General features: G+C 46.5%; 1 protein-coding gene across 3 annotated transcripts; it reads left to right on the plus strand.

The window, feature by feature from the left end:
• Positions 1 to 24,336: 24,336 nt before the first annotated feature.
• On the plus strand, positions 24,337 to 60,069 carry CA5B (carbonic anhydrase 5B). Of its 3 annotated transcripts, none has more exons than XM_075539065.1 (9): positions 24,372 to 24,472; positions 27,073 to 27,132; positions 31,593 to 31,787; positions 43,708 to 43,905; positions 50,735 to 50,853; positions 53,021 to 53,116; positions 55,385 to 55,447; positions 56,676 to 56,831; positions 57,975 to 60,069. In XM_075539065.1, the coding sequence occupies exons 3-9, from the start codon at positions 31,646 to 31,648 to the stop codon at positions 58,152 to 58,154; spliced, it is 954 nt and encodes a 317-aa protein (XP_075395180.1). In that variant the 5' UTR covers positions 24,372 to 24,472; positions 27,073 to 27,132; positions 31,593 to 31,645; the 3' UTR covers positions 58,155 to 60,069. The 3 variants fall into 3 exon arrangements, with proteins under 3 accessions (XP_075395179.1, XP_075395180.1, XP_075395181.1); XM_075539066.1 differs by having other exon boundaries at positions 31,685 to 31,787; XM_075539064.1 differs by lacking the exon at positions 27,073 to 27,132 and having other exon boundaries at positions 24,337 to 24,472.
• The last annotated feature ends 879 nt before the right edge of the window (positions 60,070 to 60,948 follow it).

The raw sequence follows: 60,948 nt of genomic DNA on the forward strand, positions 1-60,948 counted from the left end.
TTTATATATTTAGAAACCTGAATGGCCAAAAAATATAATAAAATATTGCAGATCGTTAGCCATCCAGGAAATGAAAATAAAAACAACTATGAGATACCACCTAATAAGGATAGCCCAATTAAAAAAAAAACCAGAAAACAACAAGTGTTGGAGGGAGTGTGGTGAGATAGGAATTTTCATTCACTGCTGGTGGCGGTGTAGATACATTCAGTCACTGTGGAAATTGATTTAGCAATGCCTAAGACAGATGGAAACTGAGTTACCTTATGACCCAGCAATTCCACCACTGGGCATATACCCAGAAGAATTAAGAAACAGATCACGAAGAGACATCTGGGTTCCAATGTTCATCGCTATGCAGTTCACAGTAGCAAGGAATTGGAAACAGCCTAAATTTTCATCAATGAATGAATGGATTTAAAAACTGATGCATATACACACAATGGATTACTACACATCCTGAAAAAATAGTGATGAGCAGATGAAGCACCTCATCTTGTGGAAAGAGTTGGAGGAGATTATGCTGAGTGAAGTGAGCCAAGTACAAAAGGACTGTAACTCTTTATGGGAGTGGAAAGCCCCATCTTTCTCCCTTGGAGCAGGCTTGCTGGTGATTTGAAACTGCTGACCTTGCAGCTAGCAGCCCAACATGTAATCAGACAGGGCCAAATCTTTCCAGGGGTGCCAAGAATCTTGTTTCTGGAAATCAATGAGAGAGGGGCTGCTGTTTGACAAGCACAAGAGCATCGCTAATCCCCTTACCATGGAGACAATGGCATGCTGTTCCTCTGTGGATCACAAGATTTACCCTGGAAAAGTGAGGCTGGGCAAGGAATCCAGTACATGCCCCGTACCGGGTAATTCAGAGAGGCCTCAATGCGTTTAACTCTTTGGCTCAATCTACAGAGATAGAACCTCCTCCCTGGGGAATGGGCAACCAAAAAATGGGTGAAGGGAGACGTAGGACAGTGTAAGACATGACAAAACAATAATTATTATTAAGGGTTCAGGAAGAAGGGAGTGGGGAAATGAGAAGCTGATACCAAGGCCTCAAGTAGGAAGCAAAATGCTTTGAAAATGATAATGGCAACAAATGTGCAAATGTGCTTGACACAATAGATGGATGGATTGATTGTGATAAGAGTTGTATGAGCTCCCAATAAAATGATTTTAAAAAATAAAGAAAAATGGTCAATTCTCTTCAAAGACCAAATATTTGAGCAAACTAAGCTGATCCACTGGAAAATAGGCTAAGCTTTAAACTTACCATGTATACTCAAGTATAAGCCATCCCGAATATCAGCCAAGGCACCTGATTTTACCACAAAAACTGCATTTAAAAATGTGCTGAAAAACTTGGCTTATACACGAGTGTATATGATAGGTTACAGTTACTTAAAAACTACTCAGTGTTTTTTTAAAGCCTGTTAATTTGATTTTGTCTCACTGACCTAGATCTTCACGTGCACATCTAGTGAACAACACTTGGTTGCTACAGTTGACTCAAGTCACAAGGAGACCTCAAATAGCATGAAGTTATGAAACCAGAGCTTTCTTTTTTTTTTTTTGTTGGGGATTGTTTTATTTTGTTTGTTCCTGACTACCCTTCCTCCATCCAGAGACTACTTTAAGGGAAAAAGAAATTGCATTTCCATTTAGGTTTAGAGAAGTTTTATGTGTATAACAACATAGTTGCTGTATTTCATGTTCTGTTTTTAAAAAATAAAAAATAACCAAATAATTCTGAACTTCCAAAACATATTTAATACATATAAAAATTTCAGGGTAAGAATATATATATAATATTGTATCAATTATATTATAATTTTATATTATATATTCAAATCAAATAAAACATCTATCTTTCAGACTTATAAGGCTATAATTCTCTAGTAAATGTGATACATGCATTTTAAAATAAGTTTCACAGGTCTGAGTTTGGATGAATTGTTTAATACACTACATATAATTACTGCATTTGCCTTATTTTATGTCCATGACACTTCATGTGATTACCAAAGACAGCACACTACATTGTCTTTTCTTTTTTTTTTTTTCTTTTTTTTCTCTTTTCTTCTTTTACATTTTATTAGGGACTCATATAACTCTTACCACAATCCATACATATACATACATCAATTGTATAAAGCACATCCATACATTCCCTGCCCCAATCATTCTCAAGGCATTTGCTCTCCACTTAAGCCCCTTGCATCAGGTCCTCTTTTTTTTCCCCTCCTCCCTCCCCTGAAACCAGAGCTTTCAATGAAGGCTTCCCTCCCCCTTCCAGTTTGCTCTTCTGAAAAGCCAGGTGCTGTTGTTGTTGTTGTTGTTGTTGTTGTTGTTAGGTGCCATTCAGTGGGTTCCAACCCATAAAGACTCTGCACAGCAAAACCAAGCACCGCCCGTGCCACCCTCACAATTGTTCTTATGCTAGAGCCCATTGTCATAGCCATTGTGTACCTTCATCTCACTGTGGGCCTTCCAACGGTCCGCTGCCTCTTGACTGTACCAAGCATGATGTCTGTTAGTCTGGGTACTTAAGAGAAACAAATCCACAGAAACTCATGTATAAGAGAAACTTTTATATAAAGCGTAAGTGCACATCAAGGAAACATCCCAACTCAGTGCTGCCCAAGCCCACAAGTCCAACATTAACCCATATGTCCAACACTGATCCAAAAAGTCCTCCTCCATCTTACAAAACAGACACAATGATGCCGGCTGCAGGAGGAAAGCTGAGTAAGTGAATATGTAATCATCTCAGCACTGTTAGGGGTCTCCACACAGCTGCTCCAGTACCCAGGGCTGAATCGGGGTAGGTCCATGTGGCTTCTCCTCGGGCATGTCTTGCAGGAAGTGAGCCTTGCCAGCTGAAGCAGGGAACTGGCTAAGGCAGCTGTACCCTGGTCCGACCATCACAAAGCAAGAGACCCGGGAACTAGAAAGGCAAGGCTCGCTGAGCCATTTATCTCTCCACCCTTTGATTAGCCCCACATGTGTTTATTGGCCAGGTTGGCACAATAAACTAACCACCTCAAGGTCCTTCTCCAGAGACTGGTCTGTCCTAACAATATGCTCAAAGGATATCAGAAGACACCTTGCCAGCCTTGCCTCTAAGGAGCACTCTGTCCATACTTCTTCCAAGACTGATGTGTTCGCCCTCTCAGCAGTCTGTGGTACTTTCAAAACACAGTAGATAACAAGAAAGCCACTTGATCTCAAGATTAGTACATAAGGTTTCCAAAGGAGTTGTCATAATTCAGTCACAGTTAGTCCATCTTTCTCTAATTTGTATCAGAGTCAGTTGCTTGGGCTCCACAATTAAGGCGATCCTGTCAGAAACTCACAGGGGCAGCTTGTTCCTGTGCGATAGGGTCTCTCTGAGTCAGAGGTGACTCGGAGGCAATGAGAGACCCTTGGTTTAATTCACTGCCATCGCTGCCTTGAAAGGGTCAACATTTTTAAACATCATGTTGAACATTTACATCAGGCCCTGCAGATGATGTTAGCTCCTTCTCCTAAGCTGTCCTCTCTCACCCCACATCACAGAAGCCCTTCGACCTTGAGATGTCTCCCGCCAAGAGGCAGGCACCAGCTTCTATCCCGCTGTGCGCTCAGAAGCCAGAGCACCATCGTCTTCTCGAGAACTCCAGAGGCTTCAGAGGCTGTGGTTGCAATTTGAGATTTTTAAAAACGAAACAAATACCCCTTGCCATTGAGGCCATTCCAACTTGTCGTGGCCCTGGAGAACTGCCCATCAGGCTTCCGGGCTGTGAAGCACATTGCCACGTCGTTCTCCTGTGAATCAGCTGGCTGTTTAACCACAGCACCACCAGGGCTCCGAAATTCGAGATACTCCTGAGAGTGACTGCAAGCTGGGAAGCACCCAACCAGGAAAGATATGTCAGTCTTAGGAACAACTCTATGAGCAGTTCTCTTGACAGCTCTATGAGTTGAGAGTGGGAGGGAAAGAACAGGAGTGTATAAACATAGTCCAGAACCGACCCCTACCAGATCAGAATGCACCCAGTTGTCAGCACACAACTGGCTGTACTGATGGGTTTGCGTTGGGAGCCATGTGGATCCCTCTCCACCCCCGGTCCTTTCAGCAGGCCACGTTTTGCCCTGGGCCTCTTCAGTGAGCCATTTGCCTACCTAGGGTGCAGGAGCTGGGCCATATGAGCTCTCCAGCCAGCTCAGTGTGGGTACAACCCTGGTCTATCCTTAGAGCTCCATCCTGAGTCAGGGATCACTTCCAATAATCCCTAAAGTTGACCCTAAAAGGCCATAGTCAAGGCTTGCATATGAGGAAAAAAGGATATTGAGCTTTCTCTTTTTCATGGTAAAATCTTATTGTGTTCTTCAAGGCAGGGTTGAAAAAGAAATGGGTGAAGTTGAAGAAGTGATTAAAGGATTGGCAGATGCCAGCAGGGAGCTGCTAAGTCATAGGTTTCCAGAGGCACCCTCAGGCTATATGGAATTCTATATCATTGGAGGCGATCAAGTTCAATAGAAGAGAGACTACAGTAGTACTGGGTAACAGATGGCGCTAAAGTTAAACTCGTTCCTATTGAAGAAATGACTTGAATCATTCAGGTAATCTGTGTTTATTATTTGTGCATCTCAAGGTCTTCCAAGTGTGTGAAAGATTCATAGGTAAGCAATGAGAAAGAATCAATAAGTAAATAACCTGCTGTCCAAGATCTAGACCCTGCAGCCATTCTGGAAAGGAACATTTGCCCAAGCTAAAAAATTCACTCTGCTTCCCATGGGCACCAAAAGACCTGGCAAGGCTGATTTCCAAGTTACCATTTGCCAAGCTTCTAGTGTCTTCCTACTCAACACACTTGGGGGCTGGGGTGCTGTCCCTCTGCAAAGTGATTGTCATCCCAGTCTTGTATTCTGCTGCCCCTTCTGCACGGTGACGCCTGTGTGTCTAAGAATGTAATTTCTTTCTGGCAGTGCCTGTCAACTAGCCCAGCAGTTGGGCGGTCTCTAAACAAGGTTTGCTTCACTGCATGGCCCTCAGCACTCTCTCACTGGCAGCATACTTGCTGGGTCTCAGATTGCTGGCAGCAAGACCAGCCCATCCCTCTATCCGGGCATCCTGCCCAGAACCTCTTCCTCTTGCCTGGAATGTTCTTCCTTTGCAGGATCCTGCAAATGAAAGACCATCTCTGATTACTCAACTTAAAGACGACCCCCACCACATGCCACTATCTCATGACTGAGGCTGTTGATTCCTTTCTGTTATAATCCTTACATATTTACCACCACCCTTCTCTCTACTGCTCTACGAGGTTCTTACGTACACTCAGCTTGTTAAACTTGAGTTTGGTTCAGTGGCCCTCCATGGAGAGCAAGTACAAAGAGATAGCTCCTCAACAAAACAACGAGTCATTACATTTCTCCAGGTAAGAAGGTGCCTGGCTGCTCCTTTTCCTCATCTCTTCACACGTTTACAATATCCTCATGTAACTGCTTACGACTTCTTCCACTTCACCCTTTTGTCTCTCTGCCCCTCCTTAAATAAGGCAACACTGTGATTTTGCCATCAAAAAGAGAAAACACAAACTCTTTTTTTTAATCCCCCCACACACGTGTCGAGGATGGCATTAGAATATCATCTTTAGGTACTTCTGGAAATGCTCCTGCCTTCTTTTCAGGGGAACTCCTCATTTCCTATTATCCGGTACATACTTTAAAATAATTGCCAAATTCGGAGAGTAACTGTTTGGTTTTTAATAATGCCTTCCCCTTACCGCCTGTCAAAATTAATTTTACTCAGCAAAAATAAAAGCCGCTATAGGCCAACTGGAACCACTCGACCGAGGGAGACCAAACCATGAGAAAAGAAACACCTGGTTGAAAAGAGCACATGGACCCCCATCAGCCTGCCAGCCCCCTGGGGACCTGGGGTGGCGTGCTTGGGGCTCATGGGCACCAGACACCCACAAGCTGGGGCAGACGGGAAACTGAAGACGCCAGACAGCTCTCTCCTCTGAGCAGGCAGTGCATTCGGCTGTCCGAGCTTGGGGTGGGTTTCACCTGTCCTGTCATGGCTTCCTCTTGGAGCCTAGAGCAGGTGCTGGCCAGTGGTTTTCCCTCGGAGTCAAGTTTGGGTCACAGAGCAAAGCCCCATGCCATTTTACATTGGTGAAAGCATGTTGTCACTCTATCAGAACCTGCTCCTCCTGGGTGAGTGTTAAAGGGTTGAAAAGCTTGTACAGTGGAGCTAACCTATTTCCATTGGGGCACTCCACACTTTCCAGAAACAAGTTTCATGAGTAAGCGAGCGCTTATAGTGAGAAAATGGAGCACCAAAAGAGAGGATAAGCAGAGGTACTAAAGTTACAAAAATCACAAGCTTGGCAGTTGGTGGGAAAAGATGGAAACAGTCAAAAACTCCGATGATAAAGGAACAAATTCAGAAACATTCAAACCATGGCTGAGGATGCATCCAGAATAAACAACGAGGACACTCCGTTACACGCCATAAGACATGGACAAGACCCGACAACCTTGTGCTTAGCATGTGAATCAAACTTCTAAATATTTCATGACAACACTATTCTAAAGACAAAGGACCCACCTCCAGGATACGATCGCTGAAGACAAATGGGTGCATAAGTAAATGTGGTGAAGAAAGCTGGTGGTGCCCAACTATCAAAAGATACAGTGTCTGGGGTCTTAAAGGTTTGAAGGTAAACAAGCAGCCATCTAGCTCAGAAGCAACAAAGCCCACATGGAAGAAGCACACCAGCCTGTGTGAGCACAAGGTGTCGAAGGGATCAGGTATCAGGCAGCAAAAGACTAAAAAATCATATCATTGTGAATGAGGGGGAGTGCGGAGTGGGGACCCAAAGCCCATCTGTAGACAACTGGACCCTTACAGAAGGGTCTCGGGGAGGAGACGAGCCAGTCAGGGTGCAGTGTAGCAACGATGAAACATACAACTCTCCTCTAGTTCCTAAATGCTTCCCCCCTCCCCGCCCCACTGCCATGATCCCAATTCTACCTTACAAATCCGGCTAGACCAGGGGATGTACACTAGTACATCCCTGGAAACACAGGGACCCCAGGACAAATGGTTCCTTCAGGACCAGTGGTGAGAGTGGCAATACCAGGAGTGTTGAGGGAAGGTGGGATGGAAAGCGGGAACCGATTAGAAGGATGTACACATAACCTCATCCTTGGGGGGTGGACAACAGAAAGGGGGTGAAGGGAGACATCGGACAGTGTAAGATATGAGAAAATAATAATAATTTATAAATTATCAAGGGTTCATGAGGGAAGGGGAGTGGGGAGGGAGGGAGAAAATGAGGAGCTGATATCAAGGGCTCAAGTGGAAAGCAAATGTTTTGAGAACGATGATGACAAGTGTATAAATGTGCTTGACACAATGGATGGATGAATGGATGCATTGTGATAAGAGTTGTAGGAGCCCCAAATAAAATTATTTTCTTAATTTAAAAATAGAGTAAGTAAAAAAACAGAAAGAAAGGAAGAAAGAAAAGGAAAAGGAAAGTGGTTTTCACACCCAAGGAGGAGACTTGGAAGGTGAGGAGGAAGCCAAGGGCAGAGGCAGGAGCAGGGAGATGGGAGGGAAGGAGAGTGGGAGGGGACAAAAGAATCACTTTTAAGGGGGGTGGGGGTAATAGGATACTACTGCTGATTTGACTTGAGCTGGGCTGAATGAAGCTAAAAAGAGGGAGAGAGGGCTCCAGCCTTACAAACCCTCCAGATTCCTGAGCTCTCCGATCAAAACATTGGGCTGAGTGGTGATAAAAGGAGGAAAAGTCCAGTTGAAGTGGACTTGGACTATTCTTCCCTGACATACAAGTTTATTTCAAACAGAGTTTTAAAAGGCACAGTGGAGGCAACTGACCTCCTTTAACTTCCTGCAGGGGGAAGGAGAAGCAAGAGCATCAGCCCCGAGATGGTTTCTGTTACTTGAAGGTTAGATCTACCTTCAAACTTTTCCACTCTTCAAACTTTTCCCCAACCTTTTCTCTCTCAGGGCACTTTTGACATCTCTGCCAAGTTCAAGAATTCCTTGCAATGGCCGCACAGAATGCACAGCCATGATGTACAACTATGGAGTTTATTGGGAAAGTAATATGTTAGAATTCAGGATCAGACATGACTCAGTATACAGTTCTTCAATCAGGCTCACCTCATCGCAGCGATGCCCACTCCAGCCTCTGTCCTGCCAGGGTAAGTGTTAGAAAGCTTTTTAGTCCATTCATGCCTAGAGCAGTGGTTCTCGACCTTCCAAATGCCACGACCCTTTCATACAGTTCCTCATGTGGTGCTGACCCCCATCCATAAAAGCATTTTAGTTGCTACTTCATTACTGTCATTTTACTATTTTGATGAATCGGGTGACCCCCGTGAAAGGGTCGTTCAATCCTCTAAGGGGTCGTGACCCACAGGTTGAGAGCCACTGGCCTAGAGGCTATCCATTCAGCCAGCACGACTCCTGACTGAAGGTACTCTGTGGGCCAGGAAGCCCACCATGCCATCTCCTGCCATTTCCTGGTTCTGCTGTCTCTGCTGCTGTCATTTTCCTGCCATAGCTTCGTTGTGTCTGGTATTACGACTCTCTCGCATAGTCTTCTCAGTCCATGAAGTTCGCAGCGCAGAGATCCTGGGTCTAATAGAGGCATTCCACTCGTGAATCTTTATGCTGTGGAAATTGGCTCTCTTTTAATCCTTGTGGGATAATAAAACTGACCTATGCTCTCATTGGAGTTTCCGACACTGTAGATGCAGGGTTTCACCTGCATATTATATTGTGTGCATTTACATTATATGCAAGCTTGTCGATACCTTTGGCAGGCCATAAGCACCTCATGTGTGTAGTTCCCACCCCTAGCCACTTGAGAGGAGTTATAAAGACGATTTAGTTATCACCACCACTACCACTACTATCGAGTCAAAATTCTAAGTCATAGCCACCCTGCAGGCAGAGCAGAACTGTTCCATAGGATTTCCAAGACTAAACCTTTACAGGAGCAAACAGCTCCATTTTTCTCCCCCAGAGAAGCTGGTGAGTTAGACCCACCAACCTTGTAACTAGTAACCCAATAATGCACCATTAGGAGTCCTTAAGACCATCCTGAGGGACCATCAGAAATAACTCACCTCACTGCCAAAGTATATATGCTCTATAGCCCAACAAATCCACTTCTGGCTAGAGCTCTCAGAACATACGGAAAATGCATGTACAAGGATGTTCATAGCCGCTGCCGAAAATACATTTACTTAATATATAATAGATGGCCAATCGGTGTGTGCAGTTGAATCGAGCCTACTTTTGTAACCTCCCTGTGACTTCAGAGAATAACTGGTACAAAGGAGTAGTATCATTTATTCATTGAGTCGGACTTTCAAGCATATATCATAGATTCCCAAACTTATTTGGCCTACCACCATTTTTCTGGGGGGAAAAATTATTCAGCGAACCCCTGAAAATGAAAACCTTTTGCACTAGAGCCCCCAATCCAGGATCAGGTGTAGGTATCTGCCTTTGCAGCCCCCTGGAGTCATTCTGGCTCTGCCCCCCCACCCCGGGGATGGTGTCGCCCCCTTTGGGGAACACGGCTGTAAAGGAAATACATTCAGCAAAACTGTTATAATAACAATTTTCCTTTTCATCTATTTTTGCTTTAATAAAATGCCACGTTGTGTGGTCTTTAGGAAGAATTCCTTCAAGTTGGATGTAATTATTCAGAAGGGCCTGTTATTAGAGGAAACATCATGGTATTAGAAGATTGTGTCTCTATTTTCTCCTACGGCTCTCCACTTACTGCTTTATCCTTATCTCCCAAAGCCAACCTGATACCAATTCTCAGTTGAGCTCCATTTTCCGCATTTGCCAGGAGGAACAAAGAAAGAAAGGAGCAGTAGATAATGACAAAATCTGCCAAAATGGAGCCCTGTCAGTCCAAATATTTGATGCAACTGGATTGAGCAGAACACAGAACTAAAATGAAACTGCCCCAAAGAGTTCCCAATTCTACTTCAATCATCTTAGATGGTTTCCTGTTTGTCTTTCATACCTTATAAGACAGCAGGCTCAACGTTCAAGCCTCAACATGTCTGCAGACTTAGGGAAATAGAGAGCTCTTTAAGATAAAGTTTTGCCAATCAGACCAGAGCAAACTGCTTGTCCATTCTGACGTTTCCAAAAGCAAAGTACTTAGGATATAGCAAGCATCGTGGTGGCCAGGAAAAAGAAAGACCACAGCTTAAGAATGAAAAAAGCAAAGAGAAGATGGGGGTAGGTGGGAAGATGGGGAGGTGGGTGGGGGACCCACCCTCCCCTTGGCGCTCTCCTGGCCTTTCTGTGCGGGATTAGAATATCAGAGAAGCAAGCCAACCACCCCCTAGGAGGTTTAATGATTAACCCCCATCCTTTGAGTTAATGCTTTCACCAAAGCAGCCCCTCTCCTGTCAGTTATTTACAAGACCGCTGTTTGGCCATCCGGTCAGTCCTCTCCTTGCCAAAGCCTCCCTCCGGAGAGGAAGGCTTCCTCTGCGAGACTGCACGTGGGAGTCGCCCCTGCCCCTCCTGGTCTTGTCTGGGTCCCTGCCCGGTGGACGGCAGCCAGTCCTCTCGGGAGCTTGTCTTGGAGGTGAACTGACGGCTGTTCAGGCCTGAAAGATTTGCTCCACGGACAGGCTATGGCAATGTGCAAGGCCAGCAGCGCTCCTTTCTGCCTCTGGGGAACAAAGGGCGCCCTTCCAAGCGTGGCCCCACCTGACTCTCGCCTCTGCAGGTGAACACCCCAGGACGGTGTCCCCCTTCACAGGGCACTGTTGGCTCTGTTCAGCTCCAGGGGATGAAAGCGCAGTTCGTGGGACATCCCACCGGGAATGGCAGGCCCACGATTGCAGCCACTAGACCTGAGAGGTCACTGACTATCTGAAGAGATGCTGGTGCTGAGAATGTGAGTTTTTAAGGGAATTCATTAAAGTAGTCACATTAGCTAGTGGCTACCTTGCTCGGTGCAGCTATTGAATTTAGTTATTAAGAACCACCTATTATGGAAGACTCTCAATGAGATGGATTGACATGGCAGCAGCAACAATGGGCTCAAACATAACACTTGTGGGGCTGGCACCGGAAGGGGCAGTGTTTCCTTCTGTTGTGCAGAAGGTCGCTATGAAGCCGGATCAACGCAACGGCGCCCTCAGACACTGCTGATGGAGCTCTAAAACCGGAGAACCATGGTGGACATGACATGACACTTCCTCCAAGAATGAGAATAGAAATACCACATCAGCCAGAATCCTTCTCATTGCTGTCTACCCTAAAAAAATGAAGAGCAAAACACGAGCAGATATATGCACACCCATGTTTATTGCTGCCCTGTTCACAATAGCAAGAACGTGGAAACCATCCAGATCCCTGTAGGTGGAGTAATGGATAAATAAGCTTTGGTGCACACCCACTTATCGCTGAGTATGGAATGGTTAGGAATTATGTCCACTAGACACTCTGAGGTATGGGTAGGAGCTGTCGATGGCGCCACAGCCTAATGACTCCTCCCTGGTGTCCCATGCCATTCTTTTGCAAGAGACTGAGCAGAGTCAAATCCTCCTTGGGCTTTCGTCTTCTGCCACGACTGGAACTTGCTTCTTGCTCCTCAGTCTTCTACTGTGGCGCCTGCTGATCCCAGGAGCCATCCGCGGATGACTGGCAATAGATTCATTAAGCCAGCTTCGGACCTCTGCACCCACCAGTCTGCCCCTGATGCTTTTCCTTCAGCATCCTGTTTCTGGTTCATCAGTTTCTCGAGTCAGAAGAAGCCTGACTTGAAGCAGATGGGACGTACTTATTTCTCCAACAGCATGAGCCATTTCTTGATGGAAATCTGCTTCTCTGGGGCTCACAGACAAACATCAGTGGCTTTGCTTCTTGAGAGAAGCCAAGCGAACACGGAAGACTACGCATCGCTAAACAGGAATGATGAAACTGTCAAACATCATCATCATGGATTGAGCTGGAAGACACCATGCTGAGCGATGTTAATCCTATAAAGACAAATGTGATATGATGCGTGGGTTATAAAAGACAAAAGTTTGTAAAAGGATGGTCACATCAAAAGAACCAAATTTCATAATTTCAGGGGTAAGGATGGAGCAGGGAGGGAAAAGTGGGGTGGTGGAAGCAATTTTTAAAACAATAATTACTCTATTAAACAAATAACCTGAAAATGTAGACAACTGGAGCTGAAGGACAGTTCGAAGGCTAAAATAGCCATCATTATGAGAGGAAAAACACAACAAAATAAAACCAAGTTGCATCATAGGATTGGAACAAATACAATGAAAGTGTTTCAAGGCCGTACATGGAAACAGTCTCAAGATACAAATCGTGGGCTTTCAAGGTACCATCTGACTGTGAGATTACCAGTTCGAACCTACCAGCACTTGGTGGGAGAAAGAGAAGGCTGTCTGTGTGAGAAAAGATGGACAACCTTGGAAATCCAAAAGGAGAGCTCCCTTCTGTCCTCTGGAATAATTATGAGTTGGAATCAATTTGATGGCGGTGGGTTGGACTCTCATATATATTTTTAATGTGATCCTTCATAGCATAAATGCAAATGAAATTGATAAGACGAAGTAATATGGAATGCGTTGCCGAAGGGATCAGTTATCAGGCATCAAAGAACAAACAAATCATATCATTATGTGCTCACCTTCCTGATACTATCACTGACGACAAATGTGTGCATAAGCAAAAGTGGTGAAGAAAGCTGATGGTGCCCAGCTATCAAAAGATAGAGTGTCTGGGGGTCTTAAAGTCTTGAAAGTAAACAAGCGGCCATCTGGCTCAGAAGCAACAAAGCCACATGGAAGAAGCACACCAGCCTATGTGATCATGAGGTGTCAAAAGGATCAGGTATCAGGCATCAAAGAACAAAATATCATATCATTGTGAATGAGGGGGAGTCCAGATTGGGGACCCAAGATCCATCTGTAGGCAACTGGACATCATCCCTTTACAGAAAGGTCTCAGGGAGGAGATGAGCCAGTCAGGGTGCAGTGTAGCAACAATGAAACATAAAACTTTCCTCTAATTCCTAAATGCTTCCTCCCCCCTCCCCACAAATATCATGATCCCAATTCTACCTTACAAATCTGGCTAGACCAGAGGATGTGCACTGGTACAGATAGGAACTGGAAACACAGGGAATCCAGGATGAATGATCCCTTCAGGACCAGTGCTGACAGTGTGATACTGGGAGGGTGGAGGGAGGGTGGGGTGGAAAGGAGAAACCGATTATAAGGATCTACATATAACCTCCTCCCTGTGGGGTGGACAACAGAAAAGTGGGTGAAGGGAGACGTCTGAAAGTGTAAGATATGACAAAATAATAATAATTTGTAAATTATCAAGGGTACATAAGGGGGGAGTGGGGAGGGAGAGGAAAGATGAGAGGCAGAATGATGATGGCAGCATATGTACAAATGTGCGTGACACAATGGATGTATGTATGGATTGTGATAGGACTTGTATGAGCCCCAATAAAATGATTAGAAAAAACCCCAACAACTTCGTACACTGGTTTTGGAAAGATGAAGAGGTAACAAAATTAGTTTACTCTCAAAATTATCATCAGGTTTACAACACAAAAATGCTAAACGATTTTGCCTCATGTCCACATAGTCACGTGTTTGATGTTTTAGCTCGGTGGTTCTCGATCAGGGGTGATTCTGTCCCCCAGAAGCCATCTCTGGGGATTTTTTTCTGACTACTATAATGCCTGAGGTGGGGGCGAGCAGTGCTACTGCCTTCTGGTAAATAGAGGCCAGGGATGCAGCTCAATTTCCTATGATGCCCAAGACACCTCTCGCCACAGACAATGTGCAGGCCCGAGATAGTGCTAAGGTGGAGAATCCCAGATTTAACCTTAACCTTCTGGGGCCACTTTAATTGTGCAGGGCTTTGGGGTGACAGACTTTATAATCTGTCCTCATTTTCCAATATTAGCAACAGAGCCCAGGACCTAGTTTATTGGAGACAATATTTGGTACTGATAGCTTTGTATATGGTAAGCCCTTATTTTTATTGTTCATATGTATAAATAAACAAGTCATATGTCAGATTCCAAGAGCCCTCGGGACATAACAGCTAGGTGTTTGACTGCTAACCAAATGGTCAGTGCTTTGAGCCCGCCACCTGCCCTTTCAGAGAAATGACCTGGTGAGCTAAGACTCTCATAAAGATTTTCAGCCTAGCAAACCCAGGGGGCTGTTTTTCTGGGTCACACTGGGGTGGAATTGACTGAACACACACTATGGCGTGTTCTGAGGAAAACCTCACAGATGTGAGCTGGTTCTGAATTTGTTTAGGAACCAGATTCAATCTTGCCTGCTATGTAGATGCTTATTGGTAGGCCCTGGGTGATACAAATGTGGTTAAGTGCTTGGGCAACTCCCTGAAAGACTGGCGGTTAAAACCCATCGCGAGGCCCCTTGTCAAATAGTCTGGGTGTTGTACTTCTGAAAAATCAGCCATTGAAAATCCTACGGAGCAGTTTTTATTGTTAGATGCCTTCGCGTCCGTGTCAACCCACAGAGATCCTCTGCACAACAGAATAAAACACTGCCCAGCCCTGTGCCATCCTCACAATTGTTCCTATGCCAGAGCCCATTGTTGCAACCACAGTGTCAATCCATCTCGTTGAGGGCCTTCCTCTCTTTCACGGCCCCTCCACTTTACCAAGCATGATGCCCCTTCCCAGGGAGTCCCTCCTGACAACATGTCCAGTGTAGGAGGGATCAAGTCTCCCTATCCTTACCTCTAAGGAGCGCTGTGGCTGTACCTCTTCCAAGACAGATTTTTTTGTCCCTTTAGCAGTCCATGTGTTAGTCTGGGTTAACTAGAGAAATAAATCCAGAGACACTCATATATTTATAAGAAAGAGTTTTATATCAAAGAGTCATCGCATATTAAGAAAACTTCACAGCTCAGTCCAGATCAAGTCCTTACGTTTGACATTTGCCCAGATGTCCCATACCAGTTCATAAATTTCCCTTCAGACCCACATAGTACATGCAATGATGAATAAAGGAGGATCACAAGCTGATGGGTGAAAAGTCTTGTGAATCCAATGGTGGTAGAAGCATCACAGTGTTGGTGTGAGTCTCCAGGTAGAGAGTGTGGCTCCTTAATGTGGCTTGTCAACAGGAGGGTGAAATCAGAGAGAAAGAGAGAGAGAGAGCTCTTCTGATGGCAGAATCAAAGAGGGAAAGTTCCCAGAATCCTCAAGAGAATGGCATGCCTACAAGGGGGCATCATTAGCCTTTGACCTGATTAATAGACAAGACTCTATCCCTAGACCTACTTATCAAGTGGACATGAAATTATGTATTTACCACACCACGGTATATGGGGTCTCTGTTAGAATTGACTTGATGGCAATTTGGTTTGCTTTGGGGTTAGAAAGGTGTTGACTTAGAGGAATACACTAGTTAACTTAAATAGTTATCAGTTTGGACACCTCTTCCCATAGTAATTTGTCGTATTTTGTTCACATTCTCACATGCCCCTTCAACCCACAAGTTTCATTTGCATACTTCCTGGAGGGAAGTGTATTTGGTTCAGTTTCACATTTCATTTCACAATTCTGCAGTGCAGGGAATTGCGTACTAGGGCCCATGGTCTTCGTTACTCCTGCTAAATGACCTCATGGGCCTCTGCCAAGGCAATTCTTTAGCCCACCAAGGCAATTGGTTAGCTTGCTAATAAGGTACAGAAGGCACATGACACCCTTGTTGGTATGGTACCACACAAAGAGGTGTTTGGAACCCTAATGAGGGGATTGGTCATCTTGTTTTCCCAAAGGTAGAAAGGGGGGCCACACTACCAAAAAGAAGATCTGGGGGTCGAGAATGCTCTTTGGACCAAAAACCCTGCATGGGAAACTTCTGAGATCCAGGAGAGAGAGAGAGAGAGAGACAAAGGGAGGGAGAGATAGAGAACCAGAGACAAGAGACAGCACATAGGCAAGAGATAGCAAGAAGCAATAGCAGAGAAATAGTGGCAGTAGAATCAAGAGACTGGAGGGAGACAGTCCTGTCGGCTTCCTCACTTACAGAGCATGAGAGTTGAGCATCTTCAGACAGGAGGCTTGTTGGCCAACTAGGATGCCTCTGGGCACTTGCTAGAGCTAGAATTATCAATCCCCCAAGCCTGAGCTGAGCACCTTCTTGTTGAAGCTTGGTGGTCTAGGCACTTATCTGAGTGGCTAAAAGACCTCTGTAACACTTGCCCAAGCAGGGCAGTGGCCAGGCTGAGGGGCTGAGGACTAGAGATTGACCGCCTATGGGCAGGGCTGAGAAGCAGCTGATCAAAGAACTGCATGCTGAACCTGAATTGTGACTAGTTACTTCTCTAAGAAAACAACCCACAACTGTATATCTGGTCTGTGAGCTCTGGGGCCTATTGTAATGAATTCTTGAACCCCACAAAAAAGTACAGAGGGCTGTGGGAGGCACAGGTGGTAACAGAATAGGTGAAAAGTTTAGAGAAAGGAGGTGTGTCTGAACTCCACCTGAGTAGGAATCAGCCTTGGGTAGATAATGATGGTAATTCTCTCTTCCTTTCACGAAGTTAGAGGAGGTCACATCCTCTGCCACACCATTGTGACCTCCATGAATATCTGACTGTTGAATGAAACAATGGAATGATTTGAATAGGGTATTGCGGTCCAAGGCTATTGGGGCTTGAAGTACCTAGAGATGCACTAACGTTTCTTTATTATTACAACCCAGATAAAAGCAATTTCTAGGACCAGTGATAAACAAATACCATTTCCTATGGGACCATTATTTGTCTCCCTAGATACCTGGTGACTCTGCGTAAGATGAGAAAATCTTATCTGATTAGGATATTCAAGAGGTACATCAAATGTTGTAGGTTAATTAGCAGTCATTCAATTATGAACTTTGACTACTTTTTCACAGGTTAGCTTTTTATTTTTACTTCAGGGACAGTTAATCATTGCTTCTTGGAAATAAAAATTAACTCAGGCCAACTAAGTGAGTGTAATTTTACCAGCATTATACGGTTGGGAGGTGTCAAGAAGTTTGTGGGAAAATGGCCTTAAAAAATCATGGAGTTTTTCCCATGAACGTTTTGAAGACCCATTGCATTTCCAAAGGTGGGGGATACATATGTCAAGTTCTGTTTTTTTTATCATTTTATTGTGGGCTCATACAACTCATCACAATCCATACATACATCAATTGTGTAAAGCACATTTGTATATTCATTGCTCTCATTGTTCTCAAAACATTTGCTCTCCACCAAAGCCCCTGGCATCAGCTCCTCATTTTTACCCCTCCCTCCCTGCTCCTCCCTCCCTCATGACCCTTGATAATCTATAAATTATTATTTTGTCTTATCTTGCCCTATCCGATGTCGCCCTTCACCAACTTTGCTGTTGTCTGTCCCCCAGGGAGGAGGTCACATATAGATCCTTGTAATCAGTTCCACCTTTCCAAACCACCCTTCCTCCACCCTTCCAGTATCGCCACTCACACCACTGGTCCTGAAGGGACCATCTGATATGGCAAGATCTTAAACAGAATGCACATGTGTCTGGCTCTGTGTCTCATTCTGTGCATAATGACCAATCTATGATAACGAGTCCCCAACAGTCAAGGTAAGGCTGTGCTGACATTTCTTCCTGGATGTTGACTTGTTGCTTGGGTGACATGTTGAGAGTTTTCTCATCCTTGTAGCAAATATTTTTTTCAAGGCTAAGATTATGGCAACCATGCTCTACAGAGTAAGAGTAGGATTTTCAGTCCTGACAGGAGATCACCCTGAAGTAGCTAGTCTTACTTGTGGAAACCTCCTTTGGAAATCACTATAGAAAAGCAGAGGGGCTATTGATCCATGTACCTTTTTGATTAGATGCTCGCTATTTCAGAACACAACCCTAAGACACCCTAATTAACATACAAAACAAATATAGGATTAAACAGTATGTCAGAATTTCTACACTTAGGTCTTGGCCAGCAATGATGCCCTCGAGCTCTCAACTGTGTGAAATTAATTAAATGCCTTGTGATGAGAAATCCTGTTTTAGAGGACTGCCCCCCAAACCCGAGTGCTAGACTTCTCTTCCTACAAATCAAAGATGTCATATAGATCATTAGCAACCCATGCAGACACTGTTAATCAATCACAGAACCTTTCCCTTCTGATCCTGGATTCAGTCATAAAACTTCTCAAGCACAGCTATTCAGACAATCCCTTATAAATGGCTCAAAGGTGATGCAAATTGAAATCTACTTGCCATCCAGGGTAACAATGATCTCAATAGGGCCCTCAATTAAACCAGACCAGGAAGGCTTGTATACTTGGTTGAACATGAATGTTTTCATGGTTCATAGAATTGATTGAATGTATTGTGCTTTCAACAACTGTTTACATGGAGGACATCAGTGTGTAATTCCTTATGCCACGCAGCTCACCGCATCATCTCTATAAAGAATCGAGACTAAAACTCAACAAAAATCTCTACTTCTCCTACACAAAGAAATGAGCAAAGCCCTGGATGATTTTTAGCTTGTGGACACTAGATGGTCTTAAAATATATGTGATTTCTTTCTTCTGCCCCATCTCCTTTAACCAGGCACACTCCCGCTGTGCACAGAAGGAAAAAGGTCAGAATCCATGAATGCATATTCTTCAGAGTGAATCTTCTTGACTGCATATTCTCTTTCCTGGTTCCGACTTATTCTTTTATGCAGTCGTTGATTTTGGTAAGCCTGCCTGAAATCATTAGCATAAGAAGGTGAGTTTTGACTAACGGCACAAAAAGGAATGCAAGACCTTGTAAAGCTGTGTTTGTTCCCCTATCTATAAGATCGGCTAAGAAATGACTGCCTGCCACTGGAAACAGTTTATATAAATGAAGCGGGATTCTCAAGGTCAGGGTGAGCTTGATAAAAGTGTGCTGTTGAAATGGTTCTTTTTTTTCTGTTTCTTTTTGTACTACATGCTGAATGTTCTCATTGTCTACAAGGCAGAAATGGTAAAAAGGGTGGGAAAGAAAGGGAGCGGAAGTAATAGGTGATTCTCAAAAGTTTTATTGCTGAATTGTACATAGCAAATCTTACTCCTAAGGAATGGAAAATTGTAGCTGTCCACGTGCATGGAAAGGGCGTGCGTTCAATGAATTATTGTGAATGTATTGCACTGAGTACTCTAAAAATAGGCTCCTATGTTTGGTGCCCCAACATATTCTGCTAGTTGGATCAAGGAGACCCACACTTAACAAGTTCCTTTCTTTTTTTTTTTTTTAAAGATTTTATTAGGGGCTCATACAATTCTTATCACAATCCATACATATACATACATCAATTGTATAAAACACATCTGTACATTCTTTGCCCTAATCATTTTTTTAAAATCTTTTTATTGGGGCTCATAAGGCTCTTATCACAATCTGTACATACATCAATTGAGCAAATCACCCTTATACATTCGTTGCACTCGTCACTCTCATAATTCACCTTCCACTTGGGTTCCTGGAATCAGCTCGGTTTCCCTTTTTTCCCCCCATCCCCCTCCCTCTCCGATCCCACCCTGGTCCCTTGATAGTTTATAAATAATCATTATATCTTATCTTACACTCCCCGGCGTCTCCCCTCACCCGCCTCCCCCCTGCCAATCTCCCAGAGAGGAGGTTACACATAGATCTCCGAGATCGGTTCTCCCTTTGAACAAGTTCCTTTCCACCTACTAACTCCTTCCCACACCTCTGCAACGCTCAGCATTTGCCATCCCATCCAAACCCATCAGGGCGGCTGCAACTGTAAGCTCCTTGGGGCTGGTCTTACAGGTCTCTGACCCAAAGCCTGACGTCAAGATGAGGTGACCGAAGGAGTGTGGTAGGGGCTAAAAGTGAGTATCCCACCACCCAGGAGTCTCTGAATTAGGGACATCTGACCAGGGAAGAAGGCTGTTTAGAGCCACTTCACTTTCTTCCTGGTGCCCAGAAATGTGAGCGGAGGGAGGAGAGAAAGGAGAGTCACAGAGCATTGTCCAAGTGGACTTGTCCTCAGTCCCTGGGCAGGAATGAATGGGGCCATGGGAGCAGACAGCACTAAGGAGGGGGCTGCTCACCCTGTGGGACGGGGGTCAGCTGAGCACTGCAGGTCGTCAGCTGAAGGGCTGGCAGGGACATGGTGTCACCGTTCTGGTTCATTGTTGCTAGGTGCCATCACAGCAATTTCAACTCATGTGACATAGTAGAACTGTCCCCATGGAGTCTTCGAAGGGGGCAGACCACCAAGTCTTCCTTCCGCAGGGCCACTGGATGTATTTGAACTGCCAGCCCATCTGGTAGCCCCTTGCTACCAGAAAAGTGCCTGCTGGGAACACAGCCCCACCGATTGTGTTTTGTCGTTCTCCTGCTGAGTCAGTGTTTGGAGTTGGGAGAAACTCAAATAAAACCAATTTTTCAGATGAGATGATGAGCCCAACAGACTTATTCTACCCTTTGACTGTCTACTATTATAATGAGAATTGTTGAGCTGAGGCGACTGCCTAGAAACTCTGCAAGACTGCCGTTTTTATAAATCAGTCTAGATAGGTTGTTGCAAGCAGCCACTCTTCCATCCGACACCTGTAACAGACATTGCCAATAATTACAGAACATTTTACTCGTGAACCTGGACACAGCCACAAAATTTCGGATGCTAAGCATACAGGGAAATACTGCAAATGGCTCGGAGTTGACATGGGAGTTGAAACCTACTTGCCATCCTGGGAAAGATAATTTACACGCCAGTGTGATGGAAGCCAGCTCATTGAGAGCCTGTGGACTCAGCTGAAGAGAAAGTTTTGTTATTTCCCTGGATTGTTTTTATTGCCTTGTGGTTTCTGAACATTCAACTGTTTACCCTGAAACTCCTGAGGCAAATCTTCCCACTTAACTCCTAACAGTATCTTTATGAGGAACCTAAAACACAAACTAAACCAAACTGATTGTTTGTTATGTTATGAACACCTGGAAGCGATAAAAATCTGTGTGTTCTTTTCTATGGTGGTTCAGTAGCTTGGAGTGAAATCTCTGGAGAGTCTTTAATAAGTGGGCAGGAGCCAATCAATGGCTGCAATATTTTCCTCTGTTACATCATCCTCTCCCTTGTTCCCTCAAGGATTTCTTTTATTCAATATTGGCTATATGAGGGGAGCTACTAGGATTCCTGTTCATGTATGTTGTGGTTATTGGCGCCATCGAGTCAGTTCTGACTCATAGCGACCCCTCTGGACAACAGACGAAATACTGCCTGTTCCTGTGCCATCCTCATTACTGTTATGTTGGAAGCCATTGGTGCCTCCATCACTTTTAGTGTCTTCCTCGGTTGGAACCCACCAATGGCTCTGTGGAAAAAAAAGTTGAGGCTGTCTACTCCTTTGAAAATTTAAAGTCTCAGAAACTCAAAGGGGCAGTTCTACTCTATCCTAGAGGGGTCGCTATGAGTGGGAATCAACTCAATGTTGGTGAGTTGGGTTTTTTGTTTCTCTACTTACCCAAACATGATGTCCATCCAAATATAGCCTGTCCAACGTAGGGGAGGTGAAGTCTCTCCATCCTCACTTCGAAGGAGCATTCTGGCTGTACTCTGGCAAATCAGAACATTTAGTTCATACACGCACAGGTTCATTCTAAATACAATGTGCTTAAACGTGCCTGTATAATAACTCCAGTGGCTGCTGAAAATTCTCTAGGTAACCTATTTGTCTAAGTCCCTTTAGGGTGCTTTAAAAAAGTCCAGTTAACACAGTGGCTTCTGAGGGGACTACCGGGTCAGTCAAATTCAAGGCATAGAGGTCAGCTCAGAAGATTATAACTGTTCTTTTGGGGACTGTCAATCTGGGTAGATTTTCTAGAAGGACACGGGACAATCACGGGGGCTTACTTGGAAGATGTTTTAAGAAAATGGAAAACTATATTGGTGAGGGAAAATAGGTCAAGACAGCTGCACTGAGGTGTGCCACCCGCACCCCACCCCCCAATCCTGACAATGTATTGGACAGGGTTCTCTAGAGAGACAAACCAGATTGCTAGTAATTATATATAAATATATTTATAAAGATAGATATATAATTCAAGAAATAAACCGTTAAATAATATACAGATAGATAATACAATAAATTAACAGTTAAATTATAAAGCAGTGAGACACTAGCAGTCCTTCAAGTTTTGAGAGCTGCCAGGTGCCAGTCCCCTTCTGTAGAGAGATCTGGGCTATATATACCCAGGCAGCAAACAGCAAGGCAGGTCCCCAACTGTCATCAACTGTCAGTCCCCACCTCCAGAGATGAACATTCCAATCGTGAGGGCTTAAAGGGACCTCAACTTACAGCGACACAGTCCACAGGCTACTTAGAGAATAGCAAGGGTTGTCGTACGAGGATTCCATTGGGCAACTTTATGCCATCTACCCTACAGCAACCCTGCTCTTGCTCCTTCAGACAGCTTTCTGTCTGCCAAACACAAAGAGTACAGAAAAGAAACACGATTTGAGGCCCTCGTGCATGCCCAAACCTGGCATCAATTGGCAAGTACATCCCCTTTGGGGAAGGGTTGGAGAGATGGAAACACAGTCTTCAGAAGTGTATAGACCTAGATGGAAGATATATCAAGAAACAGCATCTACACATTTTGCTACTTCCATTTAATAAAGGTCTCTATGACTTTATAGCAATGCTTTCTAAACTGCCTCAAAAATATTGGTGGAAGAGGGTGGAGGGAGCTAACTGCGCACAAAGCAATTGCTACAGCCTGTCTTTGGTCCCACTTCTGTGCGCTCATTTTTTTCCAGCCAAGAAATGACTGACAGTTGAAACATTGTACAAAGGAGCCAGGGTTCTCATTGTCACGATGAGCGTAATCAAAGTGTACTGTTGAAAACTCGTCTTCTCTCTCTGTCCCTTCTAGCTCAACATTCTCAATACTCCCACTGTCTTCAAACCCGAAATGGAATGCAGGGTGGGAAGCAAGGCAAGGGTATGAGCCTAAAGTCTTTATCTCTGGTACATGAAGAACTCTACGTAACAAATCTTACTTCTATCTCTCTCTGCAAAACAATGGGTTCTAACAGAACAGTGATAGTGAGGCTGGCATAGGACGGGGCTGTTTCCACAGGGTCACTTGGAGTCAGAAGGAGCCCTAGTGGCACGTGCTGCAAGCAGCTGGCTTCTTAGCTAGTGGTTAGTGGTTGGAACCTACTGTTCAGGAGGAAAGAGATGTGGTAGTCCAGCTACCTGCAGGAGTTCTACTGGGTCCTAGAAGGTCACTATGGGTTGGAATTGACTTGATGGCAATGTGTACAAAGGTGAAAGGTTCCACCTTCAAGTTACCCCAAACACCCCCACTCCACTGCCATGGAGTCAATTCCAACTGCCATGATCCCGTTCCACTGCTATAAAATAGATCACGACTCAGAATGACCCTACAGGAAAGAGTACAGCTGCCTCTTTGGGTTTCTCAGACCGCTAACTCTCTGAAAGCAGAAAGCCTCCTCTGTCTCTTGCAGGGAGGCTAGTGACTTGGAACTGCTGACCTTGTGGTTAGCAGCCCAGCACATCAACCACTAGCAAGTCTCCATAGTTACCCTATTGTTGTTGTTAGGTGCCATGCAGTTGGTTCTGACTCATAGTGACTCTATGCACAAGAGAACGAAACACTGCCCGATTCTGCGCCATCCCCACAATTGTTCCTATAGGGCAAGGTAAACCGTTGTAGAAGCAGACTGCTTGCTAACAGCATTCTTCTTCAGAGTGGCTAATGGATTCGAACCGCTAACCTTTTGGTTAGCAGCTGAGCACTTTAGCTCCCTCCTATACCACCCGGAGTCAGTGGATGAGGAGTACTAGGTTAGTCAGCTCACGAAAGAGGGTTTGAAGCTGGGCGAAACAAGAAGATAGTGCATTTTACTGGAGGATCTTAGACGCACAGCCTCCTTGACCTCATCAATGCTGCCAGCGCACAGCTACTGGAGCCAGGGGGTTTCTCAGAAAACTCTGGGACCAGGTTTCCAGGGCAGGGAGCACCGGGGGCGTGGCTCGGAGGGAGGGGGTGGGCTCCAGAGGAGCGTGGGGGTGTGATCACGACCGGGCTGGGGCGTGTCTATGATAAGATACGGGGCGGGTCTGAGCATGAGGGGTGGGGCTAGAGCAGAGGAAGGTGGCCGGCCAGGGTGTTGCCTGGAGACGAAGGCGGTGCGTGGTGGCGCAAGGGGCGTGGCCTAGTCAGATGGAGGAGCACCAGCGGAGGGTGGGTGGTGACCCGAGACTGAGGAGAGCCGCGGGCCCGAAGGGCGTGGCTAGTCTCGAGGAGGCGTGGCCTTGGTGGCCCAAAGTGCTGTGAGCGCAGACCGTGGCTGGGAGTGAGCTACCAAGTTGGATTTTTGGAGAAACGCGCAGGTAAGGACACGCGACAAAGTAAAGCGTGGACTGCTAGGGGGTGAGGCAACTCGAGGAGGGGCGGGAACCCCCCCCCCCCGCCTGTCTGCCCCGCCTCGCCGGGCCCCGGAACTGGGACAGCTGTTGGTCCCCAAGGATGCCCGGTGGTCCTTGCGGCGCGTCCTGGAGCACTTGGAGCCTCCGTTGCCCCGCATCTCAGCTGTCTTTCTCTACTGTGGGGTCGCCAGACGGCTACACGTCCTCCCCACCCACCACCCACCCCCGGGTGTGGGGCTTGGCACTCGCTAGAGAACTGTAGCTGGGAGCAAAGAGGTGGGGCCGTTGCCAGCAGCTTCAATTGAAGTAACTGGAGAGTTCAGATCTGAGGTTGTCCTTCCAGCAGCCAGGGCCACTAGCGGGGTAAAGCGAGGCTATACTGCTGAGGGGCCCTCTGCCAAGGACTCTGCCAGGGCCTGTGGACCGAGCTCCAATGCCCCTGGGCTGGGGGATCAGCATCAGCGCTGTGGCATCACTAAGAGCCTTCTCCATTTTTTTCCTTTTTGCTCTCAAAGTCTGCTCAATGCAAACATTGCTGGGCTGTCACACTTTCTGGCATTCACTGGCGAGATGCCACTACCCTGAGGCTAGTAGCAGGCAGGATATTAATCTCATGGCCATGCCCCCCATGTGATTTTGCTGGGAAAGTCCAAGAAACGCAGGGAGCTAGCAGAGATGTGCACACCTTCCTGAGATGGGACTGGGTGCTCTCTCAGCCACTTAACACCAGCATTGTCTTCGGCTTCCCTGATAACTTCGTGTCTCTTCTCTACTAGTTGAAAGTTGTCCTGGACCTCAGCACACTTATTTTCTTGGGGGTCATGGTTTCTTATTCTCAAAACTCACGCCTATGAAGTCCATTCTGAATCATAGTGACCCTATAGGGCAAGGTAGAACTGCCCTTGTGGGTTTTCCAGACTGTAACTCTTTAGGGGAACAGAAAGCCCCCTCTTTCTCCCAAGGAGTGACTGGTCGTTTCGAACATGCAAACCTTGTATTTAGCAGCCTACCTTGTAACCTCTCCACCGCCAGGGGTATATGGTCAACTAATTGCCCTAATAAGTGTTCTACCTCCTAGTTCCTTGCCTAGTGCTGGGGCTCTTGAAAGCTTGCAAGTGGCCATCCAAGGACAACCATGGGTCTATCTTTAGAGTAAGCAAGGAACAGGAGGAGGACAAGGAGTCCTGGTGGGATAGTGGTTAGGGGTTGGACTGCTAACCACAAGGTCCTCAGTTCACACCCACCAGCTGCTCTTCAGGAGGAAAACTTGTTTTTCTATACCCAGTGAAGTGTTACAGTCTTGGAAACCCACAGGGACAGTTCATTATGTTCCACAGAGTCACTATGAGTCAGAATTGACTTGATGGCAGTGAGTTTGGTTTGGAGCTCTAGAAAAATGCTGCTCAGAGGAGGGAAATGCAGAGCAATTTTTCATTTTTCTCAGACTCTAGACTTAGTGAAGCCAGGAGGGTGGAGGAACCCTTGAAAGTATTGCCCTGAGATCATCTGTAAACCTGCAACCTAAATTATCCCGTGACTTCATGTTAATACCAAACAATAGTTGAACTTGACCAGTAGTAAAGGTCTGCCTGGAGCATTGTGCTCTTTTAACATGAAGTCAGGGATCAAAGTGGCAGCAGCAACTAGACAGATGGGAACCCGGGAGACAGTGCATTTATATCTGTAGGGGAGGAAAGAAGTAAGGGGAGAATGGTCGCACCACTCGAAGAACGTCATCAGTGTCACCAAGTGGTCCATGTAGATGTGGAACTGGTGTATGTTAAGCAGAGGATATTCTCAACAAAATGTGGGTTGGGGGCGGGGGGAATGCTAAAAGATGGCGAAGACTGCTCAGGTTTCTCTTGAGAGGGAGCAAGGGAAATGACCCCAGCCCTTGCCCCAAGCCAGCACCGGTCCCACCCTGTGCGGAGAGCCAAAGTGCTTCTCGCCATCCACCCACCTGCATTCCCTCCCTCCCACCTGCTCTCAAGTGTTAGAAATGAAGAAACCTATCCACTTTCTAGGGCTTTCCTCCTTTCCTGGGTTTGTATTACAGTTAGTGGCTGGGCTGGATTTCACTGGAAGGCCCAAAGCACCCCTGACCGTGCTCAGTGCCTGGGCACATCTGCCCTGTTCTCCCAGGTGGGACGCAACAAAGGGTATGTAAATTGAAAGGGATTGTGTGTTGCCAACTGGGCTGCTAACCACGAAGTCAGCAGTTCAAACTCACCACCCGCTCCGCCGGTGGGAGATGAGGCTTTCTGATCCCAGAAAGAGTTACAGTCTTGGAAACCCACAGGGGCAGTTCTACCCCATCCTTTAGGGTTCTTTGGGCCTGAATGACTCAATGGCAGTGAGTGGGTGTGGGTGGTAGCCGTGATGGAAACCTGGTGAGAAGAGGGAGCTGTACCTCCTGGCTGTGTCCATCCAGGGGCGCTCAGTGGAAGTGCACAGAACCCTATTAGTCATGGATCAGGATCCTCTGGCAGCCCTAGACTGGACTCACTGGGGCTGAGGGAAGGTGCGCTTTCTTAGGGCAACTTAACCTCTACTTGGAATTTTAGGGAATTGCGAATCCGGCTTCCTTTCAACATCAGGAGGTGAGGAAACAAAGAGGCAATCTGGTAAGCACCATGGAGGTGTCTATCCATGCGATTGTAACCTTTACTCACATTAGTGGTGTCATGGTTGTTGTCTGTATTGCATAAGTGTAAACGGCTTAATCTGGCAGAGTTCAAATGACTGGGATTTAAAGACACAGGAGGGCTGATTCTTTCCAGGCTTTCAGATGCTTCTCCATGTGTCGCACATTCCCAAGTTTGAAAAGCAGCCCATAAGGACCATATTGGAAAACCCAAGGACACAAGGCACCTATGGTCAGTGTTCGTCAAGAGTCCATCTCAGAAACTCTGCTCACCTGTGGCCCATCCATCCCTTGCTCCCACCGTGACGGACAGACGTAATTACGAAGTGATTGTCCAGTTTGTCACTATGTTCAGTGCCCGGATTAAATGCTGCCTGTGGGCTTCTGAGCTTCCTGGTTTGATAAAAGACATCAAGAATTGGGGTAGGCTGTCCTCAGGGGCATGGAAGCTCTGTCCTGGGATCCCTCCCAGACCATTTTTGTCATGATGCTTATAGCATGTCCCGTGACTCCTGGAAGGTGTTGCTGCCAACTGTTGAACCGGAAGGATTAAAGCCAGCTAGCGGGGCAGCTCCTGCTATTGAAACCAACATCTCAGAAGTGAGCGAGTCCAGGGAGGACCTCTCTGGCTTAGGGCTGGCATCCCAAACAGACACAAAGGAACGCTGAGTTGGTAGCCAGTGGGCCAAGATTTAGGGAACCCAAAGGGACTCTACAGCCCGAATCGCAGGTCCTGAAGGGCCGGAGGGAAACCATGTATTTGCAGCTAGCCTGCCCCAAGCGAGATTGCTGGGTGGACCCCAACTCACAGCTGGCATCTGGTCTCTGGGGCAGTCTGAAGGATGGTGTCTTTTTGACGGTGTCTTTTAACTCGGCTGATCAGACCCAGCTCAGGTTGGCTAGGGCCAGAGAAGATGGCCTGACCAGCTGATGTCAGACCTGAACAGAGAAATGAAAAAGCAGGGGTTTGATTCATGTTGAATATAAATTCTTCAGTCTTCCCAGCCGGGTTGCAAGCAATAAAGGGGGCCTTTTCCCATTTGTTAAAAAGGAGCCCTGGTGGTGTAGTGGTTATGCATTGAGCTGTTAACTGCAAGGTCAGCAGTTCAAAACCCCCATGGGACAAAGACAGAGCTTTCCACTCCCCTAATGAGTTACGGTCGCAGAAACTCACAAGGGCAGTTCTATCCTGTCCTATAAGGTCACTATGAGTTGGCATTGACTCGATGGCAGGGAGTGATAAAATCATTGAGTCAGAATGAATTCAATGACAGTGGCCTTTCGTGTGGGTCTTGGGGTTGTTTATCGACTAACTCCGACCTCAGTTGTTCTTCTCTTGGGCCTTGACCCCTTGTTCCCGGTCCCCATGTCTTTACCATTGTCCTTTCACTTGGCTCCCCTGCCCCCCAGGTGAAATTGTCTCTCTCATGGCCTTCATGCCACCCTTCCTGAAGCGCATCTAGGTACATCCAGGCTTGATTCAGAAGTACATGTGCAAATGGTTTCACCAGGTGGATTGCACGCTGTGGGAGCTAGGCGACAGAATGTCCTTGGCCTCTTTCCACCTAGCTTAGGGCTTTACCCTAGGTAAGTGCTGGATACCTCGCTCTCTGCCTCGCCTCAGGCCTGGAAGTCAGGGAGAGGAAGGGCAGAATGAAGGTGAGAAGTACCGTCACAGGGAATCTTGTTTAGTTGAAGTCACTTGATGATGCTGGCTTCAAACGAAAAAGTAAAAAAAACCCAAAAAGTAAGGGACTTCCAGGACAGAGCGGAGTTGGTGAGCGGCTCACGGGGCTGGGAAGGGAGTCACTGCTTCCTGGACAGTGAGTTTCTGGGATGGGGTATGAAAAACATGGAAAAAGACAGAAGCATGAAGGTTAGATGACTTGATTGTAATTACTGGATGGACTGGTCAAACCATGGAAATGTTTGGTTAGACACATTTTAGCACAAATCCCAAACAACGCCCATTTTAAATAAGTAAAAAATGCCTGTTCAATGACGACAAAATAAAGACATTTGAAAAATGGGAGGGGAGGTGGAGACATTTGCAAAAACTGCTTCCTATGGCCCTAGCTTTTGCATTTAACCCCAAGCTCAGGCAGGTTGTGATCGGAAGCCATCATCCTCTCCTCTCCTCTAGGATGTGAATGAGGCTGGATGCGAGATAATGGCAATGATATGAATGAGGCCAGATGCAACCTGCAAGGTTGGATTATATCTTGAGTAGATCTCTTTTGAGATATGAGAGTCAACAAGTGAGCAGAGATGGGGCGGGCAGGGGTAGGGGCGCTCACTTGCAGCCAGTAAGAACTGGCAACAGAGTATTCCCTTTGGATTCAGGGTCCCTTTACGGAGACCATCCTAGACCCAGAGGAAGATTGGTGACAACAAAGAGAGAGATCTCCAAGGAACAGTTAGCCTGTAGATGTTAAACAGAGACAAGGATTCCCTGCCATCCACCCCCACCTCTCTCAGCCAACAGCAAGAAAAAGCTCTCCCCTAGGTCCTGTGCCTTAAATTCTGGCTCCTCTCCTCCCTAGCGGTGAAAGAATAGATTTGTTTGTTAAAGCGCCCACTTAAAGTATCTTGGGCGTAGCAGCTCCGGAGAGTTGAGACAGTGATTTTAACATTGCCGTGTCAATTCAAACATCTTCTGGGGATGCAGATATGCCTTAGGTGGTCCTGCTCAAAAGACCACAGGTAGGCAGTTGATGAAAGGGGTAGGGAACCCCAAGATTCTGCCAGGCCACTTGATGCCTGCGTTGGAGCTCGCCTACTGTGCCTCGTCTCCTAGCACTTGGCCAGGCTGTCAGCTTGTTGAGAGGCTGGTTCCAGACCATTTTTGTTGAGAGGCAGTTGGTGGCCTTTTGAGAGACTGTTAATGGCTTGTTGGTAGACAGTTGGTGAGCAATACCTTGAAGAGTGGTAACTGAACTGACTATCTGCTTCTGCCCCCATAGTACACACCCTTGTTAGGTTTGATTGCCTCCCTGCTGGGAGTCCAGCTTCTGTCCCTCTAGTTTTGACTTGGGGACTCCAGAGCAGCAGCACAGGGGAGAGGGGCCAGCGCCCAGCACCTACCCAGTAGGAGATACCTGAGAGGGAGTGGGGAGCAGGGTGCCAGCCTCCTAGTACATTCCACAGAAATGTGCCTTCTAGCATTTGGCACCTTTCACTCAGCCTCAGGATGTTGGGAGGCTCATCCACATCGTATCAGGTATCGACACCCCATTCCTTGCTATGGGCTCTCATGTTGGCATCACAGCGCCTAACACAGTGGTTGGGACAACGTAGACCACAGCTACTCCGGTCACCTTCCCAGTGGGTAGGGCTAGCCAGGCCCAAGAGAATGGAGACTGGCCCCGGGTGGACGAAGAACACCTACACCATCCCTGAGCCAAGAGCTTTGGGACATCCTTGTGGCTGGTGAGAGGAGGGAGTGGGACAAGGACCGGGAGCTTGGCAGGGCTGGGTCACAGGGTGAGTCAAATGGTCCTGAATTCATGCCTGCAGCTGTTGACTCAAACTATGGCCCCCACCCGTTGCCTGGATTCATTCCAAGCTGCCCAGCTAAGCTTTCTGATATCTAGAGTTGCAGTGATGTGTAATCAAGAAAAAGGGAATTCCATTGGCTTGTGTGTTTGTTGAAATGGTACAGGCTCAGGAGTTTGCAGGGGTGGGGGTGGGGGATGTATGGCGCTGTGTTGGAGAAGGGGTGATGGGGCAGCGGTAGCCTAGTTGACAGGACAGTGGGGTCAGAACACAGCTGAGGATTCTGGGAAGTGTGACAGGTGTGGGAAGTGCCAGGCTCTGAGCATGTGCACAGCGTGTACTCAGTTTGAATTGACCTGGTAGAGTCAGTCAGGATTACCTTCTCTACTTCCGCGGGCTACAGAACCTCAAAACTGGCCAGGAGTCACGAACTATAAGGGAGCTCAGATTCCGCCTCGCCCCTGACTGTTTGGGCAGGATTTTTTTTTGTTTGCTTACTGTAATCTCGAAGCAGGTCAATTGTTTTTCCTCAGTCTGCTTGGAGGGAGCTTAAGCTTCGGCTTCTTCCTACTACCCAGACAATTCAGTGGAATTTCCAGACGTCCATTTAAACACTCACACACAAACACACTGAAACTGGCCTCAAAACAGTCTCTTTATTCTTGCACGTAAAGAGGTTTTGCTCTGGTCCTCTAATATTTGCCAGCCCTGAGGGAGAGACGAAAAGCATGACTCAATCGGTCTGGGCACTGCCCTCCTCCGAAGTGACCAGTGAGTTTGAGGAGCAAAACTGGATAATCCATTAACTTCCTCTGGGCCCCCCCTCCCGCCCGCCTTCAGGGTGTGTTCTAGAAGCCTGAATGTGGTCGTCCTACTTAGAGGTGGCCACGTGATCTTTAGTCTCACTTGCTTCCAGCTTTTCCCTCTCTGTCCTTCTGCCACCAGGGTGTTAGGTTCTTACAAGTTCTTTGGAAAGTGATCAAGCGTGCCAGCTAAAGATGGCGGTGACAAATGGCCTGCGGCTCCTCTGTCAACAGTTACCACACACCCTGAGGTGGAGAAGGCTCCAGATGTTCAGGCCCTGGCCTAGGCGGCCCTGCAGTCTCTACACTTGCACATACAGAACCCGGAACCGAACCCGTGAGTACCTCGCCTCCTCCTGAAGATTTTTAAGGAAGATGACATGTGTGGGCGGGGCTGGTGGGGAGGCTGTCATGTGCGTGGCTATAGCGCCCATGGACTGTGTCATCAGCCAGGCGGTGCTCTATTCATCTCCCAGTGTTGAGAAGGTTCTTTTTCTTGACCAACTTGCAAATGTTAAGATACTATCCTGCAGAAACAGAACAAGGGAGACATCCCACCCCTACCCCGATTTCCTGTGTTTCTGAGCCTGTCCTTCATTGCATCTAAGAGGCAGGACTTTTCATTTGACTAAGGTTGAAGTTTTCACTGCAAACGCAAGCTTCCGGATATGACCCAATCTTTTTGCCCGCCGTCCCTCATCGGGGCTGGGTGGGGGCACTTTTCCATGACCTAGAGAGATTGGCATTAGGACCGGATCATTCTTTTCGAGAAGCCTGACCTGTGCACTGCCTGTGCACTGTATCCTGGCCTCTCTCCACTAGCTGCCAGCCATATCTCCAGAAGTTGCCTGATTAGCTTCAGGGTGCAAAGGAACAGCAGCTCTGGTTAAGAACCCCTGAGGTGTTGGGGGTGGGAGAGAGCAGGTGGGCTAGTGGAGTTGCGAGCTTGATGAAATGGCTCCGAAGAACTTTAAAGGAGGCAGTTTTCACATTTCCCCCTATTCCCCCTCCCACATAGGGTTCAAATGGCAGCTGGTTTCCAGAGCAAGTTTTCTCACCCCTCTCGATCCTGTAAGCAAAGGAGCTTTGGAGTTCATTCGTATTACCAATGTGGCTAGCTCTGAGGGCTTGTGACTGCTCTGTAAATAGCTTTTTATTCTAGGTTCCTTTTCTTTTCCTCCAACATCAACTGTGTCCACAGAAACATCGACTGGCTCAGGTCACAACAAGCCTCTGGTTCCTGGGTGTGGCTTCCCAGTGGCAGGCCCCCATCCTAACCCTTTCCGCCAACGGCAGCTGCTGGCAAGATGTGGTTTAAAGTGAAACGGGGAAAAACTTAGTCATAGTTATCTACATACTAAAATCGTGTGTGAATGTGTTTTCACAGAAAGTTAAAAGTTAATGATCACCCCCACCACACCGAGGCAACACACTAAGGGTGTGCAACAGAACAGCAAAGGGAACAGAGCAAGGAAGTCCCGAGGGAGTACCAAAAATAGACGTTGGGGCCAGGGCGTGGCACCCCATTAGACTCAATCAGAAAATACTCCAAAAATCAACAAACAAACCTTGAACTATTCATAGGCCTTTCTTTGTGTTGTTGTTGGTTGGTTTTCTTTTGTGGCTTTGTATTGCTCTGTCTTCTTTTGTGCATATTATCATCTCTGCAGGTCTATCTAGATTAGATAGGCTGGATGAACAATCTGGAGGAGAAAACAACAGGACCGATGATTCTGGGGGGACATGGAAGGGGGGAGGTAGGGAAAGGAAGTGGTACTAACAAACCCAGGGACAAGGGAACAACAAGTCATCCAAAATCAGTGGAGAGGAGGGTGTAAGAGCCCTGGTAGGGCTTGATCAAGGGCAATGTAACTGAGAGGAATTACTGAAACCCAAAAGAAGGCTGAGCATGATAGTGGGACAAGAGGAAAGTCAAAGGAAATACAGGAAAGGACTAGGAGGCAAAGGGCATTTATAAAGGTCTAAATGTAGGCATGCACATATGTAATTATATTTATATAGGATGATGGGGAAATTTATCTATGTGCACATATTTGTAAGTTTAGTATTAAGGTAGCAGAAGGACATTGGGCCTCCACTCAAGTACTTACCCAATGCATTACAACACTTTGTTCTATTAAACTGGCATTCCATGATGTTCACCTTCCTGACTTGATCACTGAAGACAAATGGGTGCATACGCAAATGTGGTGAAGAAAGCTGATGGTAACCGGCTATCAAAATATAGCATCTGAAGTCTGAAAGGCTTGATGGTAAACAAGCGGCCATCTAGTTCTGAAGCAACAAAGCCCACACGGAAGAAGCAAACCAGCCTATGTGATCACGAGGTGTCGACGGGATCAGGTAGCAGGCAGCAAAGAACAAAAAATCCTATCATTGTGAATGAGGGTGAGTGCAATTTGGAGATCCAAAGCCAATCTGTAGGCAACTGGACATCCCCTTACAGAAGGGTCTCGGGGAGGAGACGAGCCAGTCAGGGTGCAGGGTAGCAACGATGAAACATACAACTTTCCTCCAGTTCTTTAATGCTTCTTCTCGCCCCCCACCACTATCATGACCCTAATTCTACCTTACAAATTTGGCTAGACCAGAGGATGTACATTGGTACAGATAGGAACTGGAAACACAGGGAATCCAGGACAGATGAACCCTTCAGGACTAGTGGTGAGAGAGGCAATGCCAGGAGGGTGGAGAGAAGATGGGTAGAAAAGGGGAATCGATTAGAAGGATCTACATAGAACTCCCTGCCTGGGGAACAGACAACAGAAAAGTGGGTGAAGGGAGACGTCCGACAGTGTAAGACATGACAAAATAATAATAATTTATAAATTATCAAGGGTTCATGAGGGAGGAAGGCATGGAGGGAGGGGCAAAGGAGGAGCTGATATCAAGGGCTCAAGTGGAAAGCAAATGTTTTGAGAATGATGAGGGCAATAGATATATAAATGTGCTTGACACAATGGGTGTGTGTGTGGATTGTGATTAGAGTTGTATGAGCCCCCAATAAAATGATTTGAAGAAAAAAAGTTAAACATCATAATCCAAGATGCTACTGTCTTTAGAATCCTTGGTTCCTTTTTGACCAAAAAAAACCCAAAACATAGCAGGTTGGGGATGCAGGCACTTCACATGATTAATTGGTCATGTCCCACGGAAAGTTCTTGTTTTGTAAGACATTGGAAATATAGCAGGTGGCAGTCATTGTAGAAATTTGCTTTGGACCTATGCACTGAACCCATCTGTTGTTCGCCAGGAGAATAGTCTAGTCTTTATCCCTGTGGGTCACTCATCATATCCTGAGCAGGCCCCTCACCTGTTCAGTAAGAGAGACTGAGTTGCGTTTGGAAGCTCACCATCCCCGAGAGAAGATCCGATGTGCACAAGTTGTGACAGTTCCTCCCGAGGGTGCTGAGGGTTAGAAGAGGCAGCGTGGCTCTGCGTTGGCAGCTACTTCCAGTAATCTGATGGTTACCATAGCATCAGAAGCACCTTCCTCATCACCATAGCTTTGGGGTCAGCCTCGGATTAGCCAGGTGACTCTTTCTCAGAAGCTCAAGAGTAAGGGATGTTGTGTGCTGCTGCCCCTCCCCACCTCCCTCCCCAAGTGATCACTAGCTGTCAACTCAAAATGACTATTTGTTTTCATCGTAAATTAGGTAATTCCATTGACACCCTAACTTCGGGGCTTTGAAATAGAATCAAGAGTAAAAGCCTGCAGCTGTTGGCCAAGAGAGCTGAGAAAATTTCTTTCATTCAGTGAAATTTCATCTGGTGAAATTTAACTTAATTATCATCAAATCAAATTTAGGCATGCGATTGTAGAGCAGAGGAAAATTCATTTAATTGTGTTAATTCTTCCATTAATGAGATATACAGACTCCTGTTGTCTAGAATGGAAGGGACACAGGCTTGTTACGTTCCCAATGATTCATCCTCTCCCTGAGCACCCTACTTTTTGAAAGAGACAGTTCTTTTTCAGGGTAACATGGTCTAGAGGGACACTGTGAATTAAAACTGACTTGATAGGATTGCATTTGGGTTTTTTGTTTTTTGGCAATTCAAAGGGAGTGAGACCAGGAGCGCCTGGTACCTCAGTAGAGCAGCTGGTGGCTTTGAACCACCAACGCTGCAGTTCAGCAATACAGCGTTCCTTGTTAGCACAACACAGGGCAGAGGCTACAGAGCAGGGGCTGCACAAGGAGGTTTCCAAATGTTTCTGGGATAATGAAATGAAAGGTAATGCATTTTCCCACATACTTTTGAATGCTCCCACATAGGCAAGCACAGGCAGGCACAGGCAGGCCATGAATTCAAGCCATAGAGGTAATCCTACATCTTCTCAAACCCTAAACCTCCTGCCTGACCCTATAGGGCAAGGTAGAACGGCCCCTGTGAGTTTCCGAGACTGTCCGTAGGAAGCCTTTTCTCCTGAGGAGTAGCTGGTGTGGTTTCAAACTGGCCACCTTGCAGTTAGCAGCCCAGTGCAGAACCACTACTCCACCAGGTGTTCTCCTACACCTTGTAGTTTCCATGTCTTTAGAACTTAAAAAACAAACCAAACTTGAAAAACCAGCAGGTGAACATAACTTTAGTAATGCGGTTGATTTAACGTAATCTGTTAAATCTGTATAGTTCAGGGGGAAAAGATTAAGAGTGAGCTATGTGATCTTCTTAATTATGTAGTTGAGCCTTGGTGGCTTAGTGGTTACGAGTTCGGCTACAAACAACGCCAAGGTCGGCAATTCTAAACCACCAGCTACAGCTTGGGAGAAAGACAAGGCTTTTCTTTTTTTGTTTGTTTGTTTTTGTTTTTTAATCATTTTATTGAAGGCTTATTACAATCCATACATCAATTGTATCAGACATATTTGTACATAGGTTGCCATCATTCTTTTCTAGGCAGTTACTTCCTAATGAGCCCTTGATATCAGCTCCTCTCTCCCTCCGCCCCATATTATCATTGTAAGACAAAAACAAAAAACAAATAAATCATGGTCATTTATCTCCCTGGGGTAAAAAGCTATTATATTGATAACATTATATTTTATCCAATGGCATAGATTTAAGGTATTGTTGATATGAGAAGTTTATGGGAGTGTAGTCCCACTGGGAACTGCAATCCATGAGTTGTTCCTTCTTTTTAAAAAAAAACACATTTTATTAGGGGCTCATACAACGCATATCACAATCCACACATACATCAATTGTGTTAAGCGCATTTGTACATTCATTGCCCTCATCATTCTCAAAACATTTGCTCTCCACTTAAGCCCCCGGCATCAGTTCCTCATTTTTCCCCTCCTTCCCCGCTCGCTCTCTCTCATGAACGCTTGATAATTTATAAATTATTATTTTGTCATATCTTTCCCTGTCCAACGTTTCCCTTCACCCACTTTTCTGTTGTCCATCTTCCAAGGGGGAGGTTATAAGTAGATCCTTGTAATTGGTTCCCCTTTTCAAACCCACCCTCCCTCCACCTTCCCGGTATCGCCACTCATGCCACTGGTCCTGAAGGGATCATCCACCCTGGATTCCCTGTGTTTCCAGTTCCTATCTGTACCAGTGTACATTCTCTTGTCTAGCCAGATTTGTAAGTTAGAATTGGGATCAAGATATGGGGGGTGGGGTGAAAGCATTTAGGAACTAGAGGAAAGTTGTGTGTTTCAGCATTGCTACATTATACCCTGACTGTCTCATGTTCTCCCTGGGACCCTTCTGTAAGGGGATGTCCAATTGCCTATAGATGGACTTTTGGTCTCCACTCCACACTCACCCCCTCATTCACAATGATATGATTTTTTGTTCTGATGATGCCTGATACCTGATCCCTTTGACACCTTGTGATCACATAGGCTGGTGTGCTTCTTCCGTGTGGGCTTTGTTGCTTCTGAACTAGATGGCCGCTTGCTTACCTTCAAGCCTTTAAGACCCCAGATGCTATAGCTTTTGATAGCCGGGCACCATCTGCTTGCTTCGCCACATTTGCTTATGCACACATTTGTCTTTAGTGATTGTGTCAGGGAGGTGAGCACACAATGATATGAGTTTTTGTTCTTTGATGCCTGATAACTGATCCCTTCGGCACCTAGTGATCACACAGGCTGGTGTGCTTCTTTCATGTGGGCTTTGTTGCTTCTGAGCTAGATGGCCGCTTGTTTACCTTCAAGCCTTTATGGCCCCAGATGCTATGTCTTTTGATAGCTGGGCACCATCAGCTTTCTTCAACACATTGCTTATCCACCTGCTTTGTCTTCAGCAATTGTGTCGGGAAGGTGAGCATCCTAGAATGCCAGTTTAATACAACAAAGTATTCTTGCATTGAGAGAATACTTGAATAGAGGCCCAATGTCCATCTGCTACCTTAATACTAAATCTATACATATATGCACATACATCTATTTCCCCATCCTCATATATAGATATATTTGCGTATATACATATCTTTATTTAGACCTCTATAAATGCCCGTTGCCTCCTACCTCTTTCCTGTATTTCCTTTGACTTTCCTCTTGTGCCACTATCATGCACAGTCTTCATTTGGGTTTCAGTAATTCCTCTTGGTTACATTACCCTTGATCATGCCCTACCAGGCCTCCTAAACCCTCCTCACCACTGATTTGAATCACTTGTTTTTCCCTTGTCCCTGGGTTTGTTAACACCACTTCCTCCCCCCTCCCACCTCCCCCTCTCCCATGTCCCCCCGGAACTGTCGTTCCCGTTGTTTTTACCTCCAGATTGTTCATCCAGCCTATCTCATTTAGACAGACCTGCGGAGATAATAATATGAACAAAAACAAGACAGTAAAACCAATCAACAAAACAAAACAACAACAAACCAAAGACAAACACAACAAGAAAGAAAAGCTTGTAGTTCAAGGACTGTTTTTTGGCCTTTAGGAGTGTTTTCCAGTTGAGTCTGTTGGGGCACCAAGTCCTGGCCCCCAAAGTCTATTTTTCGTCTTCCCTGGGGACTTCGTTGCTCTGTTCCCCTTGCTGTTCTATTGCATACCTTTAGTGTTTTGCCTCGGTGTGGTGGGATCAGATCAGGCGGAATTCCCACACTGTGTCTCCAGTGTTGTCCCCCATAGGGATATGGGTCAGTGACGGATGTCCTATCGCATAGTGGGGCCGGCCATGTGGTCTTCTCTGTAGCTTGGATGCTCTGAGCGAGAATATCGTCGTCAAGGCTTGATGGGCCAGGATGTGCTCCAATCTCACTTCCACACCCTTCATTTGCTCCCGTGTGCTTTGATCAGACATATCCTCCTGGAGCTGCAGATTCAGTGCTGTCCTCTCAAATAAATTCTTCTGGGGGGAGGGGCAGGTAAGACAAAGGCTTTTCTACAGCTATAAAGAATTACAGGGGCCCTTCTACCCTGTCCCATAGAGTTACTGTGAGCCGGGACCGATTCCATGGCAGTGAGTGAGAGTGAGAATTGTGTAGTGTGTCACAGAGTCCAGTAGGGAGTTCCCATTTACAGTACATCCCGGTTTGACCTGCTTGCCTGGGGTGGGTGGCTCTGGAGTTGACAGAATGGTTGCTGAGAAATAGATGAAAGGACCCTCAATATGGGGCGGAGGGTGGGGAGTGGCACATCAAGAATGAGGCTGGAGCTGGCCTTGAGCCACTGTAGGCATTTAGAAGCCAGAGAGAACCAAGTTAGCGCCGTCACGTGACCGGGGAAGCGGTTCTGGGTAAGCCTGCCTGCCTTGCTGCCTTGCTGCCTTGCTGGAGAGGCGATCTGCATGCAATGCCATGAGGTCAGAGAGTCTTGGGGTCAGTTAGTTTGTTTGGTTTTCTCTATCAGAAAAGCAAACATTTAGTGCCTCCTTCAGGCCTGTTACCAGTTGCGCCCTGAAGGCCATAGAAAAAGTGCAGGAGCAGTCTGGTCAAGCAAGGGTCCTGTAGAGCATGAAGTGCAGGTGAGGTCAGAGAAAAGGAAGGGTTGAGGTGGGTGCAGCAGACCTTCCCGCCCAGAGATGCGACTTGTTCCGGGACCGGACTTTCAGAAGGGGTGGGAGAAGGGGAAGGGCATTTAGGGGTGAGAGGCACCTGGGTAGAATGAAGAAAGATGAGATTAAGTGAGGGGATGTTCTTTATAGGGGACGTTTGGCACTTGGACACACACACACTCCCTTCCCACCTGACGAGGCTGGAGGAAAAGGAGGACAAACACAAACTAGTCAAAACCTGGGTACAGTTTCCAAATGAGAAAGACAACCAAGCCCTTGGAATCTAAAGTCATTGTTGTTGTTCAGTCAGGGATTAATGACGCCTTCTTGGCGGTGCTGTGACCCCTTCCCTGATATTCCCACCACCAGCACCACCCCCTGGCCATCCAGTTGGCTCTGACCCATGGCACCTTCATTTGTGTCAGACAAGAACTGTCCACAGGGCTCTTATTTCCTTTTTTTGTCTTTGTTAATTGTTTATTCACCAAGAGAAGCCATCCCTTAGCACACACAGGCACATTTCCTGCTTCAGGAACCTAGGTCAGTGGCAGTAATCCTGGCGCTCAGTCCAAAGGCACGTTTTTATCTTCCCAAATCACTCTGGACGCCGCAAGACACCAGTTTCTCTGGGCTCCTCCAGACAATCCCTGTGGAATTGTCACTGCTGTGGAAATCTGCCTATGCCTTCTTTCTGCAGAGAGGGGCAGTGCCCAGGGAGCCTGTGCACCCCCCAGTAGTAGACATTCACATTTGCCTGGCCTGAAGCCTCATACTTCAGCCTTCTCAAACACCAGACAATCACCGTATATACTCGGGTATAAGCCGAGTTTTTCAGCAAAAAAAATGTGCTGAAAAACTGGGGTTTGGCTTATACACGGGTCAGTGGTACCCCAGTGAGGTGTAACATCTCCTGCCCCCCCACAAGGTAACGGGAGATTGCCATTCCTCCGCTGTTCATTCAAAGCCCCGCTGACACTGCAGGGCTTTGAATGTGTGTTTACTCACATCTATCCAATCAGAGCCGTCCTATGACGTGGACGGCTCCAATTCGCTGAAGCACCTGTAGTGATTCACTTACACCGACAGCTGAACTGGTAAGGATGTGTCTGTGGCTGCGCTCCGTCTCTCCCCTCTGGTCTCTGTGTTCATTCACATCCTGCATTTCCCACCCTAGGCTTATACTCGAGTCAATCAGTTTTTCTGGTTTCCCAGGTAACAATTAGGTACCTCGGCTTATACTCGGGTCGGCTTAAATTCGAGTACATACGGTAGGCTGTTCCTCTCTCTCAGCACCAACGTCCTTCCTGATGAATGGGAAAATGAACTGCCCTAAGGTCTGCAATGGCTGATATTTTCCAGAGGCAGACCATCAGGCCTTTCTTCTGCAGTGCCTCTGGGTAGAATTGGCCCTCTAACCTTTCAGTTAGCTAATGCTGAGCATTAACTGTTGGCTAAGCCAAGATTCTCCCCTTCAAATCTGGGTTGATTTAATGGCGATCTTGGTTTAGTTCATGTTTCTCTGCAAGAGAACCCTTAGCGTGCATGCTCTGTTTCCCCAACACTTGATCATTTTCCTGTTTTGAAGGAAAGTCTGAGCAACCTCCAAGAAATCTTGTTGGTCTCTCTTTTGTTCAATCCTGATGCTGTAACAGGTGACACATTGAGCTGCTAACCTCAAGGTCAGCAGTTTGAAGCCACGAGCCTTTCTGAGGGAGAAAGAAGAGGCTTTCTTAAAACAGTGAGTTTGAGTTGATATTGTTGTTGTACTGAAAGAGGAGGTGAGGAGGGGGAAACAAAGTCAGAGTTTATCAAAAGCAAAACAAGCCCTCCTCAACTGGCCTTACCTGGGGGACCGTGGCCAAGGCCACTGGTGTTTCACTGGTCTGTGTTTCAAAGGCTTCTCTCCCCACAAGGAGAAACCCAACTTTGTTGCTTGTTGTACATTTATTTCAACAGTCCCGCTCTGCTCCTGACATTCCCTCCACCCATCCCTGGCCTGGCCTCTTGGAAGTTCAATAACATATTCATTATGCGCTGCTTTCCAACAAGAAAGAAAGAAGGAGGTGATGGCCAGGCCCTCAGAGACTTTGCTTCCTAGTCACATTGGACGCGGAATGTATTGAGTGCATTTTCCATTGCAGGTTTCCGAAACAGCTATTCTTCTGCTTGCTCTCTCACACCTGCATGTGCTCTGGCTCTCTATTAGTTTATTTATGTAATGTATAAATATTAAAAAAGAAAAACATTGAGTTCAGGTCTCCCCACAGATCGACCTGCGTTCTGTGAAGAGATTCTTTGCAGAGTTTTTTGTTCCAGACCAGGGTTGCTTGTCGGGGGCACTGTGGATCTTCTAGACCAGAGAGTTCCTGGTGGTGGGAGCTGCTCTGGGTGTTGGAGTCCCTGGCTTATCGAGCCCACTAGAGGACAGGAGCATTGCCCCCAGTTGTGACAGCTCAAGCTATCTCTAGACATTGCCAGATGTCCTCTGGGAGGTCAGAGTACCTTGAGGTGAAAAAAACAGAGATGCTTCTGGAGAATTCTATACCAATACTCTGGCAACTTTGTCTAAAAAAATTCAAGGCCATTTTTTTCTCCAAAAATTCCAGAGTTGAACTTCCAGCCTTGGGCAAGTACTGAGGAAAGAGGAAGGTCTCCTGTGTAAGAGAGAACCAGAGACAGGTTCACGTTCCTCAGGAAAACACAGTGAGAGCTGGGTTGGCTGGGGGGGCGGGGCAGGGCTGATGGGGTGGCAGTTACATTTTGTCACTATCTCAAATCTTCAGACTCAATGGTGGGTCACAAGGCAGAGGGTCATTGGTCTTGAGTCTACCCAATGATGTGAATTCTACATGACAGAGGCCTGGAAAACTCATGTTTTATAGCCGCAGATTTGGTTCACAATCTAGAAAGATTGTGAGGATGGCGAAAGACAGGGAAGTTTTTGGTTCTGTTGTATCTGGGGCCGCTATGAGTTGGAACTGACTCAATGACGACTAACAACAACATCTAGTCATCATGTACAGGTATGTCAAGCGGTCCATGGCTGCCTTTTTTTAAGGACTTGCCACAGACAAAGAGTAAACTTACTCAGCTGTCTGGTGGGAGCAGTGAGTATGGGGACAGATTTTGTGTGTGTGTGTGTGTGTGTGTGTGTGTGTGTGTGCGCGCGCGCATGCGCGCGCGTTTGCTCTTTAATATGTCATATGGATTGACCTAGAGGCTACCCCAATGGATTCAAACATAACAACAAAGATGAGGAAGATACAGGGCCAGGGGGCATTTCATTGTCTTATCCATAAGTCAGACCTGACTCAATGACACCTAAGAATAAAAAGAATGAGCTACTTGTGTGGCAAGCTGACAACTTGAGAGACACCCTACCAAAAAAAAACCCAAAAAAACCCCCAAACTCAACAACCTCAATTACGACTCATAGTGACCCCATAGGCTAGAGAGAACTGCTCCTTTGGGGTTTCCAAGACTTCAGACTTGTATGGGAATAGATAGACACTTCTTTCTCCAGTGGCGCTGCTGGTGTGTGAACCGCTGACCTTAAGGTTAGCTGTTCAGTGTGTACCCTACTACCCCCCACACCCCTAGGCAACTTAAGGTAGGATCTTAATAAGGTTTATACTCTCCCCCGATTTTCAAATTAGCTGCCTCACCCTCCAAGTTAGCTAACATAAGAAAGGAGCCAAACCTCACACTTAAATGGAATAAGCCTTTTATAGGACGTGAGCTTCATGGCCTGCCATAAGTTAGTTCTATGAGCTCACCAGCAAAAGAAACCCCACCTTGAGCAGTTTGCTCTCCCAAACTTCTTTCCCCTCTTGTTTCATTACTTTGCTGAAAAGAGGTGTCTGTTCTTGAATGGTAAGTCAATTTGTGTTTGCATCTCAAGCAAGTGTTGGGAGTGAGATGGGGCCCAGAGAATTCTCCATAGAGAAAAAGAATTCTTTCAAGACCATCCCATTTCCAGGAGGGGTCTAACCTCTGGGAATTTCTACTATAGTCCCAGGACTGCCTGGCGCTGGATGTAGGGACATCAGTGTGAGCAGCTGAGATGCTTGGCTTTACAAGATGGCAACTTGCTGCCCCGCTGACATTTTAAGTTTCGTTGTTGTTGCTACAACTCTGAGTTAGGCATCGATGGAGCCTGAAGCAATAATTCCCCATGCTGAGGGTGGCTCTGCACCTCGTCCAGTTCTCCCCAAAGTGGGAGTGCTTTGCATGGTAAGTGATGGTGGACAGGCCTGAGCATAACCCCGGCTCCTCTCTCCTAGTGCATCCGCTCTGGGAGAGGGTAGACCTGGTTCCTGGCGGTGACCGTCAGTCACCCATCAACATCCGGTGGAGGGACAGCGTTTATGATCCTGGCCTCAAACCTCTGACCATCTCTTACGATCCATCCACCTGCCTCCACGTCTGGAATAATGGCTACTCCTTCCTGGTGGAATTTGAGGACTCTGCTGACAAATCAGGTGAGAGCCAAAGCTGGGCGTCCAGTGTGGAGTTCAAGACCACAATGGGCCCACTCCCCTCCGTAGTCCTCTTGGCTTGTCTGTTATCTGAGGCATGCCATCAAGTTGACTTGCTTTTTGAATGGATTTTAAAAACTCCCTCCTCGTTCTTAGGCGTGCTTCCTACTACTAGTCGCTAGAGGTCTTATTGGAACCTTTTCATTAATGAAGTATCGAATCATCAATATTATTCATGATTAAGATCAAGAGGGAACGGATCACATGAAATCCATGGTGCCTGGCCCCGAGTCACCCTCCCAGTCCTGATCTGAACAATGAGCCCATTGTTGTGGTCAGTGTGGCTTAACACCCGCATTTCTTATTGGTCAACCAATGGCGGCGTGAGCGGCCTGCAGGGCCAGGAAGTGTGGGTTACACAAGTGACTGCTTTCTCCCGCCATCAGGCCATTTGTTCAGTTCTGGAACTGAGGACATTTCAGAGCACTGGGAACGGGGGTAAAAAGCTTAAACCTGTGGACAAAAAGGTTCTGCGCTTTAGAAACCAGTTAAGATAAGCCACGCAGACAATCCTTTCTAAGCCAGAAAGAACTGTGTAAGAACCTGCCAGAAAAGGAAAATGCTAAATCATCTCCACAAAGCTGCGGGGGCGGGGGTGGGGAGGGTGGGGGTGGTGAAGGGGTGCAGACAGCCCCCTGTCAAAGGCAGATAGCATTTGTGATCCAGAGAAACAGACCGCCCCATGGAGTTCCAGCTTCTTTCTGTGATTCAGGAAAAAGGAAACTCCGGATCTCTTCATTTGGGTCCAGAAAGGACGATCTCTGTTTTTAAAGAAACCAGGTTCAATGGATTTCCAAATTCACGGGTTACCTGGCTTGTGGAATCTTCTTTTTATTTCAACTTCAGCAGCTGTAAAGGAATCTGAGTGACTTTAAAAGATAATGGAAATCCTGGGAGTTTCTTGAAGGCAGAAGATGTGGTGTTTTTACTGAGCGTGATAGTATGACAATAGTCCTCAGAAGTCTGTAATCATCATCATTTGAAATCATGTATCTAAAGTAATGGTGCTCAACCAGGGGCCCATTTGCCAGCCTCCCTTCCCGCCTTACCCACAATAGCTAGAGGGATTATGGGGTGTCACAGCTGGGGCGGGGAGAGAGGGTTGCTCCTGGCATCTAGTGGGTCAAAGTCAGGGATGGGGCTACCCCGCCTACAACACACCCAACCCAAACGCAAACGCACTGGCATCAAGGCAATGCCAATTCCTAGCAACCCTAGAGGACAGAATCGAACTGCCTCTGTGGTTTTCCAAGATGGTAACTCTTGACTGGAGTCTTCTCCCTGAGGGATTCTGAACTGCTAACCTTGCAGTTAGCTGCCCAACACATAACCTGCTAAAACTATCACGGGTTTAACGAAGAGTACTTCTGCCTCACGTGTTGCTAGAACTGAGGTTAAGGAACCCTGATCTAAAAGAAATCTGGTTTCTCTCACGAAGGTGAGGACACAAGTCCAGGAAAGTGAGCGTGAATGAGGGGCAACGTGCGACTTAAAGCACGAATACCTGTGTGTCACTCGTCATTCTCCGAGACCCAGCTCCTCCATGGTGGGTTCCTTGCATTTCCTAGTGATGCGCTGACCCAATTGCAAAAAAAAAAAAAAAAAAAAAAAGGAAAAGGAAAAGAAATGTCTTTCTAGTTTATTTCCTTTCCTCCAACAGACTGTATTTTTCCTCCTATGATTTCCCTAACTAAAAACCATGTGTGCACAGGAAACTAACTGAGGTTAAACACACAGTATGTCTCTGCTGTGAATCAGGTAGTTACCGGTCACTTCTTAAGGCCGGAAGTGTCCTCCCTTCCACTATTTTCCCCTTTGTCCTCCAGAGCATCTTATTAGATTTCTCCAACATTTCGAAAAACCCCGAGCATCGTATTATCAATCTCCGTCTAAGAAGCAACAGGGGGCATAGGAAGGATTGTGAGGCTGGAGCAGGGCTGGCCAGTGCTTCATTCTGCTCTCTGCCGGAATTGACTTGAGGACACCTCACAGCAACAACACGCCATTTATCCGTTCCCTCCAAGCTTCTCTTTTCAGAACTGCAGACAGTGCCCTCCCAACTGACAGCCCAGAATATTCTATTCTCTTTAAGCCCACAGCCATCAAGTCAATTCCAAGAAACAGCGATTCTATAGGACAGAGAAGAAATTCCCCTCTGGGTTTCTGACACTGTAACGCTTTTTTTAATTTTATTTTTTTAATACTGTAGCTCTTTACAGGAGTAGAAAACCTCAACTTTCTCACTTGGAGCAGCTGGTGAGGGAGAAAGATGGGGCTTTCTATTCCCATAAAGAGTTACAGTCTTGGAAACTCACAGGGACAGTTCTACCCGGTACTGTAGGAGCGCTGTGAGTCAGCATCGACTTGAGGGCAGTGCATTTGATTTTTTATAAGAACGCAACCACTGATCCTGCCCAACCTGAACTTGTGGGCTGACCTGCTCCACAGAGCACCAACTCATACCCTCCTCCTGAAGACCTAGGAGGCTTCCTGAGCCTCAACTCCAGCTTGGGTCCCCGGCCACTTCCTCTCCTCCCCCCTGAGGCTCCTAGATGTTGGTCAGCCTTCTAAGGCCCTGAATAATCTAGAGATTCTCATGAGTCTGGCTGGTCATTATCTGTTGCCAACACCTCAGGACGCTATTGAACTTGCAATCTAAAGAAAGTCCTTTAATGGCTTACTTAAACAAGGGCGTTAATTCCAAGATCATTCCAGGCAAAGAGCTATTGGTTTGATTTTTCAGTCACCTCTTAATCTCTTGTACAATAGATCCCAGAATTCTTATTTTTCAATCACCTCTTATTCTCTTGTACAATAGATCCCAGAATTCTTATCCCGCCCCGCCCCCCGCCCACGTGCCTTGCCACTTTCCCATGGAAAACAAATAACCAGCATTTTGCTCCTACTAGGTTTTTAGATACCTGCAAAGCCTCTGACTGTAGCATGATTTTACACAATATGCCAAAAAAGTTGTAGAGCGGTAATTGCTAATTTTCCACTCATTTGGTTGGGCAAGATCAAGGCCAATAGCTTCCCTTTCATTGTGCTTTGTTGCTTACTTTCTTAAAAATGGTCTCACTCTCTAACAAGCACCTAACTCTCCCTTTCTCTGTGTCTCACCTCATTCAGTGACGGTCTAGTTCCTGCTTGTTCTTGTCGTACTCTTCCTCCACGCTCTTACCAATGAATCCGTAGTGGTTCAAGAGGACGGGAATTGAGTGAACCTCAAAAAAGAAAGGAAGAAAAAGTAAAAGTGAACAAAGACATGTTAGAAATGCAGCCAGACCAGAAATACTTCTAGAAAGGGACGGTTCTAACAAACATCGATGCCATCAAGTTCAGGACAGGGTTGAAAAAAGAACACTCAGGAAAGGTGCGACTCCAGTGTCCTTTACAAAGAAGTTTTTGTTTGTTTGTTTGTTTTTAAGTGCAGGAAAACCAAACATGGCAAACTTCTTGAGAGGCAGCTATAGCACTGTATTTGGAAGGACTTTTCTAGGTGCCTGTTGTTGAAAAGAAGACATTTCTCAACTCAATAACCTAGATTTCTGCATTAAGAAGTGAGCAAGGAGCGCCAGCAACTCAGGGCCTGCAGACGGAAGAGCATTATAAGGAATAGAGCACAGATCAATGAAATCAGAAGTTGGTTCCTTGAGAAAATCACCCCAAATAACAGACCCTTCAGCGATAGTGGACCCAGAGGGGAAAAGAGAGAGTGAGAGAGAGAATGAAATCTTGCTGAAATCCAGCCTGAAGGAGGCGCCAAGGGGACTGGCCTTACAGAGTTACTGAAAAGGAGTGTAAGCGAAGGTATGTAACCAGCTGTGCCATCGCCCCCTGCTGGTTAGTTATAACAGGACACAGTTTATTAAATCAGTCTCAGGAGGGTGTGGGAAAACCAAATTTGCCCCCATTGGTATCGAATCTTAAAGGACTGAGTGGAAGTGCCCTCAGGGGGTTCCACTGCTGCTGGCCATCTTTAAAGCACGACTCTCTCTTAAGGGGTTCAAACTGCTGACCTTTTGGTTAGCAGCTGAGTGCTTTCACCACAGTGCCACTGGGGCATGTGGAAGGCACAAAATGTTGTGGGAAAGGGTCCAAGATTGTCCATGGCCTGCGCTCCATGAATTATCCCTGTCAGTGTCTCACCTGTGTGAAATGACTCCTGGGAGTGGTCTCAGGAGGCCTTAAAAGAGAAGGTGATATGAGTCCCATGAGTGGCCTCCTCACAGAGCTTTCGGCCCATCCTGCGTCGCTTCTGTGGACATGGGATATGTTCCCAGAAATGTTTGGCGTTCTCGTGCCCACCGTTTGATCCTGCATTTACTCGTTGTTTTCCAGAGCTCAGGGATGGATAGGGAGCTTACAGAGTTCGGCAGCCATCACCACGATCCAGCCATAGAATGGTTTTCCCTTGGACTTGTTTTTGGCATTGACTTTTGTGGACCAGGTCCTGTGGGTCACTGTTCCCTTCGTCACTTCTTCGCTGTAATGGCTGAGCATGCCATGGCTGGCTGGCTGAAAGCTGTTTTCCTAGCTGTTTCCAATGTGTGCAAGTCTGCCCTTTTTTTTTTTTTCATCTGCGAGCAGGTAAGGAAAGGAGTAATCCACCATCTCCAGTAGAGAAATCTGGATTTCTTGGAAGGAACCCTGGTGGTGGTGCAGTGATGAAGCGCTCGGCTGACAACCGAAAAGCTAGTGCTGTGACCCAACCCGCCCCCCGCCCCCCTGGGGAGAAAGATGAGGCGGTCCGCGTGCAGAACGGTGAAAACCGAGAAAACCCTCTGAGGGCAGTTCCCCAATGGATTTGGTTTCTACTCGTTGGTTCTCAATTGGGACTGCTCTACTCTGTGTCACTGCCCTCTGTCACTCTTCACCACTCACTGTCTTGATCACACTGCTTCCCCATCGTCCCACCTTGCCTTATCCTTTCCCCTAACTCATCCATCCCAATGAAGGACTCCAGCAGTGTCTTTCCAAGCATTTCCTTAGTTCTGAATTTCATTGAGGCTCTCCCAAGTGCCAGGCACAGGCCTGAGTGCTCAGAGCAGGAAGATGACAGGGGACGGCTCCAGCCTTCAGGAGCAGATAGTGCTGCAGGGAGGAAGACCTTTGGAGAGATGGCAGTAATGCTCCCACGGAGGTGGGCATAGGGGAAGGCTTCTGAGCAAGAAATGACTTCTGATAGCCCAAGCGGAAGTGGAGGTGTGATGTGTGCATTAGGTATTATATAATGCCACCGAGACAATTCCAACTCATAGGGATACTATGTAAGGTCTCTGATACTATAACTCTTCACAGGAGCAGACAGCCTCATCTTTCTCTCACAGAGTGGCTGATGGGTTTGAACCACTGGCCTTGTGGTTAGCAGCCCAATGCTTAACCCACAGAACCACCAGGGCTCCTTGGCATTAGGTATTAATTACTGCCGGTAAAGTTCAAGGTGCAAAGGGCCAAAGAGCAAGCCCAAAGATAAGTATAGCCTAACTCTCGGAGGGCGTGGCTCAGAGGCAGGGATTCTGGGCCAGAGCTTTGCTGGCCCTCTACTCAGGCTCTCTTGGGCCACATCCAATGTGGCTAGATTGGCCGCCATCCAAGTCTTTTCTTGGGAACCTGGATTTTTATGTGAAGTTGCTCAGCGTTAAATATTGGCAACTGCTTCCATATTTTGTGTAGTACTATGTGAATCAGCATTAGGTGGGTGAGTGAAAACACACACACACACACACACACACACAACCCCTGCCAACACCAGTTCTGTCCCCAACCCCATCCTCTTAATTGGTAACTACTTCTCCTGGGCCCGCTCGCGGCCACTGCTATTGGAGGAGCTGTCTCGTAATGCTCCAGTATTATTACTGCTCACGCTGGCCACTGCCTTCCTAGCTGGGGATCAATGTACTGAGTCAGGGACTCACGGTCAGCATTCTTGGCACCTCCCCCGGCCCTCAAGGGGAAGTGATAACCGGGGTCAACAGTGACCTCAGACTGAAGCCCTTTTTCCTTTTTGGTTTGCTTTTGAAAAATGAAACAATGTATAAATGTTTTCCAAAAACAACACACATCACAGGCGTGCCAGTGCAGATGGTTCCTGGAATTATAAAATCAATGGTGCAATAAAGGTGCATGGCAAAGGGTATGTAAGGCTATCGAATGAATGCCCTCAAGGTTGCAGCGCTGGTCTGATGAGAAATAGCGGGGGGGAGGGGGGACGGACACATGAAGAACAGGTAACGTGTACTAAATTCTAGCTCAGGAGTCAAACAAAAAAAAAAATTCACCCAACCTAAAGTCCGAGAAAGAGTGGCTTGAAGATGTTGTGGTCTCTTGAGTCATTTGCCTGTCCTATGTTGCTGCCACAAATCCCAGAAAAATCAAGTTTTGGGGGAAAGGGGTATTTGTAACATTTAACCCAGAACCGGTGCTGAGGTGTGTGCATGGGGGGAGAAACACCAAGGAAAATATCTGCATGATAAAAGAAAGTTGCTTTTGTCCTGCTGTTTTTGTTTTGAAGATGTTGAGTTCCATGAATATTGGGGGTGGGGGGTGGGGAGTGGGGAGTGTGCACTCAATCACTCACCTTGTCACAAAATGCAAAGCTCATTCAGGGACAGGCATGGAGTGTGGTGTAGAGTTAAATCTTGTTGTCAACCAGGTGCTGGTCTCACCCTGCCACCTGCCACCATGTATTAACCACATGGAGATCAGGTCTCTAAGACAAAGTCCCCGGCATGATTGACTGCCCCCTGACTTGCCGGCTGTGTCATTGCAGTCATCAAGGGAGGACCCCTGGACCACACCTATCGGCTGAAGCAGTTCCATTTTCACTGGGGGGCCATCAACACGTGGGGCTCAGAGCACACGGTGGACAGTAAATGCTACCCGGCTGAGGTATGTAAGGGAGCTGCTTGGGGCCGAGACACTTGGTGGGGTGGCTGGTTTGAAGTTTTCTTATACTAAGAAAGGGCTGATTGGAAAGAACCAGACCATTCCTGCAAGGGTCTGAGGGCATTCTCAGAGGCATGCCCTTTAAAAAAAAAAAGTGAAAATATCTGCAGCAAAGCATCCCCCAGATCAACCATCTCTACATGTATATTTCAGTGAGGCGCCCAGGAGTTGGGCTGCGAATGACAAGGTCAGCGTTTCAAACCTGCCAGCCACTCCTTGGGAGAAAGGCAGGGCTTTCTACTGCCAGAAAGAGGCACAGTCTGTGAAACCCACAGGGACAGTTCCACTCTGTTCTACTCTGTCAATGGTAGTGAAAGGTTTTTTTGGGTTTGGGTTTTACTTAAGTGACTCAGCTCAGCTTGTTGTGGTTGTGATTATGGGCCACTGAGATGTCACTCATCACCATCGAGTTGATTCTGACTCATAGCGACTCTATAGGACAGGGTAGAACTGCCCCTGTGAATTTCTGTGATTGTCACTCTTTACAGGAGTAGAAAGCCCCATCTTTCTCCTGTAGGAGATTTTGAACCACCAACCTTTAGGATCACAGTCCAATGCGGAACTGCTATACCACTAGGGCTCCTCCCATAAGTGCTATAGGGCTCTCATCTGTACCAAGCAGGAGGCCTGATGAGGCCATGATTAAGTGCTCACTGGGTTGAACTCACCAGCCACTCTGAGGGGAAAGATGTGGCAGTCAGCTTCCATGTAGTTTAAGCCCAAAGCCGCTCTACTGCCATCAAGTGCAGTCTGACCCATTGTCACCCTACACAGGTTTCTGAGACTGTAAATCTGATGAAAGAAGACAGCCTCCTCTTGCTCCCTCATAGCGAATGGTAGGTTTGAACTACTGACCTTGTGGTTAGCAGCCCCATGTCTAGCCCATCACACTACTGGTCTTTTCTTCTATAAAGCTGCTTGTGGGTTCCTACCTTCAATCCTTTGTTTGCTAGTTGAGTGCCTAACCACTGTGCCATTGGGCTCCTGCCACCCCAAACCAAACCACCAAGCTCACTGCCATTGAGTCAATTCTGACTCACAGTGACCCTATCTCCCTCAATCATTGCCATTGAGTTGATGCCGACTCAGAGCGGCCAACCCCTGTGGGTTTCCAAGACTGTGACCCGTTATGGTAGCAGAAAGCCTCATCTCTCTCGCTTAGAACGACGGGTGGTTTTGAACTGCTGATCATGCGATCACAAACCCAATGCATAGTGACTACGCCGCCACCAGAGCTTAGACCTATGAAAATGACAACTTCCTTCACTTTGAACAATGTGGCTGAATTGAATGTGACAGTGCTGAACTGGAGGGCTTGCTTGCAGGGCCACCAAGGCAGAATTCTGAACCCTAGCCAAGTAAGGCCAGCCCAGAGTCAAGGAAACAAAGCCACAGGAATAGACATGGAAATGGCAAACTTTAACAAGGCTTGCTAGAATGAAAACCACTGGACTGGTGGTGGTGGTAAGTTCTTTTCAAGAGAGGAGAAAGCAGAGTTGAGAGTAACCTTCCACTTTCTCACACGGGAGGCTGGGGTGAAGGTGATATAAAGAACAGAATGTTCTGGAATGCTCAATGAGGAAACATTTGTAGGCACATATAAGGACTGCATGAGGAATGAGAATTTCTACTTACAGCTCCCCACCGTAATTTCATGTTGAAGGTTCTAGTCAATATAAAAAGAAGCACATTTTCAGTGGTTATCTGCCAAAGAAGCCAAATGTCTTCCCCTCTGGTCTAAACACCACTAGAGATTCAGTTACTCACTAGAGATTCAATGACACACATGTGTTTAGGCTATGGGGCAAATGTTGACCCACCACGGAAATGTGACTCACTTCCCCACATAAATGTACTTCGTCCATCTTCTCCCCTCAACAAGTCCTTCTATTGCCACTTCCTGTTCATAGCCAAGCTGGCTTAATTTCTTCCTGTGACGATTGTCCCCGTTCTGCTTTTGTGCAGATTGCCATAAGCATTGGCCAGTGGCTTGATTCTGGAAGGGGCGCTTGTTTCAATAGCAGGCATGGCATGAGAGTGAGTAAGGCTGGCACTTTGTTTGGTAGCCCGTTATTTTCATAAAATAAACCCCCTTCCCATGGCCTTGCAGCTCCACCTGGTCCATTGGAATGCAGTTAAATTTGAGACCTTTGAGGATGCGGCCCAGGAGGAAAATGGGTTGGCTGTGATCGGAATCTTTTTGAAGGTAAAGAACAAACTCGCACCCACTTTGAATAATGTGTTGGAGTCGAGAATGAAACGCTAGCGCAGTGTTTGTACATAAATGGTTTTGTTTCAGAATCTATTGAGAAGGGGAGCAACAGACTGTGAAACTTAGACAGTGGTTCCCATGGGATATTGGGACAGGCATTTGATTTGATTTGGTTTTTGAGGGCATATTTTACTCGGTAGACAACAGCATTGCCCTATAGAAAGGTCACGAGCCACATGCAGTCATTGAGCCCTTGACATGAAGCCGGTGACACTGTGGAATGGCATTTTTCATTTGAGTCATTTGAATTTCAAGCAAAGCTTGAATTCTCGTGAATGCGTGGGTCAGCGTGGGTAGGTGCAGGCACACTTTTAACTGTAAAGTGTGTGAAAACTAATGACAGGGAAAAATGTATTTCGGATGAAAATATATTTTCCATTTCAAATGCATGAAAATGTGTTTGTATGAGAATCCATCATACAAAGTCAGATGGATATGAAATATACATCTGCTTTTGGAGACTTAAAACAACACTGCCATCAGGTCGATGTGGACTCATAGTGACCCTAGAGGAAAGGGTGGAATTGTCTCTGTGGGGCTCCGAAGCTGTAACTCTTTACCGGAGTAGAAAGCTGTCTCTTCCGCAGAGCAGCTGGTGAATTCGAACTGTGGGCCTTGCGATTAGCAGCCCAATGCATAACCTGCTACACCAGCAAGACTCCTAATGGCTGATTTACAGAACAAAAGAGACCCCACTCTTAAATATGATTTAAGGAGAACATTAAGTCTTAAAAGAGACAAAGACAACACAAGGACACAAATACATCATCTGGAACAGGAAAACCATTAGCAGGAGGTCAAAATGGTGCCTGAGGAGTCACCATCGGGAGGCTAGATAAATAGGCAAGGAACAACAGCAACTGTTGCAAGTTCATGAGTGGTGGCAGATCTGTTCATTGCAGTTCCAGGTGGAACTACAGAAGCAGGAACGGGACTGTGATTGGGACAAGTACATTGTTAGTTAGAGGGGCTTATGGGATTGATCCAGGGTCTTCCAACCAAGAAGGTCAGGGTAACCTGAGAGGGCTGACTCATGATCTTGTTGACCCCTGTACTGTCCCCAGTACAGTGACCACTATCAAAGACACGGGCCGCTAACAGAGACTGCCCCTCCCTGGGCTGGCTGGAGAGGAGTGGGGGTCATCTACTCTCCCAGGCACTCGGTCTGAGGGCAAGATCTCTAGCCTTAGTTAATCTTAATCTTTGTGGGGGACTCTGGATATGGATTTGGGGCTTCATGGCCATCCATAGCCCATTGCAAACAGGGAGTGCTCTGAATTTAAGCTCGGATACAAGGCAGATCACTCCAAAGAAATTCTGTTTAAAGTAGGAAATTAATGGAAAACATATTTTAAATGGGATGAAAAGACACAGACAAATGACTGTGGGAAATGATCACAAAAAGAGTGACAGGGTTTGGACAGGAAGCCCTGAGGCTGCAAACAGTATGTCACCTGCTCATCAGAAGGTTGAAGGTTCCAGCCCACCCAGAGGCACCTCCGAAGAAAGGCCTGGCTAGCTACTCCCCACCCCACCCCCCAAAAAAAACTCCTAAACAGCCTTTGAAACTCTAGGGACTGCAGTTCTGCTCTGACACACATGGGGTCACCATGAGTCGAAGTTGACTTGACGGCAGCGCATGTGAGTGGTTGGTACACAGGACAGTGTGGGGTGGGTACAGAGTGGGACTAAGTTAGCTTGTCATGCACACCTGATGGCTAGATAACCAGTCCCTTTTCTCATGTGAAGAAAGTAAAACTCTGAGTGGGTGTGGGCTTTCTGGTAAAGGAAAGGGAGGAGTGAATTGGAAACCCGAGGGCCCTTCAGCCCAGTCTGGCGGCCCAGGCTTCTGCAATGGGTCTCCGAAGCTGTAGACCTGAGACAGTGGCTGGTCTACTGTCTGCCTTGCTCTCCAGATGCTAAGGCTCCTATGAGCTCAGAGAGGCCAGCAGATGAAATAACCAGTGGGCCGGGAGCTCTCCGAGCCTGTCAGCAAACAGCCTGCTCCTCTGTGTTGCAGCCAACTGACCTCCTTGAGGAGGAAAACAGATGAAGTCACCAGCTGAAGTGCCCCTTTTGCACTGGGCTGTGAGGGGGTTAGGTAATTGCCAGGCCGTCCGTTCCTGTTCCATTACATTCTCAGTTGCTTGTGGGTTGGCTGTTCCGTGGTGTGTCAAGTTTTCTCCCTGGTTCTTTCTGTAGCTTGGCCAACACCATGAAGAGTTGCAGAAACTGGTGTCTTTGCTGCCATCGATTAAGCACAAGGTAATCTTTGTTGTTTCTAAACACTGGAAAGGTATGGGCAATGTCAGCCTCAAAGTGGAAATGAATGAGGCACTTTGAATCAGATGTGATTCGAGAGCAGTCTTAGGAAGCAACGAGCCTTCTCAAAAGCTTGCAGTAGGAGAGAGGACGCCCTGAGGGATATGCAGGGGACCCATTGGCATTGGTTAGGGACGAGGACTTGGGCCTTCATTGTTGAATGATCTCGACTAGCCGCTTTCTGGCACCATTGTTGATTCTGACTCATAGCGACCCCATAGGGCAGAGAACTGCTTGAGAGGGTTTCCAGGACGACAATCTTTATGGTAGCAGATTGCCTCACCTTCCTTCCTCAGAGAAGCTGGAGGGTTTGAACCACTGACCTTGTGATTTGCAGCCCAACACATAACCCTGTTGCACCACCTGGGCTTCTTCGCCTTTTCTAAGACCTTATGCAAACAGTGGGAGCAGCCTTTCTTTCATAGCTATCAGTAGGAAGAGGAGTTTGACTGAAACTTGACTTGCCTAGCTTTAAAGAACACGTACACATGTCCTTCAGGCCGGAAACCTTTGTCCAACCTCTTCGCTGAATGATTGGAGATCCAGAAGCTCAAAGGGAGCGCTCCCTGGAAATTCTGGATGCCCTTTCTGTCTCCTCTCCCTGTCTCACCTTACCTGACCCACCATGTCTGGCTGGTACCCTGGCTTCTCATTTGCATTTCATTCAAAAAGGAGGCTTTCCTATCCACAGAGTAAAAGCAACCACCTTGTTCCAGTACCTCCCTAAACCCAATCCACTGCCAAACCCATCCAAACTCAATAACAACCCTATAAGAGAGTGTAGAACTGCCCTCCATTGGGTTGCTAGACAGCCAAGTCTTTCTCCTGTCGTGCAGCCAGTCGGTTTGAACAGCTGACTTTTTGATTAGTACCCCAGTGCTTTACCACTGTGCCACCACCAAGGCCCCTTTCTTTAGGCACCAGTCACCACCTATTAATTCCTCAGAGGAGAGTCGCAGAATTGAGGAGGGCATGGTTTTTGCAGCATCCCATTGTGGGTAACAGCAGGGCACAATGAATTGCAGGAGCAAAACACGGGTATGATTTGGTGCTAAGAGTAATAGCTTGGGGCATTCCTCACAGGCACCCAGGCTCCCCTGGACCACTGCTAGTCCCCAGCCCTTCCCTGGTGGCTGTCACCATCAAAATCTGTCACCCTTTTCTTGGTCAGAACACCCTTGTGGAATTTGGGTCATTCGATCCTTCCTGCCTGATGCCCACCTGCCCAGATTACTGGACCTACTCGGGGTCTCTGACCACCCCACCACTCTCTGAATCTGTCACCTGGATCATTAAGAAACAACCAATAGAAGTTGATCATGGTCAGGTAAGCTTGTTACCCCAAATATTGAGTGTGTGCCCTGGAGCAATTGAGTCTCATTAATAACCACTCTACGTGGAACAGAGAAAAACTGTTTATTATGGGAACAGCCAATGGCGCATCCACCAGAACGTGCTCGAATCACCCCAGTTTCCAAGTGATGTTGATATCATTGTCTTCTTAGAATATTATTCACATGTTATGCACAGGTGAGCTATCATACTTAAGATCCAAGGCAGGCTACAAACAACCATAAAGCAGTAAGTACAGAAAGCACAGCGAGTACATAAAAGAACGCTATAATCCATTAGCTTGACCTGTACTTTCCAACTGAAAGCCCCTTCTCAATCAGATATGATGGCTGAGAGAGCTGGAAGGGTCAAGTCGACCCCAAGTAGGAGTCCAGTAGAAATTAACATTCCAAGCTCTTGTGGACCCTTGGAAGTAGTAAACACTGTCGAGAACAACTGTAAAACAAAATAGCTTCTACTTCAACATGGCTTCTGTCTTGCTCACAACCCCCAAGCTCTCTCCATAGCTTCTCTGGAAGTAAGATCAAGTACACCCGCATGAGACTGCTGGGCTCCAGATTTGGCATCCATTTTTAACGTCTTGTAATGCTTGTATATTATTGTTGCTAGGTGCAATCAAGTCAGCTCCAACCCAGAGTGGCCCCTGCACTTTGGTACCCATGCCTGAGCCCATTGTTGTAGCCACCGTGTCAACCCATCTTATATATTACTAGTCAGATGTGCTAACGTCGTGTTTAGACACAGATTAAGAGATGCTTAAGAGTTCAAAATCCGGGCAAACATAAGATCTTGATGTCCTCACTTGACAATGATTCTAAGCGTGTTTTTTTAATCTATGAATGCGAATCTCTGTGTAAACTTAAAAAAAAATCAAACAAACGGTCTGGTGATTGCCTCTAGTGCCACCCCCTCTCCCAGATTCACACAACCTGCTGCTGTCCCCGAATTTTTCTCCTCACCCAATTCGTGAAGGCATTCCTGAGCATTCCCAGAAGTCTTTCCTCTGTGTCCCGCTTTAGGCTCGTATTTTTTAGGGCTTTGGACACAAATGCAATACCTTCATTTAGTCATGCTGTTTTCCTCGAAACGGTTTACATTTGCTGTTCTCTGTTTCTAGCTTGATCAATTTCGGACCCTGCTTTTCACATCAGAGGGGGAGAAAGAAAAAAGAATGGTCGACAACTTCCGGCCCCTGCAGCCCCTGATGAATCGCACTGTCCGCTCATCCTTCCGCCACGACTATGTGCTGAATATACAGGTCAAGTCTAAGCAACAGAGCAGCCAGGCGGCCCCGTAAGACGTTCCTAGCCAGGCAGTGTTTTCTCTCAGTACTTACTAACTTATACAAATTGTTAACTAGACGATTTGAAGCAGCTGCACTTTACTAATAATGGATTGTAACTATTATAGATGTTTATATTTTATTATGGGAGCTGCCCATCATTCTTTGCAGAACTTCTCTTTACCAACCACATTTCTACTTTTGCCAATAATGATGTTTAGCACTGGAGGAATAATAGCCTGACCCGCCAGAGTCCCAGGGACTGATGGTGGTACCTTTTGATGCCTGACTTTTCTGAGCTACTGTTTCCTCATTGTCAGGTAGTAAGGGTTTCCATGGAGATTCAGGTAGGGACTACCATCAAAATGTCAACTGGTAAGGCTGGTGATCACTGACCGAATGTCTGAAGTACCCTTTGGTCTCCAAACGCAAGCACGTACCCTTGGTCTCCATGGGTCCTGCTCTCTCATGGTCATTGCCAGAACTCGATGTGCTCATTATCAGTTCATAATCTAGAAAGTGTATTGTGCAATCAGAAGACAATAAGGACTTTTACTTAAAGCCTAAAATCCTCTTGTGTTTCTGGGGTCGGATATTTTTCTTCAAGACTTGCTCAGGTAGAAAACATATGTCGAACATTCTACAGAAAACACAGCACTTAGAATTCCTTCCTGGCATTTTTACAGGAAAAAAAAAGTTTTTCCCCAAGGCTTAGGCTCATCCCCAGTGGATGGTTCTGTTTTTTATGCCCTGGCCACCGTTTTCTAGCAAATGATGGCATGTTGATACTGAGCTGACCTTCTTGGTTTCCAAGTTGGGCAACCGGCATCAATTCTCCCCATTTCTATGATAGCAGAGGAGACTTTTGTTCTAGGAATAGGGAAAGAAACTTTCCAGATAGGGTAGTATCAAGATTATGCCACATACTCTGAAGATGACACACCACTGCTGCCCTAGCCTGGAAGCCTGTGTTAGTTCAGAATCAAGATTGCATCCATGACTGGTAGTATTTTTTGATTTTTCATCAATATGCCAGTGATTCCAGTCTACAAGCTAGAGCTAGAACTGCCTATGGAAGTGTCTAAGGATATCTCCCCTCCAAAAAGAGCAGGACCAGGACATTTGCCTCTAGGTTGCCTACCCTCCCTAACAACGGGGAGCACGTGCGCCCTGGGAAGACAAAACTTAAAAACACCCACCTCACTGCCATTGAATGATCCTGTGTGTTTCCAAGACTTTCACATCTTTATAGAGACAGCCTTTCTCCCTTACAGGGGACTGTGGGTTTGAACTGCTGACCTTGGGGTGAGCGGCAGGATGCATAACCCTCTATGCCACCAGGGCTCCTGGGAGATACTTGAGAATCCCTAAAAAGATGTTGTTAACTGCTGGTGAGTGGGTCCTCAACTCATGGGGATGCCATGTACAATGGAACCCAACGTTGCCAAGTTCTGTTTCAAGGGGGAAACACAAGACAAGTGTTTTCTAGTGTCCCCAGACTTCCATGAAACCTTAGGAGAAAGCTCCATAACAGTACCCGTGGATAGGGTGTTCGTGGGTTACTGGTTTACCACTCTTGATGGACTGCCACATGTTATCCTAGTGTAATAATTAACAGCACTCAACGAGGTCCTGCTTTGCTCAATCAATTCTGTGGTCACCTTCCCCACCAAGGTCATAGAAATAGCTTTGGGGGTATGGTTTCTTCAGTGTGTCTCCCCCCAATCAAAAGGGAACCTTTTCGATTTCCAGGATCCTGATACACCCTAGCAAAAATGTTTCATGTCCTCCCTGGAGTGTTTTTGCATATACCCTCCTAGGCAGAGGGGGAGAGATGTCAAAAGGCTGGGAAAATACTTTTTATTAGAATTGCTGCTCACCTTTCTTGATTCCTACTTGATCAATAAAATCTTTTTCTTTATAATATGAACACTTGCGGGGTGACTTTTCTTTCCTATTAGTTCCTTGCAGTATTCACGTGGGCTTCAAAAAGTTCACAGACAAATTCCATGATCTTTCCCATTCACTTTCCCATGAGCATCTTTGAAGCTTTCTTGTACACCGGTGGCAGGTGAGTCAACCCCAACTCCGGGTGACTCCTTGCATTAGCGTAGAGCTGGTCAATAGGGTTTTCTTGGCGGGGATTTTTTCGGGGGAGATGCCCACTATTTTATTCCGCTTGCAAAAAACAAAGTAGAAGGAATAATACAGAATTAAAATGAAAAAGTAGGGTAATTTTCTATGAAATATTTTTTAAAGCTGCAAAGGCACTGCTGTCTACAGTAGAAGGGACAGATATAGCACAAAGTCCAAGTGGTACCTTATCAGAGTAATACATTCACAGAACTTTTAAAAAATCATTTTATTAGGGGCTCATACATCTCATCACAATCCATACATACATCAATCGTGTAAAACACATTTGTACACTCATTTTCCTCATCATTCTCAAAATATTTGCTCTCTACTTAAGCCCCTGGCATCAGCTCCTCATTTTTCCCCGCCCTCGCTGCTCCCTATTACCTCATGAACCCTAGATAATTTATAAATTATTATTTTGTCATATCTTGCACTGTCTGATGTCTCCCTTTACCCATTTTTCTGTTATCCGTCCCCCAGGAAGGAGGTTATATGTAGATACTTGTAATTGGTTCCCCCTTTCTAACCCACCCTCCCTTGACCCTCCTGGTATCGCCACTCATGCCACTGGTTCTGAAGGGATCACCTGCCCTGGATTCCCGGTGTTTCCAGTTTCTACCTGTACCAGTGTACATCCATCCTCTGGTCTAGCCAGATTTGTAAGGTAGAA

This window comes from Tenrec ecaudatus, chromosome X (assembly GCF_050624435.1).
Source record: "Tenrec ecaudatus isolate mTenEca1 chromosome X, mTenEca1.hap1, whole genome shotgun sequence".
Classification (NCBI taxonomy): Eukaryota; Metazoa; Chordata; class Mammalia; order Afrosoricida; family Tenrecidae; genus Tenrec; species Tenrec ecaudatus.

Bases quoted from the DNA above. Each gene is read 5' to 3' on its own strand.
- CA5B (XM_075539064.1), top strand. From the start codon at position 31,646: ATGGCGGTGACAAATGGCCTGCGGCTCCTCTGTCAACAGTTACCACAC. The intron at 31,788-43,707 runs GTGAGTACCTCG...CCTCTCTCCTAG, and splicing joins CAGAACCCGGAACCGAACCC to TGCATCCGCTCTGGGAGAGG. The intron at 53,117-55,384 runs GTAAAGAACAAA...TTCTTTCTGTAG, and splicing joins TGATCGGAATCTTTTTGAAG to CTTGGCCAACACCATGAAGA.